Source organism: Rhineura floridana, chromosome 3 (genome assembly GCF_030035675.1).
Source record: "Rhineura floridana isolate rRhiFlo1 chromosome 3, rRhiFlo1.hap2, whole genome shotgun sequence".
NCBI classification, from domain to species: Eukaryota; Metazoa; Chordata; class Lepidosauria; order Squamata; family Rhineuridae; genus Rhineura; species Rhineura floridana.
In genome coordinates, this window is record NC_084482.1 from 113,414,068 (window position 1) to 113,486,156 (window position 72,089).

At 42.4% G+C, this 72,089-nt stretch overlaps 1 protein-coding gene and 1 non-coding gene across 2 annotated transcripts; both read right to left on the reverse strand.

The window, feature by feature from the left end:
• Positions 1-397: 397 nt before the first annotated feature.
• Positions 398-40,064, reverse strand: GLRA1 (glycine receptor alpha 1). The gene is made up of 7 exons (XM_061621950.1): positions 40,017-40,064; positions 37,581-37,804; positions 31,294-31,376; positions 22,624-22,761; positions 16,982-17,196; positions 10,211-10,357; positions 398-859 (listed from the first exon to the last, which is right to left on the reverse strand). The coding sequence occupies exons 1-7, from the start codon at positions 40,044-40,046 to the stop codon at positions 569-571; spliced, it is 1,128 nt and encodes a 375-aa protein (XP_061477934.1). The 5' UTR covers positions 40,047-40,064; the 3' UTR covers positions 398-568.
• Positions 8,905-8,975, reverse strand: TRNAT-UGU (transfer RNA threonine (anticodon UGU)). Its single transcript has one exon. It is a non-coding gene; the product is annotated as a tRNA-Thr (tRNA).
• Positions 40,065-72,089: the final 32,025 nt, after the last annotated feature.

A 72,089-nucleotide genomic window follows, 5' to 3' on the forward strand; every position in this document is an offset into this window, starting at 1 on the left:
ATTGCATTCTAATATGCAAGTTGGCACCTCTCTATCCTTCCCAGTAAACCCTGATCCTTCCTTTCTTTTTTTTTTTTTTGCGTGCTTGCTTAGAAACTGGTATGGCCTTATAGAGCAAGAGTCTGGTTTAAGCATAATTGTAATCCTGTTTGCACATGGAATCATGAATCATTCCATCAGTTTTAGAATCTAAGCTGTTAATAGGCTAAAAAAGGATTTCGTTTTGCATTATAATTAAGCATGAATATATATTTAATATATTACACTGCTTGGACTGCCGCCATAGCAATCCTAAACTCCCCAGTGCTGTAAAACAACTTGCCCCTCCCATAATCTCCCAAAGACAAGTTTTGAAAGCTTTCTTCCCATAGCCCACCCACCCCTTAATATTCCTCAGTTCATTTTTTTAAGTCACCAACTTTTTTTTTAAAATAGATATTGCCACATTCTTAAATTCATGCATCACTGCATTGCTATTGCACATAGTGTGTATAGAGTAACCACCTCTCTTGCCTTCACAATAATCTATCATCCTCTTTGAATTCCGCATACAAACCCTCCTCCCCATCTATGGCTTGTGGACATCTTCCCTTCGGACAATCTTATAGATGATCCAATAGAAAATGTTGAAGATGAGGAAAGCCATGGGGAAGCCAATCCGCGAGATCTTATCGATCTTCTTGGCTCGCTGGATGAACAGCTTGCGCATCTCCTCGGGAGACTTTGAAGGGGGCGGCGCTGGGTTTATGGTGTTGTTGTTGTTGGCTCCTTTGACGGAGATGCCGTCCTTGGCTTGCAGGCAGGCAGGCCCCATCCCATAGGCTGAAAAGTTGAATCTGCCTTCCCCGGTATCATCCTCCTGAAATATATTAAACATAGGGCTCTACTTACACATAAGATATAGATAGTGCACCCTTGCTATAAGGCTCTCCTGCAATGGCTCCCATGGGGACATGACTCTCGCATGATGCCTTGCTCAGGAAGGGCAACCCTCTCTTGGGGAGACCAGCCTTATAGATGGGTGCAGTGCCACACACAGATGCAAAGCAGGGGATCCATTGGAAAGTGGATTGACCCGCCTTTCCTTCGGGAACCATTTTTTTCCGGGAACAAAATATCCCCTGTTTTGCTTCTGCCCCTCCTCCCCATCCGTACCTTCTTTATTCTTGGCTTGCCCAGAAGGAGCGGGCTCCATGTAACTCTTACAGCAAAAGTCAATTCATGAGTATTCCTATGGAGTTACATGGACTTTTAGCAGAAAGGCTTATCCTTTAAAAGATATCTGCATGCGGCAGCAATGTGATGTGGATCCTTCCTCCCTTCTCTTTGGATGCTCTTTCAGCTTTCCCTTTCCACTCGGTTTCCTCCCTCAAGTCTCTTACAGAGATCTGCAAGATACCGGAGGCACGTCTATGCCACAGGCTGAAACTGGATGAACAGTCACCACAGGAGATTCCAGAAATGGATTTCATAGGTGCATGGGAACACATGCGACGATTATGGCAGTCTCTAAGCAAGAATTCCCAGCATCCACACTAAACCAATGTCCCAATAACTAATAAAGCAAGGACAGTTCCTAGTATATGTTAGGGAAAACCACAGCCATTAAACTGGTCTGCAACAGCCTTGGTGTTTAGATGCGCCCTAAGAGCTGCATTAACACAAAACAGCAATGCCCAGAACTTTATAAAAATACATATGGAATTCTCTTGGTTGCAATGAATCATACATGCAATGAATAACAATACCAGTTACTGTGGAATACCAGTAACAGTCTGTTTTGACTAAATGCAGTCTTTATCCAGTGTGTACTATAAAATCCCAATTCCTTGGGGAAAAAATATTTTCATCTTGAACTCTAAAGCCAAGCTGTAATCCACCCACTTGTAGGCAGCTAACAGAATTTCTCTTGTTGTGAACAGATCTCCAAAGTATTAAAGTGGCATCTAACAAAGCAGTGTGGTGTAGTGGTTAGAGTGTTGGACAGGGACCTGGGAGACCAGGGTTCAAATCCCCACTCTGCCATGAAGCTCAGTGGGTGACCTTGGGTCAGTCACAGTCTCCCTAACCTACCTCACAGAGCTGGTGTGGCAATAAAATGGAGAGGGAGTAGAACCATGTATACCACCTTGAACTTCTGGGAGGAAAGGTGGAACATAAATGTAATAAAATAAACAAATAAATGGTTTTGTTGCTGCAACAAAACTTCCCCTTCCTCTCCTTTCCCTGCACTCCCCTGCAACCTCCCCAAATTTGCTGTGGAGGGTTGGGGAACCCTGAAAAGCCAGAAGCCCTTGCACTAATGAAACTACTTTATTTATATTTGTAGTTGTCCTCTGTACTTTTGTCAATCTTTTTCTTTATATGGTGGTTTCCTGTACTTCCAACCGGGGTGGGGGGGAATTGTGGGTGTGAACTGTTTAATTTATATTTGGCCTGTCCAATATTTTTGATGGGCCAGATATTGGGTATAGAGCGCTACTGAAATCTATTTTTCTATTTTTGTTGTTGTTATTGGATTGATACCATGTTTCCATTTATATTCTTAAAATACAAGAATTTTTTTTTAAAAAAAACCCCAATGAAACTACTTCGTTGGATATTGCCCACATATTATGAGAGCCAGTGTGGCGTAGTGGTTAGAGTTTTGGACTATGACCTGGAAGACCACGGTTCGAATCCCCACACAGCCATGAAGCTCACTGGGTGACCTTAGGCCAGTCACGGCCTCAGAGGAAGGCAATGGTAAAACCACCTCTGAATACCAATTACCATGAAAACCCTATTCACAGCATCACCATAAGTCAGGATCGACTTGAAAGCAATTCATTTTCATTATATTTTATTTATTTAATTTCTTACATTTATATCCTATTTTTCTGTCATCAAAGAACCCAAGGTGGCATACACGGGTTCCCAGGGGCTGACCAGACTCAGACCTGCTTAGCTTCAGCAAGAGGGTGGCCTCACGTGTCTTCAGCCGATATCCCATTACTACAGATCCCATTAATTACCCATCTCAAACACCAAGTACAACCTGTGACTCTTACCATATGAGTACCAACTGGATTTTTACCAAAACTTGGCATTCATTGTATATACAGTGCATTGCAATTATGAGAATTCAGTAGACATTTTTTATGAAGTCCTGGGTCTTGCTCTTGTCTGTGCAATTGTGTATGGGGACCCTCATTGTGTCTAGTGTTGTATCCTAAGAGCTGCATTGCCAGCAATGCAGGCGTGGTCATATTTGCACAGAAGCTAGAAGAGAAGAATGTCCATTTAAAAAATACCTTGGTACAAGGCATGTGTCAGTGAGTGGGGAATGCCTTCTCTGCCCTGACTGTGGAGCATCTTCCCAGTAAATGCATGACTGGCACCAACTTTATTATCTTAACACCGTACAAAGTCTGTTTGCCAGGGCAATTTAGTGATGTACTCTGTCCTGTTGTGTTTTACTGCCTCTTAAGAGGTGTACTGACTGCATTTTATGGTTTTTATTTCAGGATTGTATTTTTAGCTGCATGTCCATTTTTTGTACACTGCTTTGATATTTAATTGAAGGGCGGTTTAAAAAGATTAATAATAAGTAAAATACTCTGTTATATCATCTTCTATGATCTGGAGACCTCCTCCAGAATGCACACCTTAATGCGGAGAGGGGGTTTGAGAATGTGGAAGAAGCTGAGAGCAATGCCGTCAGGAGTCTAGACAAAAAGGCTAGACTCCTAGCAGGGTCACCCAAGGCGGAATGGTCAAAGCTGAGACACCAGACTACGATGCATCCAAACTCAGAGGAAGGCAATAGTAAACCACCTCTGAATACCTCTTACCATGAAAACCCTATGAACAGAGTATCCAAAATGCAACACGAGATAGTGCTGGAAGATGAGACCCCCCCAGTCAGATGGCACTCATCGAACTACTGAGAAAGAACAATGGACAAGCACGAGTAGCGCTTTGACTAATGACACAACCAGGTCAAAGCCGAAAGGAAGCCAGAAGGCTGATGCAACCAGATGCGAAAAGAGAGTCCAGAGTTGTACAATGTACATATTAGGAACATGGAATGTGAGAAGCATGAACCAGGGAAAGTTAGAAATTGTCAATCAAGAAATGGAATGCATCAACATTACAATACTTGGTGTGAGTGAATTAAAATGGATGGGAATGGGACAGTTTCAATCAGGCAAATAAAAAATATTTTTTGCAGGAAATGAGAAATTAAGAAACAGGGTTGCTTTAATAGTGAGAAATGATGTAGCAAAAGCAATTAGGAGCTATAATGCAAGGTCTGAGAGTGATATCAATGAGATTAAACAGAAAACCTATTAACATAATCATCATCCAAGTCTACGCTTCAACAGCAAACATAGAAGAAGAGGAATTGGAGAGATTTTACGCAGACATACAGGAGAAAATTGATCACACACCAAAACAAGATTTTTTTAATAATCATGGAAGACTGGAATGCAAACGTATAACAGAGAAGAACTAGAAATTGTGGGGAAATGGGGTTTAGGAGATAGAAGTGAAGCAGGAGAGAGACTTATTTAATTCTGTGAAGCCAACAATTTGTTTCTTGCAAACACATTTTTTTAGCAACTGAAAAGATGACTGTACACGTGGACATCACCAAATGGTCAATATAGGAATCAAGTTGATTATATAATTGGCAGCAGAAGATGGAGAAGTTCCATACTTTCTGCGAAGACAAGACTAGGAGCAGATTACAGTACAGATCATGAACTGATCATATTGAAAATCAGAGTAAAGCTAAAGAAGAACAACAAAGCAATCATATTGCCAAAATACAATTTAAATAACATCCCAGAAGAATATAAAGATAAATGAACAGATTTGAGGCTTTAAACTTAGTTGACAGAAAACCAGAAGAACTATGGATTGAAGTAAGAGACATGGTCAAGGAAGAATGCAAAAAGACAATACCTCTAGTTAAAAAGAAAGACCTCAATGGATGACGGAAAAAACTCTTAAAATGGTTAAAGAAAGAAGGAAAGCAAAAGCAAAAGAAGACAGAAACACTGTAAGAACCCTAAATACAATAATACAGCAAGTAGTACATGGGGACCAAGAGAACTATTACAATAGTTACTGTATAGAACATAAGAACATAAGAACATAAGAAGAGCCTGCTGGATCAGGCCAGTGGCCCATCTAGTCCAGCATCCTGTTCTCACAGTGGCCAACCAGGTGCCTGGGGGAAGCCCGCAAGCAGGACCCGAGTGCAAGAACACTCTCCCCTCCTGAGGCTTCCGGCAACTGGTTTTCAGAAGCATGCTGCCTCTGACTAGGGTGGCAGAAATAGAAGAGGACAACAAAAAAGGTAGAACAAGAGCCCTATTGCAAAAGATGAGAGAAATTAAAGGGAAATTCAAACATGCTTTGCGCATACCATGGACTGCAAAAAAAGACAAATAATTGGGTGTCAAAACATATTAAACCAGAACTGTCACTAGAAGCTAAAACGATGAAACTGGGGTTATACTTTGGACACATCATGAGAAGACATGATTCACTAGAAAGACAATAATGCTGGGCAAAACAGAAGGGAGTAGAAAAAGAGGAAGGCCAAACAAGAGATGGATTGATTCCATAAAGGAAGCCACAGACCTGAACTTACAAGATCTGAACAGGGTGGTTTATAAGAGATGCTGCTGGAGGTCGCTGATTCATAGGGTCGCCATATGTCGTAATCGACTTGAAGGCATATAACAACATCAAACCACTAGAAGCTAAAATGATGAAAATGATGCTATCATACTCTGGACACGTAATTAGAATACATGATTCATTAGAAAAGATAATAATGCTGGGAAAAACAGAAGGGAGTAGAAAAAGAGGAAGACCAAACAAGAGATGGATTGATTCCATAAAGGAAGCCACAGACCTGAATTTACAAGATCTGAACAGAGTGGTTCATGACAGATGTTACTGGAGGCCGCTGATTCATAGGGTTGCCATAAGTTGAAATCTACTTGAAGGCAGATAACAACAAGGATCTGGAGAGAGGCTACACCTGGTCTGACTGAATACAACTGTTTTGAAAGGGTTAGGTTTTTAAAAATAATTACATATCGTGAGGATATGGGTGGAGTCAGCTATGGTACATATAGATATATGTTATGATACACTGACAGTATCTTAAATTTTCCTCTTCCTGAACACTGTAGCAAAGCAACATATGGTGTTAGAAATTATTCACTGCAAAGAACGTTGGCTTTTGTAGCCTCTCCATCAGGGGTCTACAAAATATGGGGTATTATGCCTGTTTCACAGATGGAGTGACTGAGATGGGGTTATTTGCCAGGGCCAGGAAGAGAAGCCAAGTAACTGATGGCCTTTAATTCAGAATATGAAGTAACTGTTATGATGCTCTAAACACAAAGGCCACTTAGCAGTTCTACCAGTTTCTGACCTAGATATTAGCATGTAGAAGGTTCTGTTTTTCTAGCTTTCTTAAATACACATAGAATAGGACATCAAATTTAAGGCTACACACTCATTATAATGCATGAAATATAACCTTTCCAAGGTACCCGTTAGGAGTCTGTTGGAAAAGGTGTTCTCCAAATTATTGTGAAAATTGCCACTGGTTAAAAGTTCCAATGAGCTTTAATTTAGAGCAAGTTCTCCACATATGGCTCTTTTTTGGCTTTTCTTTGCAGAGTATCTTTTAAGAGTGGCCTTGCATGGTATGGATGAATTGTACTGTCACATGTTCACAGCTAGGAAATATGAATGAAGTTGTGAGCGCTTTGATAAATCTGAACAAACAATATTGAATGAAGTTTTGCTTAATCCACAGTTAGCTGCAACGCATAAGACTTACCTACAAAAGCTTTTAGTCTCAGCAGCAGGACAGATCTGTAAATCCATATCAATTCCTCTTTCATATTCTCTTGCTCCCTGGCGAAAGCACTGACTCTAGAATCGGCACCAAAACAGTGGATTCTCTTCTTTATCCACCTATTCCCCATTCACAATGCCTCCTTTTATGCCTTGTATCAGCACGTAAGCACTGGTTTAGAGCTTTATATTACACTTGTCAAAGGTTCTAAAGGTGGGGTTCAAAGCTTTGGCATATACAAGGGCTTGAAAATGTCCAGTAGAGTGTATGACCTTTTCTTTGAACAGAAAACTCCCTTCTCTCCTATATTGAGTAACAATACAAACTGCTTTGGAAACTCTTAGTTTCTAAAGCAGTCTGCCCTGTAGCACAGGGAGCTGCTGTTCAAGATACAAACGTTCGAAACTAGGCTGATGCAAAGAATTGTTTGCCAAGATGACTTTTTTTTTTGTAAAGAAAGCATTTTTGTCCTTTATAGCCTTCCCTACCATGTTGTTTAACCATGCTGATGCTTCTTTGTACTATCTTGAAGGAAAATATTCCCAGTGTCTAGGAACGCCTTCCTTTTTTCTCCCTCATCCTTCTTGGGGACAACTAGAAAAGGGGAGCTGATATTGTGCTGGTTTAATGGATAAAAGGAGTACAATAGGAAAGTTCGCAGCATAAGCCTGCCAAGAACATCTGTTCTAGGTAATAGGAAGTGTTCTGCACTGTGTGCAGCTGTAGAATGCTTCAAGTACTTTAACAGATCTGAATGCTATTCTCCTTGGGGAATTTCCATGCATGCATAATATTTGTCCTCAGAACCAAGATAAAAGGAAGTCAGGAGTTCATAGAGCTATTATTTCTACAATTTTGGCACTAAACTATAAAAAGATATTCCAATTTATTTAATAGGCAGATTTAGATTCTGGTGACACAGGGAAATGTGGGTTATCAAGTTATTAAGTGGATTTTGCTATTTTAATTGACGTGATAGATGAAGCATTGAAAATTACCACCCACTTAAAAGTGAAGGGGTGAGTTAAGAAGTGGGATGGGAGATGATCTTTTAACCTCAGGACGACTCGGGGGCTTTTCAAATATGCTTTTCAAAAATGTACCGTCTGCCCATCTTTCCATTTTTAAAAAAAACCCAAACAGACCCATGCTCTTGCCAGCAGGTGGCAGCAACGCAAAGCAAGTAATCTCTCTATATCTGAGGAGTCAAAATCTGCATCTTAGCTGTAGCACAAAGACAGACTTCTGAACCGCATGGGGATAGAAGCTCAGCTCTAAGGAACTAGAAAATTCTATTTGGAGATGGTGGGGATATTCACATATGTAGAAGTACAACTGCAGCCCATGTCATACTAAGCCCCCGCGTACTCTGCCTGCCCACCACCCACAGAAAAAGCAGCCAGGGGATCTGGTTCAAATGCTGCCCCCACTCCACTCCACAACACTTCCTTCTCTTCTCCTTGCCTGGTGCTCCACTGCGAGCATTTACCCTGGAACAAGATAAGGACTTTCCCCAGTGAGCAGTGTTAGCTGGCTCTGGCAATCTCAGGGCCGACATCACTATCTCTTGAGAGATGTTACCTTACCAGAAATACTTTGGGAAATTACTATTTCATTACTGTTTCTCAGTGCCATTTTGATGTTAGCCTCTTTTTCCCTTCTTTTTTTGTAGGTGGTATTGCCCCTCTTTTTTCCCTCCTCAGAAGGGTAACAGACCACCGGAAAAAGAAGCAAAGGAGATCCTTCAATGTACTTTCGTGGCAAAAGGGAACGTCTCCACTCTCGACAGGGTATTTGTTCCCTCTTCTCCATTTGACTTTGGCTGTTTTGCAGCCTGCCATGCACAAAACAAAAACCTACCATGTGTGAGGTAGGCAATCAGCAAATGGCTGGAGTGCTAGCAGGAAGACTATAAGAAGCTAGGAAGGTGCATTACAGTGAATCAGACTGTTGGTCCATCTCACTCAGCATTGTCTACACTGACTGGCAGCGGTTCTCCAGGTTTTCAGGCAGGGGTCTCTCCCAGCCCTGCTTGGAGATGCCAGGAATTGAACCTGGGACCTTCTGCATACAAGGCAGATGCTCTAACACTGAGCTATGGCCCTACAGCCAGGGCTTCTGTTCCCCTGCAAAACATTTTCTAAACTACTGAAACCCACGGCTGAATAGCAATACAAAAAAGAAGCTCTGTGCCCAGCCCTAGCTTCTATGGAACAAAAGAAGGAGGTCCAAATCGAATCCTTTTTTATTTATCTCTCCTGAAATCCTCCCCAGTGAAGCCTGAACAAGCCTGAACAGGGTTTCATGTTTCAAGCTACTTGGAACCCTCAATAATAGTATTCTCAGGGTTGGGGCCTTTGTTGCAGGTCCCACTTGCTATTTTTGTCTCTTTTATATTGCACCATCAAAACATGGCAGGTTCAGAATTCAGGTGGCACAGAGAGGCCAGGCCTACCAAATTCATCTTGCTCAGCTTGAGGTCAGTGCATCAATCCAGGTTAGCATAGTTAGAAAAAGCAAACAGGGTGTTTTGACCTGTGAGAAAATAAGTTCATCTTATCTTTATATAGGAAACTGGTTTCTTCAGCAATGCAATTCTAAGATCGTTTTGTGCCTCTCAGCCCAACTAAAAAAGCAGCATGGACCCATGAGTGATATCACAGCATGTGAAGCAATGTGACAGCATGACTGGGAGAGTCTCATTTGCAGGCATAGACTCTTCAATTGGTTGAATTAACATATTTTGCTTAACTGGGACAGCAAGCTGAATGTCATAGGAGCAGCAATTATAGTGGCCTTCCGTTACTTTCCCATCACCCCCCCAAATGTGCTCTCCCCCCCCCTTCATATAGTAGCTTAAGGGCTGTTTCAGCCTTTACACAGTGGACACATTTATAATCTAAATAACTGTGATCATCAACCAGCAGCATGACATTTGAAGGGAAGATATGTGCTTGTAAGCCAGGGTCCTCCAGATGGGGTGGACTACAACTGCCACCATCATTGGCCATGCTGGCTGGGGCTGATGGGAGCTGGTGAACATCTGGAGGACACCAGGGTCTCCATCCTAGCTGTAAACAGATGAATGTATTCACTAACAATGAACTAGAGAGCACTGATTTGCTGTAGCTCCTGGACCCTCCCCAACCACACCAACGATATGCATATCTCCCTTTCAAACATTACTGTGCTTATCTCATTGACACACAGGCTCAGATCATGCCTGCCAAATGAAATAGTCTCCAGTATCAATTCTTGACCGAGCTTGGCTTTGTACTGGAGCCTGTCCATTTCAGCTGTGCTCTTCAACAGGGTTGTGTTGACTTGCGTGTCACTTACCTTATGGTGCCGCCTTTTCCTTCTGAACCTGAGTAGCTCTTTGTGCTGCCGGGACACAAAGTTGACGGCAGCATACTCCAGAAGAGCCGAGAACACAAAGAGTAAGCACACAGCCATCCAGATGTCAATGGCCTTAACATAGGACACCTGGGGAAGAAAAGATGACGAGATTTGTAACTGGGCCAGGTGCTCTCCAGCCTGGTATAGTCGCAAGACTAATGAAGCCTATTCCAAGTTATCCAGTTGGGGTGGTTCAGGTGCATTACTTTCTGCTTAACTGAGAAAGTCAAAAGGTGTATGCTGTCTTTGTAGCATACACCTTTTGACTTTCTCAATGTCCATTGACACAACCCTCTGTTCCCGATTCCCTACTACAACCAAGAGCCAAACTACACATTACGTTAACTGCACAGCTGTGCCTCCAGTGCAGTAGGGATATTTTAAACGTACATTGCCAGGGATTGGGGTGGGTGGGAAGGGAGGAAATCTGACTGGAACCCTAGCTTAAGGAATTGGGGGGGGGCTTTAACCCTTTATACTCTGCTGTCATCCAGATCTCTGCCTCTCCCACTCCGCATACCAGCAATTTGCATTGGGGGAAAAACCTCTCATTCACTTCAATGGGAGCTTTTTCCTTCTATGCAAATTGCAGGCATGTCCCCCCATCTGGATCAGGTCCATTGTTGTTGTTGTTATATGCCTTCAAGTTGATTACGACTTATGGCAACCCTATAAATCAGTGACATCCAAGAACATGAACCATCCTGTTCAGATCTTGTAAATTCAGGTCTGTAGCTTCCTTTATGGAATCAATCCATTTCTTGTTTGGCCTGCCTCTTTTTCTACTCCCTTCTGTTTTTCCCAGCATTATTGTCTTTTCTAGTGAAGCATGTCTTCTCATGATGTGTCCAAAGTATGATAACCTCAGTTTCATCATTTTAGCTTCTAGTGACAGTTCTGGTTTAATATGTTCTGACACCCAATTATTTATCTTTTTTGCAGTCCATGGTATGCGCAAAGCTCTCCTCCAACACCCCACTTCAAATGTGTTGATTTTTCTCTTATCTGCATTTTTCACTGTCCAACTTTCACATTCATACATAGAGATCGGAAATATCATGGTCTGAATGATCCTGACTTTGGTGTTCATTGATACATGTTTGCATTTGAGGACCTTTTCTAGTTCTCTCATAGCTGCCCTCCCCAGTCCTAGCCTTCCTCTGATTTCTTGACTATTGTCTCCATTTTGGTTAATGACTGGGCCAAGGTATTGATAATCCTTGAAAAGTTAAATGCCCTCATTGTCAACTTTAAAGTTACATAAATTTTCTGTTGTCATTACTTTAGTCTTCTTAATGTTCAGCTGTAGACCTGTTTTTGTGCTTTCCTCTTTAACTTTCATCAGCATTCGCTTCAAATCATTACTGGTTTCTGCTAGTAGTATGGTATCATCTGCATATCTTAAATTATTGATATTTCTCCCTCCAATTTTCACACCTCCTTCATCTTGATCCAATCCCGCTTTCCGTATGATATGTTCTGCATACAGATTAAACAAATAGGGTGATAAAATACACCCCTGTCTCACACCCTTTCTGATGGGGAACCAATCGGTTTCTCCATATTCTGTCCTTACAGTAGCCGCTTGTCCGGAGTATAGGTTGCGCATAAGGGCAATCAGATGCTGTGGCACCCCCATTTCTTTTAAAGCATTCCATAGTTTTTCATGATTTCCACAGTCAAAGGTTTTGCTGTAATCTATAAAGCACAGGGTGATTTTCTTCTGAAATTCCTTGCTCCGTTCCATTATCCAACGTATGTCTGCAATATGATCTCTGGTGCCTCTTCCCTTTCTAAATCCAGCTTGGACGTCTGGCATTTTTCGCTCCATATATAGTAAGAGCCTTAGTTGTAGAATCTTGAGCATTACTTTACTTGCATGGGATATTAAGGCAATAGTTTGATAATTACTGCATTCCCTGGGATCCCCTTTCTTTGGAATTGGGATGTATATGGAATGCTTCCAGTCTGTGGGCCATTGTTTAGTTTTCCATATTTCTTGACAAATTTTTGTCAACATTTGGACAGATTTAGTCTCAGTGGCTTGTAGCAACTCTATTGGTATGCTATCTGTTCCTGGTGATTTGTTTCTTCCAAGTATTTTAAGAACAGCTTTTACCTCACATTCTAAAATTTCTGGTTCTTCATCATACAGTTCCTCCATGAATGAATCTGTCATCCTGGCTTCTCTTTTATAGAGTTCTTCAGTGTATTGCTTTCATCTTCCTTTTATTTCATCTCAGTCAGTAAGTGTGTTCCCTTGCTGATTATTCAACATCCCTACTCTTGGTTTAAATTTCCCTTTCATTTCTCTAATCTTTTGGAATAGGGCTCTTGTTCTTCCCTTTTTGTTGTCCTCTTCTATTTCTATACAATAACTATTGTAATAGTTCTCTTTGTCCCTACGTACTAGTTGTTGTATTGCTGCATTTAGGGTTCTGACCGTGTTTCTATCTCCTTTTGCTTTTGCTTTCCTTCTCTCTTTAACCATTTTAAGAGTTCCTTCAGTCATCCACTGAGGTCTTTCTCTCTTTTTAATAAGAGGTATCGTCCTTTTGCATTCTTCCTGATACTGTCTCTGACTTCACTCCATAGTTCTTCTGGCTCTCTGTCAACTAAGTTTAAAGCCTCAAATCTGTTCCTTATTTGATCTTTATATTCTTCTGGGATGTTATTTAAATTGTATTTTGGCATTATAATTGCTTTGTTGTTGTTCTTTAGCTTTACTCTGATTTTCGATATGACCAGTTCATGATCTGTACCGCAGGCTGCTCCTGGTCTTGTTTTTGCAGAGAGTATGGAACTTCTCCATCTTCTGCGACCAATTATATAATCAATTTGATTCCTATATTGACCATCTGGTGATGTGCACGTGTACAGTCATCTTTTCGGTTGCTCAAAAAATGTGTTTGCAGGTCCATAGTGAGGTGCAAAGGATTAAAAACCTTCACACTAGGATCCTAATTTGGCATTGGCAAGTTGTATAAAACACCCCTCACTCATAGGCATAGATACTCAGTGTAACTGGAATGACCACATATGCTTCCCCTGCCTCCATTTCTCTGTCTCTCCTCTGCTGCCTCCCTTGGTTGGTCTATTTTCTAGATAAGGTAAAACCCACAAGGTCAAGATTCACCTTCTACATGTGGGAGACGGGTGGCTCCAATATATTTATTTATTTCCCAAAATGTATATATTGCTTACGCGATAGAAGACCTCTAAGTGGTTTACAAAGAAATATAAAAATATATAGTATAGATATAAAAACAATTTAAACACTACATTTAGTCAATACATAATATAAAGCCTGCTAATAAAAATAAATACAACACCTACAACAATGGAAATGCATTTCTGGAGACTATAGTTTGCCTTCCAGTATCGCATAAAGCAAGTCCACTCATTTTCAAAGATAACTTCATTAGGTACCCCATTTCACCCATAATGCCCACCTTAGTTTGCTTAACACAGCTGTGTCCTCTAGTCTACCACACCATTCTCTTATTTTAAGCATATGAGAACTCCTCTAGTATTTACAGTCCATTTCTCTCACTGTTTCAATCATTCAGAACAAGATTCTTCCTTTCTCTTCAGATTATATCCCTTTTAATATAGACAAGAGGAATGTTTTAGGGTCCCAACTTGATCTTTCTTCCAAAATGACATCAATAGCTTTCAATATTTGCTTCCAGAGACTTCTAGCTTGCACATAGGGCCCACCACAATGGGCAAAGTCCCCTCTTTCTCTTCTACTTTTCTAGTACAGAGCAGAAGAGTTTTCAATCATTTGTAATATTATTACAGGGTTTAGAGACAACTGAGATAGGAAGGGACACAGGCAGCTGCCTTAAACTGAGACAGAAGATTGGTCCCTCTAGCTCAGTATTGTCCACATTGACTGGCAGCAGCTCTCCAGGTTTTCAGACTGGGGACATGCCTAGTGCTACCCTGGAGATGTGGTGGATTGAACCTGAGACCTTCTGCATGCAAAGCAGATGCTCTACCACTGAGCTGTCACAATTGTTCGATAATATGAAACCCACTGTATATTATGTTTCCCCCATGAATAATGCCATCCTTCCTTAGAAATTTCCATTTGTAATTTTGTTGCTTATTTTTCCACATATGCTGGGCATTTTTTTCTTTTAATATGCAACAACATGTGGTATATTTGATGAAGTGCTTTCTTCACATTTTTAACATAGAAAACTGCCTTATACTGAGCCTGACCATTGGTCCATCTAGCCCAGTATTGTTTACACTGACTGGCAGCTGCTCTCAAGGATTTCTTAAAGTTGAACTATGGTTGTTACTTGTGTTTAATGGATAGCTACTGTTAATAAGGGTTAGATCAGATCTGTTTTAATTTATTATTATTATTATTACTGTTATTATTCCTTATTAATTAACACTAACAATTTTATAATAGTGTTAATTAATAAGGAATAACAGTAATAATAATAATAATTAATAAATTAAAGCAGATCTGATCTAATAATTTATTGAGAGCTAGTGTGGCGTAGCAGACTATGACCTTGGAGACCAGGGTTCAAATCCCCACACAGTCATGAAGTTCACTGGGTGACCTTGGGCCAGTCACTGCCTCTCAGCCTCAGAGGAAGGCAATGGTAAACCCCTTCTGAATACCGCTTACCATGAAAACCCTACTCATAGAGTCACCATAAGTCGGAATCGACTTGAAGGCAGTTCATCATCATCAACAATTTATTTTTGACAATTCATACTCTGCAATTCATAAGAACAACTTGAGAAAAAGAGGGGAGAAAACAGGACCATAAAATGTGATAACCAATATATAATATGTTAATCACTAAACTTCTAAACAATCCTGATCATTAATATAATTCCCCCCCCTAGAGATATAGTAAATCTGTCGGTACAGTCAGATTAAAGTGGGTATTCTAGTAATTTATATTTTAAAAATCCAACTTCCAAAAACATTATAATCCTGTTTGCTTGTTCCCTACTCTAAATCTAATTAAATGTGTAAGGTAGCCACGTAACTATTCCATAGTCTTTTTAGCCTGACTTCTATTATTTTTGTTGTTGTTGTTGTTTGCTTGACACCCAAAGATTCCCAAGCAACTTACACAATGTTAAAACAAAAACAAATAAAATACACTATAAAACATAATAAATAACAATAGCAATAACACCTCCATGCAGCCACAGGATGGTTTGGCAGTGTATTAAAACAAAACATCATCTCAATCTATCAAATGCCTGGGAGAAAAGATACAAAAGAGGCATTCAAGAGGCAGCTGGACAGCCATCTGTCAGGAATGCTTTGATTTGGATTGCTGCATTGAGCAGGGGGTTGGACTTGATGGCCTTATAGGCCCCTTCCAACTCTACTGTTCTATGATTCTATGATCTTTACCTAGTGCTGAAAATATGACAACGAAGGCGTCAGGCAGACCTCACTGGGGAATATATTCCATAGATGGGGAGCCACAACTGAAAAGGCCCTCTCTCTTGTCACCACCCTCTGAGCCTCCCTCAGAGAGGGGACCTGGAGAAGGGCCTCAGAGGAAGATCTAAGGGTCTGGGTAGGTTCATATCTGAGGATCTTCTCTGTCCCCCCCCTTATTTGTTGTCTCAATTCGTGCTGCAGTCATCCCTTGTGTTAAGGTACTTAAGTTAATTCACAAAGCCCTAAACAACTTGGACCCAAAGTATCTGAAGGACTGCCTGACTCCCTATGTTCTACCTCGATCACTGAGAGCTTCTGATGGGGCACTCTTAGTGGTTCCTCACACCCCAGAGGTTTGGTTGGCCTCCACCAGGGACTGAGGCCTTAGTGTGGCAGGCCCTGCTCTGTGGAACACCTTACCAATAGAGGTTTGGCAGGAGGAATCCCTTCTTTCTTTCAGGTGTCTCCTGAAAACTAAACTTTTTAAACAGGCCTTTTAATATGAATTTCCTTTTCCAACCAATGCAGTACCTATGGATGCTTTTATTATTGTTTTTAATAATGTTTTTATTGGTTTTTAATTCTACCATGCTTTTGTATGTTATAATGCCACCTTCATATACTTTTATGAAAAGTGTGGCTTATAAATATTTAAATAAATAAATAATCTGTTCTTGGTGGTCTCTAAGGACCACATCTTTAATATATTATCAGAAGAAACCTTACTGGAGAGACTTAGGTAGTATACAGATAACTATCTTTTTAAATAACCTGTGACACATTGCTGCTTATGAAGTTTTCCATAGTTCCATCACATATGGAAATCATCTGCTCCTGGAGATAGACAATACCAGCATGTATCCACTATTTCTCTACTGATTTGGTTTAATTTATCTGGAGTTAACTTCTAGGGAAGTAATCACACATTTGGAAGCTTACTAAAGAGAGAGAGAACTCTAGTGGTTATATATATTGGGGGGAGGGGAAAACTGAGGAATGTTCCCCGCAGATGTTCTGAAAGGTGTTAGCTGGAAATAGGAAGCTGTCATACCAGATCAGAGTATTTGTCCATTCAGCCCAGTATGTCCTACTCTGACTGGCAGCAGTTCTCCAGCTCTAGTGCTCTCTCTTTCTCTCTCTCTTGCCCACTACCTGCTATCTAATCCTTTTTAACTATAGATACTGGGAACTGAACCTGATAGCATGTGCTCCTCTAGTGAGCTATGGCTGCTCCTATAGGGATTTCTCTATCGGCTGCTTAATAGAGGGCATGTTACCTTGGGCAAAGAAGCTCGAGAACCAGAGCTCTGTGTGGTCATAGTGAGCACAGTTGTGATGCCCAGACCAACTCGGGCAGGTGCAGCATCCATGTTGATCCAGAAGGAGATCCAGGAGAGAATTACAATCAGCAGACTCGGGATATACATCTGGATCAGGTAGTAGCCCATCTGTCGCTCCAGATGGAAACGGGCTTCTATGCAGGTGAACTTGCCTAGGAATTAACAGGAGGTTCAATGAAAAGGTTACCCTAATGGGGACACGGTTAGATTCCTGATAGGAAGCACTTTTGAACAAGAGGTCACTTGCTTTATTACCATTTCCTGCCCAGGCCTAGGCACAAATGCTTCAGAGGTGACATTTTCCCCTACACAGGTATAAGAGGGAAAGGTGTACATCACCATCATGTGAAGATTGTAACATCCTGGTTACTGCATGTATTCATGTTGGAAAATTGCATTTGGCAGTGAGTTCTCAACACAAAATAGGTATTGCCTCTCACTTTCTTCCTGGTTCTTTTGGGAAAGAAAGGTAAGAATATGTCGATGTGGCCTTACCATAGAGCAACAAGTATTCAGCAACTTTCTTTATGCAAGCCTATCAGGAGTAGCAAACTGCAGCTCACCTGTGTGGATAGATGTGTATGCTTCAGCCTACGTATGTCTGAATTGAAGGAATTATGGAAACCACATGCTTGGTCTCCCAAATTAGAGACCTCCCATATATACAAGGATAAGTTTTTCTTTACTAAATCTTTTAGAGAGTTTCTTGTAGGCTCTAAGAACTGTCAAGGATGGTTAGATCTCACTTTGAAAAAAGTATAGCAAACATAAAGGCTTGTATTCAGTGTTAGTTCTGTTCAGAGTAACCTCTCTGAAATTAATGGACATGACTAACTTAGATCTATTAATTTCAGTGGGTTTACTCTGAGTACAACTTAATTGGAGACAACCCAGTGGATAATAGTATGGATGATAGTATGGATAATACAAAGGTTCTCTGTCATTTGACCACTCTATCCTTTTATATATATCTTGAATCCTATATTCTTTCAGAAAAGGTGGGATATATGAAATTGAGGAAGCATCCAAACTAGGAAATGTGGTAGTAATGGGTGACTTCAACTACCCGGACATAGACTGGCTGCATATGTGTTCCAGTCATGACAAAGAAGCAAAGTTTCTAGATATTCTAAATGACTATTCCCTAGATCAGTTGGTCATGGAACCGACCAGAGGGACGGCAACCCTGGACTTAATCCTCAGTGGGGACTGGGACCTGGTGCGAGATGTAAGTGTTGTTGAACCAATTGGGAGCAGTGACCACAGTGCTATTAAATTAAACATACATGTAACTGGCCAATTGCCAAGAAAATCCAACACGGTCACATTTGACTTCAAAAGAGGAAACTTCACAAAAATGAGGGGATTGGTAAAAAGAAAGCTAAAAACAAAGTCCAGAGGGTCACATCACTCGAAAATGCTTGGAAGTTGTTTAAAAACACTATATTAGAAGCTCAACTAGAGTGCATACCGCAGATCAGAAAAGGTACCGCCAGGGCCAAGAAGATGCCAGCATGGTTAACAAGCAAAGTCAAGGAAGCTCTTAGAGGCAAAAAGTCTTCCTTCAGAAAATGGAAGTCTTGTCCGAATGAAGAAAATAAAAAAGAACACAAACTCTGGCAAAAGAAATGCAAGAAGACAATAAGGGATGCTAAAAAAGAATTTGAGGAGCACATTGCTAAGAACATAAAAACCAACAACAAAAAATTCTATAAATACATTCAAAGCAGGAGACCATCTAGGGAGACAATTGGACCCTTGGATGATAAGGGAGTCAAAGGTGTACTAAAGAACGATAAGGAGATTGCAGAGAAGCTAAATGAATTCTTTGCATCTGTCTTCACAGTGGAAGATATAGGGCAGATCCCTGAACCTGAACTAACATTTGCAGGAAGGGATTCTGAGGAACTAAGACAAATAGTGGTAACGAGAGAGGAAGTTCTAAGCTTAATGGACAATATAAAAACTGACAAATCACCGGGCCCGGATGGCATCCACCCGAGAGTTCTCAAAGAACTCAAAGGTGAAATTGCTGATCTGCTAACTAAAATATGTAACTTGTCCCTCGGGTCCTCCTCCGTGCCTGAGGACTGGAAAGTGGCAAATGTAACACCAATCTTCAAAAAGGGATCCAGAGGGGATCCCGGAAATTACAGGCCAGTTAGCTTAACTTCTGTCCCTGGAAAACTGGTAGAAAGTATTATTAAAGCTAGATTAACCAAGCACATAGAAGAACAAGCCTTGCTGAAGCAGAGCCAGCATGGCTTCTGCAAGGGAAAGTCCTGTCTCAGTAACCTATTAGAATTCTTTGAGAGTGTCAACAAGCATATAGATAGAGGTGATCCAGTGGACATAGTGTACTTAGACTTTCAAAAAGCGTTTGACAAGGTACCTCACCAAAGGCTTCTGAGGAAGCTTAACAGTCATGGAATAAGAGGAGAGGTCCTCTTGTGGATAAGGAATTGGTTAAGAAGCAGAAAGCAGAGAGTAGGAATAAACGGACAGTTCTCCCAATGAAGGGCTGTAGAAAGTGGAGTCCCTCAAGGATCGGTATTGGGACCTGTACTTTTCAACTTGTTCATTAATGACCTAGAATTAGGAGTGAGCAGTGAAGTGGCCAAGTTTGCTGACGACACTAAATTGTTCAGGGTTGTTAAAACAAAAAGGGATTGTGAAGAGCTCCAAAAAGACCTCTCCAAACTGAGTGAATGGGCGGAAAAATGGCAAATGCAATTCAATATAAACAAGTGTAAAATTATGCATATTGGAGCAAAAAATCTTAATTTCACATATACGCTCATGGGGTCTGAACTGGCGGTGACCGACCAGGAGAGAGACCTCGGGGTTGTAGTGGACAGCACGATGAAAATGTCGACCCAGTGTGCGGCAGCTGTGAAAAAGGCAAATTCCATGCTAGCAATAATTAGGAAAGGTATTGAAAATAAAACGGCCGATATCATAATGCCATTGTATAAATCTATGGTGCGACCGCATTTGGAATACTGTGTACAGTTCTGGTTGCCTCATCTCAAAAAGGATATTATAGAGTTGGAAAAGGTTCAGAAGAGGGCAACCAGAATGATCAAGGGGATGGAGCGACTCCCTTACGAGGAAAGGTTGCAGCATTTTGGGGCTTTTTAGTTTAGAGAAAAGGCGGGTCAGAGGAGACATGATAGAAGTTTATAAAATTATGCATGGCATTGAGAAAGTGGATGGAGAAAGGTTCTTCTCCCTCTCTCATAATACTAGAACTCGTGGACATTCAAAGAAGCTGAATGTTGGAAGATTCAGGACAGACAAAAGGAAGTACTTCTTTACTCAGCGCATAGTTAAACTATGGAATTTGCTCCCACAAGATGCAGTAATGGCCACCAGCTTGGATGGCTTTAAAAGAAGATTAGACAAATTCATGGAGGACAGGGCTATCAATGGCTACTAGCCGTGATGGCTGTGCTGTGCCACCCTAGTCAGAGGCAGCATGCTTCTGAAAACCAGTTGCCGGAAGCCTCAGGAGGGGAGAGTGTTCTTGCACTCGGGTCCTGCTTGCGGGCTTCCCCCAGGCACCTGGTTGGCCACTGTGAGAACAGGATGCTGGACTAGATGGGCCACTGGCCTGATCCAGCAGGCTCTTCTTATGTTCTTATGTTCTTATTGTCTTGAATAAAATAAATATAATATGTTTAGATACATGATTACTGAGCTCTAGCTTCAAAAGCAAAGGGATGACTTTGGAAAAAGGACTAGTCCTGAACCATACTTACATTAACTCAGTGTAAAGGTCCTGGGCGATAGCCAATATTAGTCATATTCACAGTAAACCCATTGAAATCAATAGAAAAGTCCATTACTTTCAGTGGGTCTGCTTTGAGTATGACTTAGCTAGATATCACCAACTTTCATCCAGAAGTTGTAAACTTTTGTTTAGTGTCACAGGACATATATTTTCTTCCTGAAAAATGAAGGTTTTGGTGACTTTTTTCTTGAGGGGGTATTCAATGCTAGCCCTACTCAGAGTAGACCCACTGAAGTTAATAGAAATGACTAACTTAGGTTCATTAATTTCAGTGGGTCTACTCTAAGTAGGACTTCATTGAATCCAATTTAGTTCCTCTAATTTTTGCTGTTTCTCCCATTTCTACTTTAATTTAGAAAGAATTTGATAAAAAATAATTTCTTAGAAACCACAGAATGGTTTTCAAATGTTTGAAAAACATGTTTGAATATTTACAAATGTAGCCAATATTTACATCTGTCATTTCGTCTCTCTCTCTCTCTCTCTCTCTCACCGTTAACCAATAAACTACATGGAAGTAGGAATTTGTGCTAGGAATCTGCAGCTCTGTGAGGGGGAAGCCACAGTTCCCAGGATTCTTTGAGAGAGGTCATGTGCTTTAAATGTGTGTTGGATGTGCTTTAAATGTATGGTGTGGATCTGTCCTAAAACTGCAATCCTAATCCCGCTTACCTGAGAGTCCAATTGAATAAGACTCTGTTGAGAAAACAGAGTTAGTTCAGATAAAAAGGAGACTTAAGCTATTACCCTAATTGCATATTTTGTTAAGTAGTCCCATGCCCATGACAGGGGAATTGAGCTCCAAAGCTGTGTATATATGAATGAGACCACTCATTAAGGTGGAATTATATGTAACAATAATCATAAAATCATTATAGCTCCATATCTCTTTTCTCTTGCGTTCCAGAACCATTATTATAATACAGAGCATGGTATGATGTCACCTTTATTACCTTGCTCTTGCATGACATCATAGACTGCAGTGAGGGTGGGAAAGCTAATAATGTGTAAGAATAGAATGATCTATCAATTTCAGTTCTCAGTTTCTCATTTTTCCAATCTTAAATTCAGTTCTCTGCATTTCTCCGCAATTAAATTAAAAAAAATCCTCAGGAGAATTCTCCAGAATTTTAGTGCAAATATCTCCTAATAAACACATTTTTGATTGTTATTTTGACTAATGTACACATTTTTCCAAGCAATTTCTCCTAATATGATACATTTTTGTACATTACTTTCACTAATATATTTATTTTCAGGCACACTTTCCCCAATATATACATTTTGTATACATTGGTTGGTGAACTGCATTGCAAAATTTGAATAATTGCTAATTTTGAAGGATGGCTGTGTTTCAGTTCTCATATTGTTTTGGAAAATGTGACTTTGATAGGGTCAGCTTTAAATGGAAACTGAACTGAATTTGTCCCCCATCCCTAATAGTGTGATGATGATGTTTAAAATAATTTATATACTGCCTATCATTTTGGCAAAAAATACCAAGGAGGTGATGATATCTTGGCATTTTCTAGGTAGAAAGGAGAAGGTACCATGACTCTTGTAATATCTAGTTCTACCTTTAGAGCATTCATAAAACAAGAAGCACTTTTAAATAACATTTTGGCCTGATCTAGCAATATTGCTAACAGGCTCTCAATTAGATGGCTTGTTGAAGAAGTGGAGTGATTTGAGTTTATCGCTAAAGCAAGATGCTAAATAAAATGCATGGAGCCAGTATCTTGATCTGTTGATCATTTCTAGGGACAAATACTTAGCCATCACTGACCTGTATTATAATGCTTAGTACAGTAGCGCAAGTCCTTTTCTTCCTTTAGGATGAACTGAGGCAGGGTTAGATCATCAGCAACCTGCACAGCTCCTTTCTCTTGCCACTCAAATATCAGATCATTCATTGTGTAGCCAACTGCAGAGAACAGAGGAAGAGACAAAACACTTGAGGGCTGACTATTGCTGTATATGCACTGAATTCAAATGCCTGGAGGGTTCAGACGTATGCCAAGAAACAGACCAAAGCTGCAAGATAGTTTTGGGCAGATGTATTTCATAACCCTGAAGAAGGTCGATATGGAAGGGATGTTGGGGTGTGCACATTGGTGAGCATGGATTAATTTAGTGAACCCAGGGCAATATAGCAACTGGAGGTAAAATTCAGGTGACCAATTGACATGGCTAATATTAGCATGTAACAGTGCAAAACTTTTGTCTATTAACAGCAAGATGCTAGGTGCTATACATGCATAGAACTGATGTTCTTCCTGGCCAGATAGTTTACAAGCTAAGTGAGGCTGAGACTAGATGTTATCAGAAATGGCCACTGCACATCTATAGTAGTCCTTGCCTCCCCTAATTTTAACCTCTAGTAGAGCATGCCTTGTGATATGTCGTCATGACATTCTGCATTTCCTGGGCTCCACCATCTGCAACTAGTGACGTGCAGCAGGGATGGAGAAATGCACAACATCATGACAGCACAATGTTAAGTTCTATTAGAAATCGGGGAGACATCAGGGAATGAAAGTAATGTAAGCAATTGGGGGGGCAGCAATCCATTCACCGCAACAGCCTTCACCAGTCTGATGCCATGTAGATGTTGTTGGACTACAACTCCCATCAACCCTTGCTGGCTATCCGGAGGTCATCAGGTTGGGGAAGGCTGGGCCATTACATCTAGATTGGCTACTTCAATGGACTAGACAGGAGTGAAGGACAAAGGTCAGGTGCTAATAAATTATACAGCCATGAGAGTGGCTGTATGCTATAGCCAGTGTGGATTTTCCACATTCCGCAATGTTAAATTGAAAATACCTCCCATGCCATTCTAATGCTTCCCATAAGCTCATTTCAAAACAAATCCTTATCAAACTTACAGTCCTGAACTCAGAAACGCTTGCTTAACAACCCTCTAAATTTTCATGGTGATACACAAAACAGGCAGAGAGAACAGAGAGTGCAAAGTCTAAAAATAGAGGGAAAAAATGCAGACCGCCCTTTGGAGTACCTGTAATCCTGTTACTGACCTTGCCCCATATTCTGACCTTCTTCTTCTGCAGTTTGAAGGTTAAAAAATGCCTGGCTGATTTTTAATTAATTTAAGAAAATTTGCATTGAACTGAATGAAAATTTCGGGCATGCTCAGTAAGAACCAGCTGTCAGTGTTCTAACAGCCAGACTCACAGCTGCTGGGCTTGCCCAGTCAGGGGACCACACCCACACCAGACCTTTATTTCACTTGAGACAGTCATGGCTTCCCCCAAAGAATCCTGGGAAATGTAGTTTGTGAAGGGAGCTGAGAGGAAACTCCTATTCCCCTGATGCAGCTCCAGTGGCCAGAGTGGTTCAACAGTCAGCCACTCTGATTGAAGCTCTGTGAGGGGAACAGGGCATCTCCTAAGCAACTCTCAGCACCCTTCACTAACTACACTTTCCAGGATTCTTTGGGAGAAGCCATGACTGTGTAAAGTGAAATAAAGGCCTGGTGTGGATGTGGCCAGGGACAGCTTTGGTTTAAATTTGGGTGGGAAGCTACATGTGCCTACTGTAGAATAAAAAGGTGGGGAAAACCCTGAAAAAGAATGATACTGTTCACAATGTTTTCCTATTGGAAAAGAAAGGGGCTTCCCCTCTGCCCAGTGCCCACTCATCCAATCTCCTCCCCTTCCCGGGTCAGTGTTGGACTATGACCTGGGAGACCAGGGTTTGAATCCCCACACAGCCATGAAGCTCACTGCCAGTCATTGCCTCTCAGCCTCAGAGGAAGGCAATGGTAAAACCACCTATGAATACCGGTTACCATGAAAATCCTATTCATAGGGTCGCCATAAGTTGGGATCGACTTGAAGGCAGTCCATTTCCATTTTCAAACATGATTGCACAGAAATAAATCCCAATGAACTCAAAAAGTATGCAAATGATCAAACCCATCTTCCCTTCTCCTCCCTCCTATTTCCTCCCTCTTGCCCCTTCCCTCCCCCTTCTTTTGCCCCTCCCTCCCCATCCCCATTCCCTTCCAATCCCCTCCTTCCCCTTCCCCCTCCTCCCCTCCCCTTCCTCCTCCCCATGGTCAGTTTTACCTACCTTAAGCATAATTGAATAGGAGTAAATCCCATTGTATTCAATAAGCATGCAAATGATCAAACCTGCTCTCTCCTCCCCCTTCCTTTCCACCCCTACAATCTGCTCCTTTCCCTTCCCCTTATTTATTTATTATTTGATTTATATCCCGCCCTTCCTCCCAGAAGGAGCCCAGGGTGGCAAACAGAAACGCTAAAAAGTTTAAAACATCATAAAAATACCTTAAAATACATTAAAACAAAACAATGTTAAAAACATTTTTTAAAGCTTTAAAAACATTTTTTTTTAAAAAAAGCTTAAAAACATATTACTAAAGAAAACATATTAAAAGCAATTCTAACACAGACGCAGACTGGGATAGGTCTCAACTTAAAAGCTTGTTGAAAGAGGAAAGTCTTCAAAAGGCACTGAAAAGATAGCAGAGATGGCGCCTGCCTAATATTTAAGGGAGTGAGTTACACAGGGTAGGTGCTGTCACACTAAAGGTCCACTTCCTATATTGTGCAGAACGAACCTCCTGATAAGATGGTATCTGCAGGAGGCCCTCACCTGCAGAACACAGTGATTGACTGGGTATATAAGGGGTAAGACGGTCTTTCAGGTATCCTGGTCCCAAGCTGTATAGGGCTTTGTACACCAAAACTAGAACCTTGAATTTGGCCCGGTAGCAAATGGGCAGCCAGTGCAATTCTTTCAACACTGGGGTGACATGTTGGCGATACCCTGCCCCAGTGAGCAGTCTCGCCACCGCATTTTGCACTAGCTGCAGCTTCCGGACCAACCTCAAGGGCAGCCCAACATAGAGTGTGTGGACAACAGTAGTCAGGCTATCCCGGTCCAGAAACGGCCCCAGCTGTCTTGTCAGCTGAAGCTGTTAAAAGGCAGCCCTAGCCACGGAGGTCACCTGGGCCTCTAGCGATAAAGATGGATCCAGGAGCACCCCCAGACTATGGACCTGCTCTTTCAGAGGGAGAACAACCCCATCCAAAGCAGGCAACTGACCAATTATCTGAACTCGGGAGCCACCAACCCACAGTGCCTCCGTCTTGCTAGGATTCAGACTCAGTTTATTGGCCCTCATCCAGCCCACCACAGAGTCCAGGCAGCGGTCCAGGGCTTGCACGGCCTCTCCCGATTCAGAAGTTATGGAGAAATAGAGCTGGGTATTGTCAGCATACTGCTGACACTTCGCCCCAAAGCTCCCGGTGACTGCTCCCAAGGGCTTCATATAGATGTTGAACAACATGGGGGACAAGATGGTACCCTGCGTCACCCCACAGCACAACTGCCAGGGGGCCAAAAGACAGTCACCCAATGCTATTCTCTGAGAGCTACCTTGGAGATAGAATCGGAACCACTCTAAAACAGTGCCTCCAACACCCATCTCACCAATTCAGCCCAGAAGGATGCCATGGTCAATGGTATCAAAAGCCGCTGAAAGATCAAGTAAGAATAACAGGGTTGCACTCCCCCTGTCCTTTTCCCAATAAAGGTCATCCATCAGAGCAACCAAGGCCGATTCAGTCCCATAACCAGGTCTAAACCCAGAATGGGATGAATCAGGATAATTTGTTTCACCCAAGAGTACTTGCAATTGCTGCGCCACAACCCTCTCAATCACCTTCTGTAAAAAGGTGGTATTTGCAACTGGTTGTTGTCACAAACCAATGGGTCCATGGTGGGCTTTTTCAGGAGTGGTCGGATCACCGCCTCTTTCAAGGCGCTTGGAACCAATCCCTCCTGCAATGATGCGTTGACCACACCCTGGATCCAGTAGGTCAACCCCCCTCGGCAAGCTTTAATAAGCCAAGAAGGGCAAGGGTCGAGAGGACTTGTTGCTGGCTGCATCAACACAAGCACTTTGTCTATGTCATCAGGCTGCATCAACTGAAACCGTTCCCAAGAAGTTGCAGCAGACGTTGCACTGGACACCTCATTGGGGACTACAGTAGATGTGGATGGGGCATGAAGACTGCTATGGAGACAAGCAACTTTACCCTCAAAGTGCCTTGCAAACAATTCACAGTGGGCCTCCGAAGGCTCTAAAACTCCATTTTCTGCAGTTGACGTCAACAGACACCTAACAATATGGAAAAGCTCCACTGGACGGCTACTTGAGGATGTGATGGAGGCAGAGAAGTGGGCCTTCTTTGCAGCCCTCACCACCACATAGTAGGCATGGTTATGATGTTTTACTTGTGCCTGATCAGTCTCACAGCACGTCTTTCGCCATTTGTGCTCTAGCTGTTGTCCAGCCTGTTTCATTGCTCTTAGCTCACTGATGTATCAAGGTGCAAACCGGGCTCCACAATGCCGGACAGGGCACTCGGGGGCAACCGTGTCAAGAGCCCAACACGCCTCACTGTTCCACAGTGTGACAAGGGCTTCAACAGGGTCACCTGCTCTATCTGCTGAGAACTCCACCAGGGCATTCAGGAATCCTGTGGATTCCATTAGGCTCCGGGGGAGGACCATCTTAATCTGTCCACCACCCCTGCAGGGAAGAATCTGAGCCGTAAGTCTAAACTTCACCAGGAAGTGGTCTGACCATGACAATGGGGTGGCATCCACCCCCCCATCTCCAGACCACCCATTCCTCCATCTGGAGCAAAAATCACATCAAGGGTGTGCCCTGCCCTATGTGTCGGGCCAGTGACGACTTGAGACAACCCCATGGTTGTCATGGAGGCCATGAAATCCCGAGCCAGAACACTAGAGGCAGCTTCAGCATGGACATTGAAATCACCCAGCACTATCATTCTGGGCTCCTCCAACACCACAGCCAAGACGGCCTCCACCAGCTCGGTCAGAGAAGCTGCCGGGCAGCAGGGTGGACGGTACACCAGCAGGAACCCTAGTTTACTGTCTCCTTGGCCCGACACCAGGTGCAGGCCCTCACAGCCAGCTCCAAGACAGAGTAGTGACACTGGACTTTATTTGCTTAGTTAAAAATGTATTTTGCTTACTGTGGCCTTGTTTACTGAAAGTAAAATGGGTACTGTGCCTGTTTTGAGATAAAAATGATGCTGGCCACATAGACCATGTTTTGATAAGAATGTGGAAAACAACTGTGCTGAAGTGAAAAAAACAAGTGAAAAACAACACCATAAAAGGGCAATGGAATGTTATAGGGAAGCAACATTAAGAAAGATAGAAACTGCACGTACTAATTTCTTGTAAAGCACATGATTTCTTGTAAGGGGCATGTATTAGAATGATGCTTGATGATGCTGATGTAATTAACATATCAAAGTTAATAAGAAGGCTGGCTGTGCTCAGCTTAAGTCAGAACTAGCTTGGCTGTTTCTCCACGTGCACGTATTAGTAATAAATATACTCTTCCTCCATCTTGTTTTGTCGTTTCTGAACTCTATTGGGGTGAGTATTGGGAGCGAACTCAAGCCACCAGGACCCCTAAAAGGGACTGGGGCGTTTTGTTTGTAACAGAGTGGTTTCCTGGTGACAGAGATGGAAGTTCTGTAGACCACAGCAACTCCTCCCCCCTGTTCCTGCAGCCTGTGCTGGTGTTGCACTGAGTATCCAGGTGGGCAAAGCTGTGTCAGATCAACTCCTCCCAGCTCACCCACCCAGGTCACGGTATTGCACACCAAATTGGCACCTTCATCCACAATCAAATCATGGATGAGAGTGGTCTTATTGTGTACCGATCTGGCATTAAACAACACACACAGGCCAGTGGGAACAGCAGATGAGCAATAAGGAGCCCCTCCATGAGAGGAGTGGCAGCAAGGAACAAGGTGCAGATAGCCTTGTCATCTTCTTGGGTAATTCACCACCTCCCCATGGTTATATTTCCTTCTACCCGTAATCACTGAAATTGGGGTGGCATCACCCATGTTCCTCCGCACTAAGACTCCTCCTAAACACCTAATATAGGCCCAACACAAGCCCACCAACAAAACCTGCCTGAGCCAATTATCCCAGTAGGCCTCTGCGAGAATTGGGAACAGTCATACCCATTCAAACTTTTTTACACAGGGCCCATCTACTCCCCCTCCTGTCTCACACCCAGGGAGGGCCAGCCTTCTGCCAGTTACAGACTCTCACTCTGAAGGCATCTGGCGACTTTCTCCTATCATTCAGTTCACTGCACAGGCTTTCACCCTTTGCAGGAACTACATATGCACCACACACCCTCCCCACCACCAATCTCCTCTGGATTGGTTTAACAGAAAATTAAAGCAAAAAAAAAAGGTAATAGAAGGGGGGTAGCGCCCTCGCCCTTGGGACTCCCTAAGGCAATCCCCTTTGGTGTCGCCCCTTTGGTGGCGACCCAGGCGGCAGCAGACCCACCGCCCAAGGGCAGCTGGGCTTTTATGCCTCCTGACCCAGCCAGCAGCTGATGCAAGAGGCTGCAAGATTAACTGCAGCCTCTCTCTGGTCCCAGTCCTTGCAGCACTTACCAGGGACTTCAGCTGTCTTGAGAGACAACACCTCAAAGGAGCAAGCAGCAAGGATCCAGATGCTCAGATACTCACTCCCAGGGCAGGTCTTCTTCAGTCCCCCTCCCCCCTCCACCTTCCCCCATGGTCAGTTTTACCTATCTAACCATGATTGTATAGGAGTAAATCCCATTGAACTCAATAAGCATGCAAATGATCAAACCTGCCCTCCCCTCTTCCTCCCATCTACACCTACCTTTCCCCTCCTCCCTTCTCCTCTCCCTTCCTCCTCCCTTTCTCTCTTCCTTCTTCCTCCTCCCCTGCCCACTCCAGCCCTCCCTCCCTCCCCCCTGTCAGTTTTACCTATCCTAAGCATGATTGCACGGGAATACATTCCACTGAACTCAATAAACATGCAAATGATCAAACATGTCCTTCTCCTCCCCTCTCCCTCCTGCCTGCTCCCATCCCCCTCCTGCCCTCTGCCCTTCCTCCCTTCCCTCTCTTCCTCCTCCTCCTCTTCCCCTCCCCATCCCCTGTGGTCAGTTTCACCTATCCTAAGCATGATTGTGGGGGAGTAAATCCCACTGAACTCAATAAGCATGCAAATGATCAATCTATTCTCAGCAAACTTGCACAGGATCCCATTTCTTACCTGCCGGATTAAAAAGTAGAGAAATTCACTAATAGGCAAAAAACCTTGCAGTCTAAGAACATAGCTATAGCCTACAGATATTTCTATCAAACTTTAAAAAGCAGGGAAATTGGGCAGCTATAATGAATGCATCAGGGAGCAGGAGACCTGACCTCCTCTCTGAGATATTGTATTGCCCTACAAATTTGTCAGAATGCAAACACAATTTGGGTTGGTCTTTCACAGTCCAATCCACTTCCTGTGCAGCTTCGAAGAATTGGGTAACTTGCATGTGGTTCATATGGTGAATGGTGGCAACACCTGCAATCAGCCCAAATAATAGAAACAAGACATGTGCTGTGCTGATCTTGTTTTAGCAGAGAGGAAACAACATTATTAAAACAGTTGATATAGTTCAGATGGTCACTTTAAATATGTCTGATTTACTTTGCAATTTTAGTGAAGTTTCCTATAGGAAACCATTTTCTTTTGTTTCTGTTTCTGTGAATACGTGAAGTACAGCAACACTTTGCAGAATTTACACTAAAAACACTCCAAAAATAATTGTGGAATAATGGCACACTGACTATTCTGCAGAATAGTCTCCAGAGGACATCAGGAGTGTCTCAGTTTGCACAAGATAAAACAGTGGGAGGTGAAACATATTCTAGCAAAATTCTAGGTGTGCTCTGTGTTTTTAATTGACTGTGCCCACCTTGCCTTAAATGAAGTGGTTTAAACATAACAGGCTGAAAACATGCATCCTCTTTTTTCCAGCAGCTAGTCATTGCTGAAGTAGCAACATATTGTAATCAGTCTGACTTTACATCAAACTGCAATTTCAGATTCAACTGTTAATGCACCCAAAATAGAAATAGACCATAACCTCCAGTTTGAAACACAAAAGGCTGTCTTCACCATCATATGACATTGACCAATAAAAAGGCTTTGAAATTAATAAAAATAAATTTGACACAGATTTCTAGGATGAATAATGAGGGAAATAAAATTGTCTAGATTAGATTCTCTGTAGAAACATTAGTAACATAGGAAAGAAGCAAAGTAAGAACACCAACAAAAATACAAAAATATCAATCTCCATCTGGTGTTGCCACCACTCACCATATGCTCAGAGGCACATGTTACCAAATTCTTCCAAGCTACACAGCAAGTGGATTGGACTGTGAAAGACCAACCCAAATGGTGTTTGCATTTTGACCAATTTGTAGGGCAGTCCAATATCTCAGAGAGGAGGTCAGGTCTCCTGCTTCCCAAGTCTGTGTGCGGAATGGCAGCTATTTTTAGAGGGGAAACCTTCAGGACTCACAGCTCTCTAACTGCATGATACACGTCTGGACGTCCATGGGGAAGTTCTTCAGATCCATGGGACAAGCCAGCGTCAAGGTGATCCTGTGAAGGGAACAGAAACAGTGAAGTGATTCTCAACACCTCTAGCAGATGTGGCAAGCAAGTTGTATTCAAGCCATTGGAGATGACAATTGCCTTGCTGAGGTGTATATAGGGTCACTGTCAGGCCTACAGATGTGGGAAATACCGGGAGCACACATACCCTCCTGGAAATATGGCTATGTTCCAAACTATGCTTTCATTTCTGCTACTGCTGTTTAATATTTGTGCTCCCCAACATAAATTTCTTCACATATACAGAGCTAGAGCATCCAGAGGAGACAAGGTTACAGCCTTTCCCCTGCCATGGGGGGAGGGAAGCATTAAAACATTTAACTCCCTCCACCAGCAGTCTGATGTGCTACAGTCACCAAGAAGTACATCATGTGATGATCATGTATGCTGGGCACTCAGGTAATGACTGGCAAATAACCAGAGAAAATAGCCACCGTGTTCCTTAAAGAAGAGAGAAAGAGTGAAGGCTATCAGTGCCAGAATGGACTTGTTTTTTTCACAACAGGAGCATTTCCAGGCTATTACAACATAGAGACACCCAAAGCCAGCCTGATACATTTTGCTGCCTGAGGCACAGGACAAGATGGTGTCCTCCTCCCTGTCCCCAATTCCATCTGCAGAAGCTGACCATACTGGCAATGAAATCTTACATCAAAAGTGGCAACAGGATAGCATCTTCCAGTGCACCTCAGGGCAGCAGGCTAGATTAGGGAGTGACAGAAAGATAGCTCTGATCTTCAGTAGAGGGGAATGGCCAGGGAGGGGGAAGTTTCAGCAGGAATGGCAAATGTGCTTCTGTGTCCCGTCCCCCCCAAATACCTGCTGCCTAAGGTGATTGCCTCACTCTGCTGAATGGGAGGACCAGCTCTAGAGAGACCCAATCCATATGTGCCTTAAGCTGCATGAGGCCCTAAGTGCAGGGCTGGCACCAGAGGGCAGCCAGGTCAGGCCCTGGCTGAGTGCCCCTGGTTTCCAAGGGGCCCCTGAAGGGCCTCTCCTTAGGGTGGGTGGGTAGCATTCCTTTCTGCAATCTGTAGCAGCCTCGGCTCTCGACCATGCCGCAGATCGCGAGAGGGAGCTCCCAGGCACCCCCCTACTGGCATGCAGGCCTGCGACGCTCCCTTGCATGCCCCACCTACCTCTCCCTTGATGTAAATGCTGGATGCCACTGTGAGTGCAAGGCTGCCATCAACCAAGATGGCAGTCGAGGTTTCCCTAAGGGGCTGATGCCTCTGCCGCCATCTTGGTTGATGGCAGGGATGCATGTGCATAGCACATGGACATGCCATCAAGCAAGATGGCGGCAGAGGCATCAGCCCCTTAGGGAAGCCTTGGCCGCCATCTTTGTTGATTGCAGGCATGCGTGCACAGTGCAGGCAGCATTCACCAAGGGAAAGGTAGGTAGGTTTTGTGTGTGTGCATGTGCTGGGGCCCAGGGTAGGCTGGTGCCCAAGGGCCCTGGCATGCCTGGTGCCAGCCTTGCCTAAATGTACAGTGTTGAACAGCATGGCAAACACAGTTCTGTGGAAGATGCTGCCCCATTACTGGAGTCCCTTTGCATACCACAATGGCCCTTGTTTTTTAAAAAAAGAGGGGAATATGCCTGGATTAACAGAAACTCTAGCAAGAACTACTAACTTCTTCCCTGCTAAGACTGCTATCCTCACCCACTTACCTGGGAGTAAACCTAACCGAATTCAATAAGACTGACTTCTGGGTAGACATGATTGGGATTGCACTGTACATCATTCCACTTTTCCCTACACCGACTTCCATGAGCATTGCTTCTCTGTATGCTTTTCAAACAAGGTACATATAAGAACACATGTCTCTCACCTCTCTGAGCAGAACAATAAATGGTGGGTCACCTTTGGTGGCAGTTGTTTTATTATCTACCCAGTAGTGTAGTGGCAAATTCAGAAGTGCAGGGTCCCTTCATAAGAGTCACAGCCACCACCCCCTTTTTTTTTTGCTGCTGGGATGAGAATGAGATCCTTGTTTATGCCTTCTCCTGCAACATCAGACATCCCTAGAAGCCAATAAGCATAAAAGGGGAGAAAGTTAGCTACTGAAAAGAGTCTTCTCAGTGGCTGACTCACTTCTTTTCACTCTGATTGGCTCCAATCATCAGGAAAGGACAGGAAGCATGTTAGAAAACCCTTCTCAGTGGCTAACACACACCTCTTTCATATTGATTGGTTCATAGGATGCTGGGGACATAGGGTCCTTGTTCCTAAAAAAGTAAGGGGTCTAAGCCCCCCCCCCAGACCCTGTATGACTACACCCCTCTTATCTACCTATTGTTCACTGGAATGCGTTCCAAACAGCTATGTGTATTAAAGCTTTAGGTTCCCAAAAACTAGGTCTATGTGCTTGGACTACAACTTTGCTGTCTGCTGTTTGAACTGAAACCACCTCCTGGTTTTTTTTATCTGCATTATAACACTGGCTGTTTATTCTGTTCCTTGGCATACCAGCACGACACCCGCGACATGAGCCAGGTGTCCCAGTGGAATGTGCCCCTTTGCATTTTGGGATTGTATTGCCAGGCTTCAGCGAGTCAGAGTTTGCAAACATAGCACGAGTTCACAGGAAGGTAGCCTTTAGAATCTATTGTCAGCACTTTCCTCTCTAGCATTAGGCTGCACTTAACAAGAAAATTGAATGTTCTTAATTGCATTCTTTTTAGGAGAGGGGAAAGAGAGGTTTGGAGGTGGCTCAAATGGATTGTTTCTAAACTGAAATGAGTGCGGTTATTTCAGTTCACATAGCATTAATTTGAAAGCAAATGACCCAGAAACAGCTGTGTTGAGAAATGGTGTGGGGAAAGCCAGATCTGTTTGGTTCTACTGTGTGATTTGCCCTCTCTCAAAATAATTTTTGTTCTCCTCCAACCAAATAAGACTGAGCTGGAACAAACTGTAAATCCCAGTGTGTGGAAAATCCCCTTATATATTCTTAAATTGTACCAGAGATTCAAGTGCTGTTGTATAGGTCAGTGGTGGACTAAATTCAGTCTGCCACTGAAGTATTGTAAATTTACAAAGCAAGATCACCTACTCAGGATTTTATAGCAGTGAACACATAATTAATCTGGGTAAAATGATCCTGAATATGGCTGAAATCTAGACACCAAGAGAAGGGAACCTGCTGCAGACTGGGTTATGGCTTTCTGGGTCGCTCCTGACTATCAGCTGTTCAGCAGGGAGCAGGTGAGAGGACAAAAGGCAAAGTGTGCAATTGCAATTCCTTTGTCTGCAGGAAGATCTGCTGCAAGAAGATCAGAGCAGAGGGGGAAACGTCTCAGCAGAGAGGTAGATGTGTTCCTTGCAAATATGCAAAAAGTCATCTACATATTTTGCAATTGCATGCATGCAGTTTTTGTTGGATGCAAATGCATTTTGAAATTAGCTGTAAGGCAGGGCTTGTAGTTTAGCTTATGCATTGACCATATTTGATTCCTTCCACTGGGAAGTTCATTTTGCCTTTTGCATAGTCAGTACAGATAACAGGTATTGGAGAGCTTCTTCTCCCATTTCCCTCAAACTTTGAAAAAAAATCCCTCTATGGAAAAAAATGGGAAGGGAAACTTGAATGGAGTTACTAAGAATTAAACATGCCTGTTTACATGAAAAATTGTTTTGTGTGAGCATATATGGGTGTAGGTGTAGTACTGACCTCTTTTGGGTCTGGTCCCACCCACTACCATAATGCATCCCCTGACATTTTTCTACCAGAATAGTGTGGATCTCAGCCTGAAAAAGGTTCACCATCCCTTCTACACAAATGAAATTTATTTCAGAGGGATGTGCACAGGATTTTGCTGAATGTTTCTTTTCTAAAGAACTAAGAAGCACTTTGCTCAGTCAGACTACCGTCTGATACGTTAAAGAAATCTGAGGCAGTTGAAAAGTTCAGTGCAACCCTTGCACACTGGCACTTCTCCCTGCCTTTATGATACAGGAACAAGTCTTGGTCTCTGTTGGGCCACACTTTGATGCCAGTATCCATAGATGTTTTGATGCTAGTGTCCATAGATGGAAGATGGCAAAATCTACCATATGATTTGAACCTGATATTCATAGCATTGTCAAAATAATAAGCAATTTTCACCTTCACAAGCAAAAATATACCTCATGCCGACAAATTCTAACAATTCTGATGGTTGCAGCACTGTCCAATAGATCATATGCAAGAATGCCTAATGGCCCACCAGAAGTTGTTGGACTACAACTCCCATCACCCCAAGCCCATTGGCCATGCTGGCTGGCTCTGTTTCAAGATGAAGTCCAGCAACATCTGAAGAGCCTCAGGCTAGCTACCCCTGCGTTAATGCATGTTAAACACTCTGTTGCATTGATGTTAGTGGGATGGGTGCCTTTAACATTATTATATCCCTAGTGCAGAACTTCTTTCTACCACTATGGCCATATGTTTCTGAGCAATCAGAAGAGCTGAAATCAGGGTCAAGTTAATCAATGTAGTTGTAGTATGGCACCTGCTACAACCATTTTCATGTGATTAAAACCCCATAAATTCTTTAATCACTGCATTACATTCATGTTGGGGCTGATCTAGTGCCAATGGCGGGATATCTTGTTCTTTGGATATGTGGTGAGGAGGGGGCATTAGATCAGCTTCAGGGGAAATAGATGCATCCCCATTCACTGCTACTTTAAAAAGTCAGAGAGGTTGGGCACTCCAAGGAAGCACATGGCTTCCAAGAACTAAATTTAGAAAGCAAAGACCCATACCTGGTGGTTCACTGCTGAAGAACAGAGTAGCCTTGACAATGTTCACTGGATGTTTAAGAACATAAAAAAGAGCATTATGGGATAAGATCAAAGTCTTGTTTGTCTAGTCCAGCTTCTTGTTTCCTACAGTGGCCAACCAGATTTTTTTTTTAGCTGTCTCATGAATGGTACAGAAGGGGCAATATAACATAATGGCAGCTCTGGGGAATGGTGTTGCTCATAACTGGTGATGTCACATACATTATTTAAGTATATATGACACATATGGAACTATATTCCATGTAGCACCACTCAGAGTAGGGTGTGGGTGTGCGTGTGGGACACCATTTCCCTGTGACAAAATACAGGGGTTACATCCAACATAGCACTACTTGAATGTCATCAATGCAAGGATTTCCCCATGTGCAATAGAACATTCCCCCTTCTCTTCTCCCTGTGCACCTCCTAAATCTGTTCTGGGGCTCCCCCCAGTACAGGGGGTTGGAAGTGTTGGGAGACAACACAACTTTGTTGGGGTTTGCATGGGGTTAAAGAAGATAGAGAGGGGAACCTGCAAGCTTCCTAGATCGTCCTTCTGACCTAACTTCTGTGCTGACCTAACATCAGGTATAAACTGATACTCTTAGAGTTGCTGACCTTATTTCCTGCTTCCTTCTCCTTCTTGGTCTGACCTTGGGAGAGGAGAAATCTTCTCTTTGCCTCCGACTCCAGCAACAAGAGAACAAAGAGTAAGCATGATCCTTGCATGTCTTACTTAGTTAGAGCTAGGACCTCTTTACTGTCAAGCACGTATTTCCTGTGTTTTCCTATTTTTTCTTATTGTCCTAAGTCTAGAGTCTCAGTGCAATTATACCAGGAAAAAGGTGGGCTACATCAGGTCTGATTCACACAAACACAGTTCAGTGCTGTTCTATCAGTACGGGTGTGAGCAGGTGAGGAGACAGGGGGAAAGTCCTATTGTGTAAGCGGCAATCCTTGCACTGACAGGATGCATTAGTTGAATACCGCTCATTGCAATTTGAGTGATATGCAAATACAACATGCTGAAGCAGGAGGGATTCTTTGAGGAGAGAAGTTTGAATCTGGTCATCAGCTGAGGCAGAATGTTGGGGTGGATGGAATATGGAGTAAATAGGATCGTCCTCACATTAAGGAGGGACAGAAGAATGCATTCTTCTTTACCTCTTTATAAATAGATACATTAATTCTAATTATATCTTAATAGTCATGTATTGTAAGAGCAACCAAGTATCTTTACATCATTTTATCTGTTTGCAATATACTTTTAAATGGAACATTCCTCCAGAATGCAGTGTTCTTTCTTGCTTTCCAGAAATGAAAATGCTCTCTAGTTTATGATTCCTATAGGACCATCTCATCATGTGAGAGACCTACATCCTGGAGACATGCGGAGGATTTCCATCCTTCCATCCCTCACCTGATGCTGTACAGGACGTTGCCATTTCTGGAGATGCGCAGGAGTTTGTTATCTGTGGTGATCTCATGGAAATGAGCCCCTTTCTCATTAGCAAAGAACAAATCTGGCTTCCAGATGGAGTCCAACATGGATGGATCCAAATCCAAAGAATCATCTGGATACTCGTTGTATGCCAGCCGAGGGTCATTCCACTGCTGCCGCAAGAAAATATTCACTCTGTAATCCTGCATTGAAGAAAGAAGAGCAAATTTATGGGATGCCTAAAGGAAGGTGTCAGAAATGGCCAGAAGCTGCAGTGCTACATGCAGCAGGAAGGGCACACACACAAAAAATCCAGCTGAAGCCGAACGAGCAAAACCAAATGCTAGGTCTTCATTACCACTAGGATCATGCCCTTATTCTGTGAGTTTTCCTCCTGGTGCTATTTCTTAAGGAAGTGTCTTTATTTTTAGCTCTGCAGCCAAAAGGGTTATCACGGGCAAACAGCTACGGCCCACACCTGCTCCATGCAGTGATTTTCAGACCATCCTATGACAGACGAGGAGTGTGGTGCATCTGACTGAAGAGGAGAATTTTCCCAGGCTCATGGAACAGGCATAGCACTCTCCTCTTCTAGACTGGGCTGGGATCACAACAATGAGATACCTCTTATGTATGTGGGGATGTCGGAGGATGCAATATAGTACTTGGGAGGAGTATTCCACACATTTCTCAGTATTAATAATAATTTCCAGAGCCTTTTAAAAGTGTGTAAAGTATCACTGAATGAAATCAATTCCATTTTACACACGTGTCTCTCATGACCAGGAGAAAGATCTGAGGAGGGAGAAGACTGGGGGAGGGAATCACTTGCAGAACAAATCGTTGAAGACACTGCTCAGCTAGTGACCCATGTGAGAAGAGACCAGCACTGCTGTCACCTCCACAGCCCAAGGAAGTTGCCCGGTGTTCCTCTTCCTCTGAAGACTCCACCTACATACCCTTGGCAGCTCCACATGAAGAATCAAGCATTGGGCCTTTAAGCACTGGTAGCTTTCCAAGAGGGTGTGAAGCTAGAAACCTTGACCCATGTACAGCTCCTTTAAAACTCTAGTGGACTCCAGACCTTCCCAGTAGGAGCATCCTAGCCAGCTTGCTCCTGGGTACCTGTATCCATCTTGAATTTTTCCCAGCTCCTCTTGGAGCTGTCCATGGTCCTGTCTCTTTGGGTCCTGCCCAAATTCTTGCCTTACTTTCCTGGTTCTCCCTGTGGGAGCCCATCTAAAACAGGATAAGGGGTAATCAAAGTTGAGAGGGTGTGACTTCATCCATATCTTCCATTCATCTGGTTTGGCCCTGTGTGAAAAATTGCTTTAGGCATGCCTCCTGATTGGAAGAAAGCAAGAGCCACAGCAGCAACTCAAAAGAAGATGCCTTATGCCATGTTGGACTCTTTATCCATCTACCCAATACCGTCTACTCTGATGGGCAGTGGATCTACAGGGTTATAGGGGAAGTCTTTCCCATCAAATATCCATCTGTTTTAAAATGGGAGATGCCAGGGATTGAACCTGACACATACTGTATGCAAAACATGTGCTCTGTCACTCGGCTACAATCCTTTCTCTGGGACTCATTCCACTTGCTGGGGAGAAATGGTGAGAAGGTTTCTCACAGCCATCGGGTTAGCTACTGTGCAAAACTGGATGCTGGACTGATGAACCTTTTTATCTAATCTGATGGAACTCCCTTTCCCTAGTAGCACAGACACCTGCATCTCTGATGAGCTTCCCCTGTCACCTCAAGACATTCTTATTTATCCAGATGGATCTGGTTAGGTATTCAGATCTATGAATTTTAATCCTATCCTACTTTGTGGATTTTAAAAATTATTATTTAAGTTGTTCTTCTTGTGTGTATGTGTTTGCACAATACTAAAAAAGAAAATCAGAAATATTAAAAAAGAAACCAGAAACATCTGGAAAATGCTTCCAAAAACACTACGAGGATTTCAAAAGGTATCTGTTATGGTAGCTGACTAAATTTAAATGTTTCAAATACACATACTTTCTACCTAAAGCTGTGCTTCCAATATGAGGGATGATATCTAGTCTATTACAAGCCCACTCCAGGAATGAAGTGGGTGTGCCTGGCTCATGTGGGGAGGTTGGGAGTGGGCCAGCATGCATGCTTCCCCTCCCTCCCCTCATGTTGGGCCCCCACACATTGTTTTTGAATGCTGGAAGATTGCAGACAAATCTGTCCACAAAGTGCACTGAAAAATGGAAACCAAACCTCAGTGAGCATAAGAGAGTAGTTAAACGAGGAACAAGAAGTTCTTGGAGAGCTAGTGCAATGTCATGGGTAGTTCGTAAAGTTCTTCCATCCAGCTGCAAAACCAGACAGTGCTACAGACTTTATGGGCCAGCCCTGTCATTTAATTGAAACTTGTCTCACCATTGCTACTGAGAATGATGTTTGCTTCATACTCTCATGTCTTACAGCTCCCCTATGTTATCGCCAGGCTAGGCCAGGCCAAGCAAAGTCAGACCCTTGCCCTGGACAATGGGTGGTAGTTTTGGTTTCCTTTGTCTGACCAATGGCTTCCATCTGCCCTCTTCTTCCTGGACTTCGCCTGAGAAAAGAAGCAGGCAGCTTTTGATAAAGAAAAGAGGCGATAAAAGCTCAGTCCTTTCCTTCATTTGCATTTTCAATGTGCTTGAGGAATGGTAGGTCATAAACCATTTCACTGCCCTTGACCAAATTAATTGTAAGGATTAGGATTTATGTTCTTTATTTAGTGCCTTTCTTACTTGGGATGACCTGAAGCAGTGCGTCTGAAGCTGATAATAAAGTGTAGGTGTGTGCAGAAGCCATTATATCTGTGCTCACTGGTAACTAATACATAACAGCAGACAGGAACAGCTGATCTTTTTTCTTAATGCAAGTCAATGGTGCTTAGAATTACTGGCTATTTTTGGAAATTTGCCCTCAGCTAGAGGTGTATTGAAACATGTGATGAAAGTGGCCTTGAATCTGCACAACAGAGGGTTCCCCAAGACTGATATTTTTGGAACAACCTTGCCCAATATTTATTTATTTATTAAACATTTTTTAGATTGTCTTTCATTATAAAGTAACAAGACAGATGACAGAACAGAATCAACACAATGAAACAGGAAGATGCTAAAAGCACAAATACCACAGATATCCAACTGAGATTTCCAACAGAGCCGGTACTAATAAATCAAGAATGTTCTCAGAAGTAGGTATGTTTTAACCAACTGTTGGAACACCATTAACTTAGGTACACCATTAACTGTATATCTAGGAGAATGTCATTCCTCAGAATGGAGGCCACTGCAGAGAAGTCCCTTCTTTGAGCCCCCACTACACAAATCACTGTCAGGACTAGAAGGGTTTTCTCTGACAATCTCAATGAATGGGCTGCGTTGTACATTTAGCTGTTATCAGAGACTTGGTCCCCATGATACATGCCTTGGCAACTTCCAGACTGGATTCCTGTAACACACTTTACATGGATCTGCCTTTGAAGAGTGTTCAGCAACAGCTACTGGTCCAGAATATGGCAGCCAGGTTCCCAATTAGACAGGCCAAGCATGTGCTCTGCACCTGAGCTATGGTCCCTCAACAGCCTTACTTTGCTACTCATAGCTGAAGATCTTTTTTTAAAAAACTTAAGATGCCCTAATTTTAACAATCAAGTGTCCCAGCTCCATAGCCCTGTACCAGGCACAAGCATATGATCCAAAACTATATTATCTTTTTAACAGAGCCTGGAGTGTTCCAGTTGCTTGGAATCATAAGTGGGGAGAGTGCTGTTGCACCCAGATCCTGCTTTCAGGCTTCACCTAGACATCTGGTTGGCCACTGTGAGAGCAGGATGCTGGAACAGATGGGCCTTTAACCTGATCTAGCAGAGCTCTTTTTATGTTCTTAGATACTTCTTAAAGGGATATATGCTGAAATGCAATATGCAAATATCTCAAAATTATTTTAGCACACTGTTAATATAGAAATTCATGACGTGTTTGCCTAATAAAGTCCATAGGCCACCATAGGCTTTTTCGCAGTGCAAATGGCACCATATAACTTTTTCCTGCTGGCTATCCACCTCCATCTGAACTTGAAAGTATGCCTCTCAGAGCATGAATAAAATTTTATTCCTTGCTCTTTGTGAGGAAGGCTGGGCTCCAAGAAATCACCTTCACATGTTCTGGTTAATTACCCATTTCTTCCTCCCCAAGGTAAAATATCTTTAGAAAACTGTTGAACAGCTGAAGACAGCTAATAATGAGATTGGCCTTCTGTACAGCCAACCAGTCATGCAAGTCTGATGTCAGGAAAGAAAGATATAGGCAAAAAAGGATGGAACTACAGAAAAAAGGCTTGAGTCTCAGCAGACAGCAGCTACCTGAGCAAATCAAATGCATGGATTCCCTCTGCTTTGTGTTGGTGAAAATCAATGGCGGCTGCAGTCAGTGAAAATCAATGTAATTGGCCTAACAGGCAGAAAGCAGAAGCTTCTTTTGCTTATTCAGCTGCAAACCAGCCGAATGCTGGCAGGTCAACCATGATCCTGTTCCTATTTCATGTTAAGACATGAAATAAATCCATGTAGAAGAGAAATTCCAGCCGTAACTGCTCAAAGTTTATTGCCTTGCATGAAGAAGTAGTGCAAGCATGTTTTGGGAAAGCAAGGATTTTATGAATAAATGGAGGTTTGAACGGATTTTATGAATAAATGGAGGTTTGAACGGATTTCTTAAATTGGGGGGATTAAAGGAAGATCCACTCGGGGTTCTTACAGCTCTGTGGCTGAGCATCTGCTTTGCATGCAGAAGGTCCTAGTTTCTCCAGGTAGGGCTGAGAAAAGCTCCTGCCTGAGATCCTTGAGAGCTGCTGCCAGTCAGTGTGGACAATACTGAGCAAGATGGACCAATGGTCTGACTCAGTAGAAGGTGGCTTCCTATGTACCTCCAAAAGGAAGGCTGATTTTAGTGGGATGATTCCAAAATGGGCATTTTGACACATACACTGAAACTGAGTTGTGCTTCAATTGTTTGATAATGAGTGTGAAAAACAACATTACTTAGGTTGGACTTCTGATTTCTTGTCAGCACTATGTCCTAACTATGTTAACACTTACACATGGTTCAAAAGATACAAACCAAAATATCAGCCGCCCCTCACAACTTCTGTTAGTACTGGCTGCTCTAACCCCTGCCCTTTCCGGATTTTAGCCAATAAGTGAAGTCAGGGCTATGATTGACAAGATTTGTTGACCCCCCCAGGCAATAGCTAAACTCACAGTTTCCTTTTCCTGTTTGTCTCACATCAGGAATTCAGTAAATTATACAGCCATGAGAGTGGCTGTATACTATAGCCAGCATGGATTTTTCTCATTCTGCAATGTTACATTGAAAATAACCCCAATGTAGGGTTACCAACCATACTCTTTTAAGAGTACACGTACTCTTTTTGAGATGGTACAACAGCACACTCTTACTTTTCACTTATCAAAGCCAAATGCACTCTTTTTGAAATGACAAAATGATAATAACCCTACCCTAGTGCGATTCTGATGCTTCCCATAAGCTCATTTCAAAACAAAACCTTACAAAACTTAGAGTCCTGAACTCAGAAACGCTTGCTTAACAACCCTCCAAGTTTTCATGGTGCGGCACAAAACATTGAGAGAGAATCAAGAGTTCCAAGTATAAAAAGAGAGAAAAAATCCAGACCCCTCTTGGATTTTTTTGTCAGAGTTCTCATAATCTGTTGAAATTCATTAAAAACCAGCCATGTTCACAGAGTACCTGTAATCCTATTCCTGACCTTGCCCCATACTCTGACCTTCGTCTTCTGCAATTTAACAGTTAAAATGCCTAGCTGATATTTAATTAAAGAAATTTAACCTCAAAACGAATGATAAGCCAGGACATGCTCAGTCAGAGCCAACTGTCAGTGTTCTAAAAGCCAGATTCACAGCTGCTTGGCTTGGCTATTCAGGGGGCCACACCCACGCCAGACCTTTATTTCAGTTTAGACAAAAGTCTAAAGCATCCTGGGAAGTGTAGATTCCCCCTCACAGTTATAGTTCCCACCACCCTTAACAAATGACAATTCTCAGGATTCTGTGGTGGGATTCATGTGTTTCAAATGTATGTTGAAAGTGCTTTAAATCTGTGCAAGTATGCTGTGCATTCATTAGTGAAATGAAAAGAACAATTTTAAAAGATACTTTTTAAAACAGGGCTGTAGCTCAGTGGTAGGGCACAGGCTTTGCATGCGAAGGTCTAAAACCCAATCTCTGGAAGAGACTGTTGCCTGCAATCCTGGTGAGCCAATGCTAGTCCATGTCATCAGTACTGAGCTAGGTGATACCATATGGCCCAACTAAGTATAAAAGAAGAAAGAGACCCAAGGGACACAGTTACTCCAAAATTTATTTATGTATTTTATTTACAACATTATATACTGCTTTATTTTAAAAAACCTCAGAGTGGTTTATAGAAGGAATTAAAACAATAAAATTATTGGCAAAAATAGTTAGACAAATATCTAAACACATTCAAAATAATAAAACCAACAATGAGTTAAAAACAGATAAAAACACAATAGTTTCTACATGTCTGGGTCGGCTGGCCCAAACAAAAATGTTTTTAGCAGGTGCCAACATGAGTACAACGAAGGTCTGCCTAATATAAATAGGCAGGGAGTTCCAAAGTGTAGGTACTGCCACACTAAAGAATCGACTTCTTACAAGATCAGAACAAGTGCTATGTGGAACCCGTAACACGCAAAGCACACCTTCAATGTGGCCTAGTAGCGAATCAACAACCACTGCAGATTTCAAAGCAGAGGTATTATGTGCTGATAGGGTCTCACTCATGTCAGCAATCGTGCCACAGCATTCTGCACTAACTGCAGTATCTGGGTCAGGTTGTGCTGCATGGGGATTTCTGTGGCCTTGGCTGACTGGGTGCCAGGATTTTTTTAGTTTTAGTTAGGAACCCTGACTGGTTGTGGGATGCTGAGTTTTCTGTTTTACTCTTAGAAATCTTTTTGTGGTTGATAGGGTATTACATTTAGGAAATCATCACAGTCTTTTGTTTTTGTTTTTCTATTTGCATTTCATTTACTTTTAACCTCACTCCCTTACATCCATAGAAGCAGCATCAGTGGTTGTATGTGCTCAGTTCAACCCCCTTAAACCCACTAATGATGCACCTTGTTATCCCAATCTACTGCCTGTGAAGGTAGACCAAACCATGTGTGTTTCTCTTTGTCAATTATTACTCCCTGGAATTGGGTTGGCTGTCAAAGTGAGTTTATAGCAGCCCACAGAGTAGGCAGGGAAGAGTAGAGGATATTCTTAACTCTTACTCTTTTCTCAAACCTCTCTCTGCAGTGAAGGGTCAAGTCTGTAAACAACTTGTGATCTCTATTGTGTACAGTTTTATTATGTATGTGTTCGATTTTATTGTAAGCCATCCTGAATGCCCTAGTATAGGGTATAAGGGTGGGATAGAAATATTTTAAATAAATAATAAATAAAGAAGTTTGGAGCAGCCACGTTAAAAGGCAGGCAGGCCATTCCAGGCAGGGGGTTGTCAGCCCTGCTTTGATATGGATATTTTTTCACAGGATCCCTAGTCAAGCCTTACTAACAGCACAATCCTAACAATATCTACTCAGAAGTAAGTCCTGTTGAGTTCTATGGGGCTTAGTCCCATTAGTAAGTATGTTTAGAGTTGCAGTCCTCAGGGGCATCTGTCTTTACTCCTGAGTGCTCCCATCTAACATCTCGACAACACTAGGTTTTCTTCCTACAGTGGCCTTCTGGTGACTGGCCTGGCCTGGGGGCACTTAAACCCTTCTTGCCAGAAGCAAGTAGACAAGATTAAATGTTCCTTACCCAGGCTCTCTAAGCAGAATGATCCTGTCACATCAGCAGGACCTGGAAACACTCTCATTTAGCTAAGAGTCTAATCTTAATTTCCAATCAGAGAAATTTTTTTGTTTGAGTGGTATGCTCCAAGCAAGTGTGGTTGATGCTTAATATATCATGCTTAATCTCATGACATCTCTAGGCCCTGCCCCCATGACATTACCAGGCCCACCTCTATGACATCACTAGGGCCTGCCCCTGAAATCTCAGGGTTTGGTATGCTTCTGACCTGGCAACCCTACTTGCAAGTGCGCTAGTGTAATTTTGTCTTTGCAAACTGAAGTTACCTTCCTGGATTAGCCTGAATCTGTGTCTCTCCTGAGATGTGCAAAATTATCATTGAACCCTGAGGGCAGAGACATTACTTTGGCCAGGGCCGGCTCCAGGTTTCTGGGAGATGTTGGGCACAGTGGACCCTTGTCCCCAGGGCACCCAGGTGTTTCCGCGTGGCAGCTACCACTGCTGTAACACTTTATGTACCCCTTTCACCACCATAGTTCTCCATTCATTTTGTAGCTTTTCCCATTCATTTTGTACCTCTTTCACCCTTCTCACCCCATATCCCCATTTTCCTCCTTACCCCATAACCTCTCCCTTTCTCTTCACAACTTCACACCACAAACACCTGTTCTTTCTCTCTCATACACACTCATCAGTCACTCCTCTCCCATACCCCTCCTTTTTCCTCCATCCCAGCCCTTCCTGTCCCATACCCACATTTTTCTTACTCACTCACTCACTCACTCACCAGTTTCTCCCTCCCCATGCCCATCCCTTTCTTCTCATGTCCGATGCCCCCATTTTCGTTTTTCTTTCTCTGCCTCTCTCTATCTCACCAACCCCTCATCCCTCCTACCCCTCCATTTGCCTGCACCCCAATCCCTCCTCTCCCATGCCATTGTTCTTTCTCTGTCACCAGCCCCTCCAGCACGAAACCCACACTTTTATTCTCTCTCCAACCCCTCTTACTACCCCCTAACCCTCCTGCTCTTTGTTCCCCCCAACACTTCTTTTTTGCCTCATCTCCATGCCCTTCCTCCCTTCTGTTCCACCCTCTGTCACAGATCCCTCTAGGGCTTCCCTTCACTGCACACCCCTCCCTGGTGGGGGCTGCTGCCGCTGCAGCTCTTGCTGCCCTCAGGGCTGAAGGAGTTGCCAGCATGTGGCAAGTCTCTGAGGTGGGGAAAGAGAGGTGAGAAGGAGGGAGGCTTTCATTGCACACTGAAGGAGGAGGCGCTGCTGCTGCCTGGCAGAACTGGAGTGAGTGAGTGAGGTGAGGTGAAGGGGGTGGGCACTCACTCATGTCATATGAAGCAGCAGTGGCAGCAACAGCCGAGCCTCTTCCTTCTCCTCAGGTGTTCAAGTGAAAGCCTCCCTGCTTCCCACCCATCCTTTCCCACCTTGCCCGCCGGCCCAAATTCTTGCTCTTATCACTAATGGGAGTTAATTATCTTGCATATGCCCATAGTAAATTTTCAGATACTTTCAGACCCTCAGCAATTTTCAAGTGGTCTATGTAGAAGAAAGGTTTGGGAACCCCTGGAATAAGACACCTGCTTATGTCCCTATGCTGCTCTCACCCCTCATTTAGGTGCCTGGGATGCATGCATGTGGACATACCTCCTTACAGTTATGGAAAGTGATTCTTAGTAATAAGTCTCCAGACACAAAGTTACACAGGTATTTATCAGTTGTTCAGTAGAAAATTCAGAAGTGCAGAGTCCCTTCATGATAGTTGCAGCCACATATACCCTTTTTTACTTCTGGATTAAGAATGAGATCTTTGTTAATGCATTCTCTCACAACAACAAACATCTCTAGGAGCCAATCAGCATGTAAGTGGAGAGCGTTAGCAACTGAGAAGAGTCTTCTCAGTGGCTGACTCACCTCCTTTCTCTCTGATTGGCTCCAATCAGCAGGAAAGGCAAGGAAGCCTATTAGAAGACTCTTCTCAGTGACTAACACACTCCCTTTTCATGCTGACTGTAGGATGCTTGGAGACATGGGGACCCTGCTCCCAAAAAAGCAGAGGGACTAAGATCCCCTGGGTGACTACCCTCCTGGTGCTTATGGACATGACCGTAATACATTTTGTGACGTGCAAGTTCGATATTATTTATTAAGTGTGTTTAGGATTACACTGATGGCACTCCCAAATATGTACTTTCACACAGACTTTGGTTTTCCATAACACAATGTTTGTCCAAGCCTCCACACTTGGGGGGGCACTACTTGCACACCCCTTCCATAAGCACATCAAAGTTGGATACACACCTGAACCAAGACCCAGACAAAAGGGCACTCAAAACAAAAAGGTAATTACAGTGGCTGAGTAGATCTTGTACAGTGGTTATACTGACTGGACAGCCACTGTCCTTCATATTTTACAAAATACTTTTTCCTATACAAAGATTAAATTTCTGTGTATGAAAAAGTAATATATGAAGTGGTCTCAATAGTGAGAAAAGTAAACAAGTGAATGGTGATCCAAATGTTTTTCATTCTCACGTTATGAAGCTAGCTGCCAGATGATGTATCACCTTCCCTACGCATGCAGCGTAGACTGAAAAAACAGCACCCAAGCCACCATTCAATACGTGCACGTGTTCTTTCCAACATGAATCTACAGGTCTCAAAAAGTAATGTGTGACAAAGTCCTCAAACACCTTATAACATGCCTCAAACATGGTCTCTTGTTCTACCAGCATGCCTTCACACCATCACTTTGCCAAAACATAAGGATAGGTAAATTGCTTTTAGGGAGGTTCACAATTATGATTTCCTATTTATTTAATCTAAAAATATTTAAAATACATAAAAACAGCCAGGGGCAGATATTGGAGAAATATAAAATAAATACAAATAAAAAAGGCGGGGGAGGTGAAGAGACCTTAAATGTGCTACTCACCATCTCTCAGCCTATCCTCCCCTCAGGATGAAAACAACGGAGAACCATGACCACCTCCAGGAAGAAGGGCACACTTAAAATGTAGAGGAAAAAATCATCTACAACCATAGTGTGAAATCAAATACTTATTGGGACACAGTATGAAGAAATATTTATATAAACATGACTCTCAAATATGTTTATGAATTACACAATCTGTAAATATACTTATAGTGCAATCCGATGTTTGTTTACTCAGAAGCAAGTCCCAATGTATTCAATGGGGCTTACTCAAACTGGGAAGTGTGCAGAGAACTACAGCCTCAAGTGATAAGGAACTTGTTCTTTCAACTTGTTCTTTTAAGTTGAGACCTTATCCCAGTCTGAGTCTGTGTTGGAATTGCTTTTTAATATGTTTTTAAGCTTTTTCTTTTTTTAAAAAATATGTTCTTTAAAGCTTTTAAAAATATTTTCAAAGATGTTTTAATATATTTTAAAGTCTGTTTTTATGATGTTTTAAAGTGCTTTTAGTGCTTTTGTTTGCCACCCTGGGCTCCTACTGGGAGGAAGGGCGGGATATAAATCAAATAATAAATAAATAAACTTCATTCACCCAACCCAAAATTCAGAATCATGCCTCTTTAGGCTGTTTTCCAACTGTTTATTCTTGCTTTATGGTTATTGGATTTTAAATGGCTTTATTTCTTCTTGTGAGCTGCCTTGGTTTCCAACCCTACCTCACAGGGTTGTTGGAAAGACTACACACACACACACACACACACACAGCAGATGTATAAATACATACAGCCCATATAATAGTTTATTGTCAAACCAGTTGGTCATTGCAGAAAAATCAGTATTAGTTTTTAAAAAATCAGTATTAGTTTCCTACAGAATAAAAACTGTAATACCTAAGTAAGCCCTGCCTACTTGCTTTAAAATAGGACTGGAGAGGGGGGGCAGAAAGAGAACACAAACACAATTTTTTACATTCACTCCAAAGTCCCATTGATTTTCAGCACATTCATAACCATGTCTACTCAAAAGTAAATCCTATTGGATTCAATGGGATTTACTCTGGAGATATGGGATTAGCAGTGCTTTTACCCCCACAAAAGCAAGTATTGGGAAGGTTTTCAAAACACTGCCCAGGATCTGACTCCTACACACAAGAGGGGGAAAAACTGAAATGTATATGCTTACCCAATTTATGAGATTTTCAGATAAACGGGGGGGGACCACCATTTACTGGCCTTGCAATGAGGTTTACTAGACACTGCCACAGGTCAAACAAACACTTCACTGACTGGCTGCAATCCTGAATGGGAGGAGTTAAAGCTACGAAGTGCTATACAGTAGTTTAAAAAAAGATTTAACGGGGGGGCTGACGTTTTTATGTATATCTCGAGAATCGGACCACCTAGAAACTTAATTTTTTTAAAAATTAAAGCTGAGAATCACCCCCCTCTGATGGTGTCACCTGGTGTGGTCCGCACCCCCCGCACCCCCCTAGTGACGCCACTGCAGGGGTGGCCAAGATGCCCTGGGGCCTACAGAGCCCCCTCCAACCACTAGCATTAGGCTGGAAAGAAGTGTTCTGCTGTAACCCATAGAACAGGTTGTGGTGTGTGCTTTGTTAGAGTGTGCGGAGTTAGTGCCCATGACAGTTCCTTTGGTTTGCAAATGTGCCCATGTGCAGAAAAGGTTGGCAACACCCTTGTTAGACTTACAAGGGAAACACATGGTTGGGACTTCTGTGTTTCCATGTAACTTCTAGTAATGTCCTTATCATATATGACTCGACTGCTCTGTTCTGAATGTTCTGTTATGCTTCTTTCCCTTCTTCATGGAGGCTTGTGGCTAGCAAGAGAACAGTTGCCTATTATGACCCATTTACCCAAAACAGCCCATTGTTTGATTGAAAATTTCACGTCCAGATGACCCCTAACAATTATTTTTGGTTATTTCTAGCTTCTGGTTTCTGGTGCCCTTTATAATAATCTCCGTAGCTGCTGTGGGTTGTACTGCAGTTGCCTCTAAGGTTACTTGGTTTAACCTTTCGAAGTGGGATGAATAGCATATGAAATTTCTTTAAATAGATAAAATTATATATAGATCATATAGATACAAAAGGGCACAACAGAATGAGGTTTCCAAATGTCAGCTCTTGATCTTTAATTTTAGCTCATGTTTGTAACTTTTGCTTCCAACTTTCAGGTGCTTAGAAGGGTGACCAGTCTGATATCCATTCATTATGTTGAATCAGATTATTTTATTTGGCTCCATTCTATTACTTAATATTTATATCCCATCGTTCCATCAGGCTCGTTGAAGATGGCATATAACAGGGGTCCTCAATTGGGGGGGGATGGGGGATATGTTTGGAAACTTAAGAAACTGTTGTGAGCTACGCAAAATACCAATTTCACAGAAAAAAAATGACGATGCTCAGGACATACATAAGCAGAACACCTATACTACTATCTCTGCCCAAGAGAGACAGTAGGTATTACCCTATTCCATTTTTAAAAATAAAAAGAAGAAATAGGGTGTCTTGGTGGGCACAGGAGCCATGTCGGAAACCCCAGGTTGACAATAACAAACTTTAAAAGCAATAAATAAAAACAACAGCAGAGAAACAGTACATTGTCGAAGAATATTTATTTATTTAATTAACTAAGTTTATATACTGCTTGATTGTAAAGGACCTCTAAGGGGTTTGCACAAAACATTAAAATTATCAATAAAACAGTTAAAAACAATTAATTAAAACACTTCTAAAACAATTAAAACAGCAACAGACTGACGATTAAAATACATCAGTATCTACAGTATGAGTCTGGGTAGGCTTGCCTAAACAGAAATGGTTTAAGCAGGCACCAAAAAGAACACAGTTAAGTTGCTGCTATGCTAAAAGAATTATTTTTCACAAGTGTCGAATGAGTTTTATATGGCATCTGTAACAATGCCTGCTCTGTAGATCGAAGTGCTCGAGTGGGGTAAGGTGGTCCTGCAAGTAAACTGGTCCCAAGCTGTTAAGGGCTTTATGTACTAACAGTAACACCTGAAACTTGGCCCAGTAACAAATTGGCAACCAGTGCAGGCCCCTGAGCAGCAGTGTTATATGCTTACAGGTCTCACTCCTGCCAGCAATCTGGCTGCAGCATACTCCACTATAGAATGCATTGCAGTAATCTGTCTTGAAGTCACCAATGCTTGAACTACTGCTGTGAAGCTGTCCCGGTCCAGGAACTGTCATAGGAGGCACTGAGACTACCTGGGCCTCCAATGACAGAGCTGGATCTAGAAGCACCCCCAGACTTCATGCCTGCTTCTTCTGGGGGAAGGGGGGGTTGTAACCCCATCCAGGGCAGGCAACTGACCAGTTTCTCAGACATGGGAATCACTCACCCACAGCTTTTTTCTTTTTTTACCGATCCCACCACTGAGTCCACTCACGGGTCCAGGGCCTGCACAGCCTCTCCTGATTTGGATGTTATGGAGAAATAGAGCTGAGTGTCATCAGTGTACTGATGACACTTTGCTCCAAAACTCCTAATGACCATTCCCAGAGGCTTCATATACATATTAAATAGCATAGGAGATAAGATGGTACCCTGCAGCACCCCACTATACAACTGTCAGGGGGTTGAAAGACAACTACCCAATAGTACTCTTTCAACTTAGTCCTGTAGGTAGCACTGGAACCACTGTACCAATTCCAATTTCATGGAGCTGGTCCAGGGGGATACCATGGTCAATGGTATTAAAAGCCACGGAGAGATCAAGAAACAGGAGCAAGGTCACACTCCCCCTGTCCTGCTCTCCGTAAAAGTCATCCATCAGGGCAACCAAAGCTGACTCAATCCCATGGCCAGGCCTGAATCCAGACTGGAATGAATCTAAATAATCGGTGTCATTCAAGAGTGCTTGCAGCTGGCCCACCACTACTCTCTCTACCACCTTCCCCAAAAAGGGGGTATTTGTGACTGGCTGATAGTTATTCCAGTCCAACCACCTCATGCAATAAAGCATTGACCACCACACTTAGGGCCCAACCAGTCAACCCCCTCTCCTAGGTTTATTAATAAACCAGGAGGGACAGGGATTAAGAGAGCATGTGGTTGGATGTGTAGCTGCTAGCGCTTTGTCCACAACAGCTGACTGCATAAGCTGAAACTGATCCCACAAAACATCACAAACTCCAGCATTGGGTACATCAACTGCAACTGCAACAATAAGAGACTCAAGGACCAATCTCAACAGCTGAAAGTTTACAACAGCATAATGTTGGCCTCTTTTCAAGAAGCAAGCAAGGCAGCATAGGAAACTGCTTTAGTTTGAGTTAGACCATTGCTTCATATAGCTCAATATTGTCTACACCAGGAAGGGGGAACCTGTGGCCCTCCAGATGTTGTTGGATTCCAACTCTATAATTCCTAACTATTGGCTATGCTGGCTGGAGCTGATGGAAGTTCAACAACATCTGGAGGGTCAGAGGATCCCCATTCCTGTCTACAACGACTGGCAGTGTCTCTCACAGTTTCAGGCAGGAGTCTTTCCCAGTCCTACCTGAAGATGTTGGGGATTAAACCTGGGATCTTCTGCATATGAAGCAGATGCTCTACCACCAAGCCATGACCCTTTCTCAGAAAAGCAGACACACAGGCTTCTTCTTTGGGGAGGGCTTTCCAAGACCTAAGCACTGCATCAGAAAAAGCTGTGTCTTAGGTTTCCACCTGCCATACTTCAGACAATGTAATTGGGCTTCAGCTGATGAATGAAGCACCTGAACAGGTTCATATGGGAAGAGGCAGCCCATAAGGTATTCTGGTCCCAGACCTATTAGAACTTAAAGGTTAAGGCCAGCAATTTGGATTGGCCTGGAAGCAAATTGGTGGCAACTAGTATAGCTGGCACAACGCTGGAGTAAAGAATGCTTTACACCACACAATAATCTGGATCTGCTAAAGGTTCTGGACAAAGAGAGCCATGTACAGCATGTTACAATAATCCTGTTTGGATGTGATGAGGGCATGAACAGCCATAGTGTGGTCTTGTTTCCCCAAGGAGGGAGTTAACTGGCACGTCAGACAAGGCTGCTAAAACCCACTAATGGCCACTACTGCCACTATTCTGGGGTAACACTGGATCCAGGAGCATTCCCAAGCTGTGAACCTGTGACTCCATCCAAAACAGGTTGAACCCCTATATCTGGATCAGTGGGACTTCAAACCATAGTTTGTCTGTTTAAGCTTCAGTTTGTTTATCTAATCCAACTTTGACCTCAGACACCAGTTCAGGACCACTTCCGCCTCCCTGAAAGCAGGTGAAAATGAAAGATGTTGCTGAGTGTCATCAGTCTGTTGATGACACCTCCAAGCCTCTGGAGAAATTTCATGTGCATGTTAAACAGCATGGGAAACAAGATGTAACCTTGTAGTGCCCCACATGCCAAAGACAGAGCTTGGAAAAGTTACTTTTTGGAACTACAACTCCCATCAGCCCAATCCAGTGGCCGTGATGGCTGGGGCTGATGGGAGTTGTAGTTTAAAAAAAGTAACTTTTCCAAGCTCTGGCCAAAGGCATGGGGTGAAACAGTCTTACAGCTCCATGTTCTTAATCCTTTCCTCTAGGAATGGCTGGTGTCACCAAAACATAATACATCTTAGCCCCAGTTCCATGTGATGGCTCAGAATCATGCCAGAGTTAATGGTACTGAAAGGCACTGAGACTTCCGGAGTGATGGCACTTCCCCTGTCAATCTTCCAAGGTAGGTCTTCTGCCTTTGTTTTAGTCTCATGTCCAGACTGAAAGCCAGATTGATGATCCATACAATCAGTTTCCTTCAGGAATACCTGGAGCTGAGATGCCATTACACACTTCATTAGTTTGCACAGGAATGGTGAATTGGACACTGGAAATAGTTATTTAGGTTGGGAGGACCAGTGGAGGCTTTTTGAAGAGAGGTCTCACAACAGCTTCCTTAACAGGCATAGTGACCGTAACCTCCCTCAACCTTCAACCACCTAAGATACTGGTTCCTGCTCTTTAAGCAGTCGGGAAGGTCAAGAGTCAAGAGTACAAGTGGTCAGTTCCACCTCTCCAAAACTTGTTCCACCTTTCCAAAAATCCAGTTCCCATCCTCTGGCCCAAACTGAGAAGTATCTTTAACAACAAGACAAGAGGAAACTACAGGCACATTCAGAATCACTATTCTAATTGTGGAGGCCAAGTCAGAATGGCTATGAGTGCAAAATAATCCTATTTATATTTATTTTCTATATAATGATATTAAAAATGATAAATGATTTAAGGCTTTTTGTTCTGGCTTTTTAATGAATCCAACCTGCTTACCAAATTAAAAAGAGGAAAATTTAGCAAAAACATATATGAACCCCAATATTGCATGAGTGGACTTCCATTCTTACAATGGGATTTCACCCTCCTCTCCTCCTCCCTACAGCCTTCCAGATGCCCCCCAAATCTGCTCCATTGGGTACTCCTACTCTCTGAAGTGTTTTTTAGGGTTTGCAGGCAACAAGTGGGGAGGAGAAAAAACTGCAGTACTGTTGCATGAGCAGATGTCCATGGACAGCATCAAATACAACTCACTGGAAAAACTGTCCAGTGGTTCCCAACTATTTTCCCAATGGGACACTTGAAAATTGCTGAGGGTCTTGGTGAACCACTTAATGATATTTCTGCCTCATGTAGCAATTGTAATCTGTTGTGCTGGGTGCTGAAGGATTTTTAATTATATTTTTACATGCTGCAGACCATCTGAATGAAGGTCATGGACCACAGGTGGTCCACAGGCTACAGTTTGGGAAACCTAGGTATAATGCATTATGACGTGTACACAATTATACTGCTTTATAATCCAAATCATTGTCACTTTAAAATTAATCATAACATTTTTTGAAGAAGGAATGTCTTACAGGATTTTCTAAAACTAAGCAGAGGTTGGACTGGGAGGAACTGTCACAACAAAGGTCACTCCAATGTAAAGTCTCTGCTGCATACTCTAGTTGGAAGTCTCTAACTGGTGACTCTTAAGGAAGGTAATGAGCCCAAGGATATATAGGAAGATATTCATGGCTACCTGTATAGCTTACGACCATCACCACTGGATTCAAAAGTAAATAAGCAGATGGGTATTTAAAACAAAATTGGTCTCATATGTCTCAGCTTCCAACAATTCACAAAGAATAATGCTCGTATGTACTTATAACATGCCTATTTTATTTTCACATGAAATATCACAGCCTTTTTCCTTTATGACACATAGCCTGAAGCTGTTTTCACACCTGTGGTATATTAAGCGGACCATAACAGTTTGTTTAAAGAGCACACACATCTAAAATGTTTAATAAGCTACTTAATTTCATCATGGATATAGTTATGATGACAGAACAGCTGTAACTCAAATGCTCAGCAACATTTATCATCCAGTCATGGCAGGGCAGGGGTGGTATGGAAAGGAAGAAGTATTTTGTCATTTAATGGCCATGTGCTTGCATTTACATGCATACGTACTAGAGTCCAAATGCAAATGCACCTCCTTCAGAGATTGAACAAGAGGCCTTGGAGAACGCTGAACTCCAGAGCATGTTTGTGCAAATAGGGACAAAACATGGAAAGCATTTTAACAGAAAAATAAAAACTGCCCCTGCTCAATAATAGACTATTGGAGCATATCACATGTTCTTACTTCCCTAGTCCCATAAAGAGATACACTGTACACCCACTGCAGCTTCCAAACACTTTGCAAGCACAGCCTCATGCAGAATCTGTGAGGTTACAAAAGCACAGATGTTGACTGTCAAATCCTCATTGCCCAGAAAGTGTCTTGGCTGATGTAACACTCCTGGCCATTCCTGGAATGTGCATGTGGAAGAGCAAGGTAGGATCTCCTGGTTCTGAATTTGGTTGACTAAGGACTTACAAATGACACCAGTGCCATGCCTGTTTCTCTCTCCTAGGAAATGGTGATTCACAACTACCCCCGCTTCTTTTTGGATGGATTCAGCCACAGTTTGCTCCTCTTTACTTGCTCTGAAACACTGGTTGCCTGGTTTAGATTGTAAAAGATTTAGAAGTGTTGCTATAACAATATTTCCAGGGATTGGTGACAGCCAACCACCACTGCAGAGAGATCAAGGGGGATCTCTCACCTTTACTGGTAACTATTGAGAGCCAGTGTGGAAGAAGCAGGTGGTGCCTCAGTCAGCACTGTGCAAGTGCAGAGCTGCTGAGAGGCAAGCTAGTTCACTGATGCCAGCAGCCTGCACCACTGGCAACAGGCTAGTCAGCAACAGCACACATGCATGGAACTGACTGAAGCTCTCTCTCTGTCTTCACTGACACTTTCTGATGGATGAAACTCAAGTAAGGGCAGGGGGTTCTTTTCCCCTTTGATTGCCCTGAAGCAGTAGCCATCAGTTGCCACAAGCAAGCCACTTCACCAGCTGCCACTGCTACTTACTAATGATAGATCCGAATGTGTATAGCCAGGCTCCCCAGAAAGACAACAAGAGGGCAGTCCTGCCTTGACTTACACATTAAGATGTTTCTTCACAACTGCTGCGTTGCTCTGGTGCAATGCAGTGCATCCACATTATAATAAAAAGAAGTTGCGTGATGGCAAGCATGTACCAGCATCTTTAAAAGCTGCTTTGGTCAGAGCTATCATATCCACGAATTTTGTTAAGCAAACTGAGAACAGTTTGTTACCATTGACTGTAACAGCGGGTGATGACTGCCATTTTGATTGTTATTGGAAATTGATCGGAGACTAATTTACAGATTGACCTAAAGAGCTTTGGATTCATACAACTGCGTGTAACATAAAATTTATGTCACAAAAACTGACCAAGGGCAATTGCATTGGGATAGTTCAGTACTATGACTTTAAGTTGGGTTTGCTTTCCATATGAAAAATGAGTTATTCTCCTCTGTTTAATTTATTTTCTATAGTATCCTGCTTCTTTCTTCCTTGCTGCCTCTCCTACTTGGAGAATTCCACTGAGTGGATTTAGCTGGGAACCTTCTCTTAGGAATTCCCATATGTGACATCTTTCTCATTATTCTCTCTATTTTTTTTAAATAAATACTGACCTGCTTCCTAGAGTTCCTGGTCATCTAATCTCCTGATAATGCTTTCCCTTTATTGATGGCTCTTGTACTCCTTCCAGCTCCTATTATTCTCCTTTGGATTGTGCCCCAAACGGTGTTTGTGAACTCATTAGACCTTTGCATGTTGGCATAATGATAGCTACTGATTTGTGTGCTGCAAAGACTGCCTCAAGTGTCTTTAAATGTCAACATTAATATGTTATGTGTGAACTAAAATCCCCCAATACTGGCACCTTAATGATCTTTCTAGATAAAAGCTGAAATTGTAATAACTATGCAAATTTCAGCCCAAGGGAAGCAATACTCTCATAGCGATCCCAAAACTAAAGGGTAGTAGCCATGAGACTCTTATTTATTTTATTTTATTTATTTTAGACCGCCCTATAGCAACAAGCTCTCAGGGCGGTGTATATATATATATATATATTTGGAAAACTCCAAAATGACATGAAAATGCATTTCAGTTTGGAAGTAACCAGCTTAGGTTTTTGGCATGTTGAAAAGCTGATTTGCAGCAAACATTTTTCTGTTGATCACCATGTGCAATTGACAACCTCCACTCCCTAATGAAAAATGATGCATTTCAATTAAACACCAATATTAAAATTGGAAAATATAGTTCAGGAATTAGAGCTGGCTCAACTTCAAATGCCTTGATAGTGATGCTTTATCTGTGCCTTCTTCTCTGACAGAATGAGAAATGAGAAGAGTCACAAAGTACTTTGCAATTTTGAAATCAGGAATGGTGTGGTACATGTAGGGATGGGCGACTCTTGTCAGTTTTGGTTTCTCATTTTTCCAGTCTTAAATTTCAGTTCACATTTCCACATCAGTTTGTGATTTTTTTTAAAAAAAAAATCGTAGTGAAAATTTGTTAGCATTTTAGTGACAATTTATCCTAATGTACAAATGTATGTATGGAATTTTGCTCAATGTACACATATCTGCAAAGCAATTTCCACTAATATAATGCATTTTGTATGTTATATTCATGAATATATGCATTTTGATACATACTGTACCTCAGCATGTGCATTTTCGTATACATTATTTGGCTGGAGAACTGCATTGCAACTTTTGGAGAAGTGTGAATTTCGAAGGACACCTGCGTTTCAGTTTCACGTATTGTTTGGTAAAATACAAATCAGAATCTCACTCCCATCCCTAGGTACATGCCCCTGAAATGTGGACATTACTCCCAACTCCCACCATTCGTGGTGATCACATGAGCAATTGTGTCCTTCTGCCAAGCTGATGAGATAGCATAGGATGCAAATCACATTTATGCATTTCATCACTCTCAAGTCCAACCCTCCCTCCCCTGGAGAGCACAGGGTGACTTACAATAAAATAAAACAAAAAATACAATCTAATAACAATTTCACAACAGCAACAAAACAGCTTTTCACAGCCCTTAACGCAACTGGGCAACAGTTAAAAACCGCAGCGGAGTTGTACAGAACCAGCATTTACATTCCAAGCGCCTGGATGAATAAAAAAAGTGATTTTTTTAAAAAAAATTGCTCCTGAATATATCATATGTGTTGGTTATAATTTATCCCATCTTGAAAACACCAGTCCTGTAGCATTCTTTGGAATTTGAGCTTTCAAGTGTTGTTTGGTTAGTGAAGCATTACAGGGACATTACCATGAGCTAGTAGTTTTCAAATGTTGAGCAGGGAAGTAGCACTGTTCCCAAAGTAGCACAGGAATCAGTTTCATCTGTGTTTGCCTAGTGGAGAGCTTCTCCTTCCAATAGAAAACCCTGACTTGCCCTATCATCAGCAGCAATACAGTAAGCTTGCAATTCATTGCCTGGAAGGAAGGAAACGGGAATCTGGGAACAGATAATCACTCATCTTTTCCAATGTGTGAAACCCAAATAGCATATGTTGCTTAGAACACTGTCTCATTATCTGCATATGGTATACACAGGTTATATATTTTAATTTACTCACCATAGTAGTTTCTGCAATAGATCCAAAGCTGTTGATAAAAATATTGCAGCTGACATTCACTGCCGGGCCTGCAAAACAAAGATTAGTGATTAAGTTCTTTGTGTGTAATTTACCTAGCAAAACTAGATACTGCAATGAGCAGGGTCTTGCACCACATGACCTCCGAAGTCTGTTCCAATGATGATTCTACGATTCTAGATAACATATGTTGGACTAAGTGCGCCTTACTGAACATGTCACTGTAGTTAAATGCTATTTGTTAGAGATGCTGGGTGCCTCCACACTGTCATGGGAGGCATTCAAGCATTTAGCAGAACATTAGGTTTGTGCAATTAGAGTTTTGTTACCCCAGCACAATAAATCCACTTTAGAAAAGAATCAGACTTTTTGCAGTTTGGAAAACGATGGGGAAATTTATTGAAAAGATTGGGATGAACAAATGACTAATGGAAAGATGTGAACACCCTGCAAGCAGATCAGAATGAATGCAAGATGAATACTCATTGTTGTAGAACTATTCTGCAAACAAATCAAAATGAATGCTCAGTAAAGACCGAATATAATTTAACCTCTGTGTAAGCTTTTTGCAAGCAAATCAGGATGAATTCTCAATAAATAAATCATCTGGAGGAGACCTAGATTAGATGATGTTATGTTTCTCAATCTATTTTTGTCATTTTATACTGTGTCAGTCTTGCTGTTTTGCATTTTGTCCTCAAGATTACAAAAAGAGGACCTAAGGATCATAATGGCCATTCTCCTTCCTCTGTGCAACTTGTTCACATAGTCTTCCAGACATTTATGCTGCATATGTAGAGAGGAAGCAGCATTGTATTGTTCCTAAACTTTCTTTGTTCATAAAAACATAAGAAGAATCCTGTTGTATCCGACCAAAGCTTCCTTTTGTCCTGCATCGTGTTCTCCCAGCGGCCAACCAGATGCCTATGGGAAGCCCGCAAGCAGGACCTGAGTGCAATAGCATTTTCCCTGCTTGTGATTCCTAGCAACTGGTATTCACTGGCTGTATACCTAAACATGTACTAATTGTCCACATCTAGGGTTTGCATCCCTGCATTCATCCCACACAGTAGGAAGATGGCACAAAAAAGGCTTTTATGTGTGCCTCTGAATGGGAAGAAAGGAAAGGATGATTGAGCATAAGCACACATCTGTTCTTGACTCTGATGCTGCCACCATTCCTTTGTTGTCAACCATGGCGTGGGTAGCTCCATGGGCATTAAGACTTAGATTTAACCAGCCCAACTGTCCAGTGCATAGAATGGCATTCCTGCTTTGAGGGGGCGTGTTTGCCGCCACCCATAATTAATAGAAGGCTCGGGAAGGTTCACAAAGAAAGCAAAGGGGGTCAGGTGGTAATTTTAGGGCCAATTATGAGGCAGGGATCAGCGGGTAAGACCGCTCCTCCCTGGAAGCCTTGCCTTTTTTGCCTTGCGGCACCCCCCCTCCATCCCTTGTCAGTATGGGCTTTGCTAGTCGCCAATGGGGCTGAGTAGGAATTTTTTTGGAGGGATCCTGATTTCAGAATCCCTTTCGTTTTGCCTACTCCATACTGCTTGGTTTGATTTGATTGGCTTTCTGGGAGCCGTTCGGGTTGTTCTGCTTTGGCTGGCATGGAATTCGGGCAGGTGAGGTATTTGGGAAAAAATTAAGGAGGCTGAGGCATTTTGGTAAAGGGCACTCCCTAGGGAACCATCAGTGCTTAATGCCTGGTGCGGATCTGGGGAGTGTTCTAGTGGAACCGGCTTGCGCATCATGGTGAACGTCTGTACGGTGGGGCCAGGATGCAGAAGTTGGAACCACATACCTGACTCCAATACCAAGGAGGGATGACTTTTCCCACATCCTTGGTCGGGAGTTACAGTCCAAGGTGACTGACCTATTTTAACCTTGAGGGAGTATTCCCTACTAGTTAGCCTGTACCTCACCTGCCCGAAGGAGTTAAATTGAATGAATTTGATTGAATTGGATTTTGGCTTAATATTTGTTATATTTTAATAAAAATAACATTATACCATATCAGTGTCCCGAGTCTTCTTTGGTGTGGTGGCAAAGGGTGTTGCATTATCTTCCTTTCTCACCATCCACACATGTTGTCTTTTCCAGACTAAAACCTTTTTAGACAGTAGGAAGAGATGTGGAGTAAACTGGCTATGATTCCCTGGAGTTGCATCACCTGAAGACCTTTAGCTCATTGCATCTAGATTTTAAAAGTCTGAGAAATCTCTTTGGACAAAAAGGACAGCAAGCTTAGCATGCCCTTTCCATTAAGTGAGTGACAAAGGGCACACAGGCCGGGGAAGCAACAGGGGAGGATTGCAAGAGGAGTGTGGATTAGAGACAGAGACCTAAATATCTACAGGGATACACTAAAACGATCTGAAATGTGGTACTCAGCTCTTTGCTCTATGTCACCTTTGTTTTTAATACCTGTTATTACTTACAGTTCTACCTCGGAGAGATTACAGGATTAAACAGGCCACCCGCTCTATTCCAAATACAAATAAATCTTTTGTGAATAGCAGCAGCAGCAGCAGACTACAAAATTCACTAAGGATAATGTTTCAATCTATATTCAAAGCTAGGATCTGCCTGACTGAACATGAAGGGGAAAAAGGGCAAGAAGTGCTCCATCCAGCTTCAAAGGTCTTGCCAGGAAACAGCTGTAACTTGGCAGTCTAGACACACTGAATTCCTCTAGGATTCCTTTATGGAATCAAAGGTCTGGCTCACACGCGCATGTCAGTCAGTTGATTTTTCTGTATTTGATTGCTGTGCCCTTGAACCTTCATGCACCTGATTACTGCAGGAGTGTGCTGGGCTATTGACAGGCTCATTAAGGTCTGTGTCCAGCACCTGCAGTTTTAGGTCCAGTTCTAGGTGAACATTAATTGGTGAGCAAGTTTCACTACGCTAAACGGGCCTAACTTTCAAATCAACATTATCATTGGCCTTCTGCAGGACCCAAATGACATGTGACATTAATCATGTACTTGGCTCTTGAGCGCAAGCTTTTTCTTTCACAAATTGCCAAGGCAGGGTCTTTGAGCCCTGGTGCATGTATATGGGGAGCAGTGAGGCTTTAACTTCTTCCCCCCAACTCTGTGCTGATCCAAACTGGGTCTACCATGCCTACAATTTGTATTGGAGTGAATGAAAGTTTTTATTCCAATGCAAACTGTTGGTGCAGAGAACCCAGTGTGGATTGGCACACAGCAGATGGAGAAGGATTAAAACCTCCCTGTCTCCCATGCCAAGGGACCCTGCCCTGGCAATTTGTGAAAGAAAAAGCTTGCACTCAAAGGCGGACTACATCATTAACATCACAACAGCACTATAGAATTCAGTTCCCTTGAGATATGAGCAAGATGCCTGGACACATATGGTATATTTGCAGTATCTGATTATTTACAAATATACAAACAGAAGAAACATACAAGCAGTATGTTGGGAGGACATTAGATAAATACAACTGCTTCTTTGGATTCTCCAATAGCGACAGTGGCATCCTACACTCTGTCAAGACCAGTTCTCTATTCCTCTCTGTCTCTCCAATTTAAACTTGTTGCTTAATTTTTCTGCCATGCACGGAGACTGGTCTCAGACACCACACTGCAGGTTGATTGCCCATTAAGGAAGCATCCCCAGTCACTAGCTTCCCATTGAGGAAACATGAACCATTCAGACCTGACCATTGCTGCAAGCAATCACCTTTGTAAGATCTGAGTGAACCTGAAACTTGATGCGTTTAAAAGGGGGAAAATGGATCTAACTGAATTTGTTTTGAACAAAGGGCAATTTTGATCAAAACCAAACTCTGATCAGGATATTCCATATTCTCTGTCCCTCAGTAGTGTAGTAGCAAATTTCAAAGTGCAGGGTCCCTTCATGATAGTCACAGCCACATATACCCTTTGATAGGAAAAAGAGTGGCGAGGACGGGGGAGTGGAGGAGGTGGAAAGGGGATCTCTAGATTTGATAGACTGGTCTGCTTTTAATCACAGCGAATTGTTTTCTGAGGCCACTCCAATCAGTGCTTTGGGGAGGGGTGCTGAGTTGTTGTTCATGGGGGTCATCATTCTCTGGGCTTTGGCTGTGATAGAAGGGCATATGTAAGTGGCAGAGTTAGACTATTGAGGTGGCCTACTTCTTTCTCAACTGATCTTTTCCCTAACAAACAATTAAAAACCATAGCCCTCTTTCTTTTTTCTTCACAGATGGTGCTTCCAGGAAGGGGAGGCACTGTGACTTTTCCAGCTTTTTTTTAATAACTAAAACCACCTATCACAATAGCCCCTGGACCTGTTTGTCTGAACTCCGGCAGGGTTCTCACCCAGATGCACCTCCTTCATGATCCCCAGGTGTCAAAATGATTCTATGCACAAAAACCAAGGGAAGGAATACAGTTTTCCCACCCCAAGAGCCACTGTACCTTTCTGAAAATTTGCAGGCTTCCCTCAGAAAGTGCAACCACACCTGCAGTTTGCATCCAATTCTGGGAGAAAATAGGTAGAGACTTTTTATTTATTTTTTAAAAATAAAATTTTAAAGGTTTCCTGTAGGACCCCCCCCCCATGGATCTGCCTGAAGTTTGGCAGGCTTTATTCACTCTGGTGAGGCTCCTTTGCCTACAGATTTTATCCACTTATGTCAACAGGAAAAAAAAGTTACAGCTGCTTTTACATTCCCTATTATAATCAATGGGGGTGAAACAGAGTTTCGGATTTAACAGATTAGATTTGGACCCAAATACTAAATTGAATTGGAATGAGACAGAGCAGATCTGAAACCACTCAAGCTGCTTCCAAATGCTAGAGATGCAGATACAGGGTGAATCTTGTGACTGCTTCACACTCCTACCTCTCCAAAGTACTGCCCTTCTGCTCCCTTCCAACAGAGTTTAAGAAAACAGGTAAGAAAGGGATACACCAGTGATAATAGTTTTTTCTTTGAATTTAGAAACTCCCTGTAAATTTATTATAGAAGTATAATAAAATCAAAAAGCAGAAAGACAGAAACAGTTTGGTATTTTTTAAGAGAAGTGTTCCCTTTCTTTTAATTTTTTTTTTTGAGGCAAATTTTGGGGCAGCATTTAAATTGCCCCGATAGGAAGCTGCCTGATACTGAATCAGGCCATTGGCCCATCTAGCTCATTACTGTCTACACTGATGGACGGTGGGTCTCCAGAGTTTCAGACAAGGGACTTTCCCAGCTGTACCTGAAGATGCTGGGGACTGAACCTTGGACTTTCTGCATGCAAAACAGATGCTCGACTACTGACCTATGCCTCTTCCCCTTCTTCTTTTCACCATTCTTGTCTCAGTATAAGACAATGCACAATTTTAAATGAAAGCACTGAATACACTAACATATGCTAATGAACTGTTGTCACTTTCCTCCTTCGGGGAGAGCTGGCAATATTACAGGATTCATTTTTGCTGCAGGCCAGAAGGCCTCAAGGTTTAGTGTATGATGCCTTTCTTTGAAAGTGTCCAACGTTTGCCAGATGTGAATGGAGAATGAATGTCTCTCACAGCTTTTGTCTTGGTAGTTCATATGCAGCAAATAAACTTCACCATGCTCCAATGCTCTCAGCTCGAGTAGCTATATTGAAAGCTATGGCCCTTGGCCACCTGGAGGCTGCATCAATTATGATAAAGGATGTTTTTCTTGTCGTTTTCCACAAAGCTGACATAAATCCTATGCTGTGGTTTCTGGGTTTGCAGGCTGAGCTTCCTGGTTCATCACTGGATTCATCTACACTGTAGTGTTAAAGAAGAGGCACCCAGCACAATTACCTTTAGCAGAAACTAAAGAATAACCCCTGACCTGGAACTCAGCTGAAAGAGTTGCCATGAGGATAAAATGGGATAATCCTATCTTTGTAGCCTCCTAGGTAGTCTGGGTCACAAATGTGGCAAATAAACAATCAACATTCTTCATATTTACAATCTATATTTGCGGTATGAGCTCAGGAAGTTAATAAATGGACATTGGGTGCTTTCAGACAATTGCTATTTTGGGGTGAGATTCCATCACATACTGACAAATTCAGGTTGTGCCATTTTAGATTATTTTACTACTACTACTACTACTACTACTACTACTACTACTACCCCTCCACCAACAGGTCCCAGGGCGGGTTACAGCAATTTAAAATTCAATATCAAAAAATACGGTTGTTAAAACAAATTACAGCCACTGAAATAGGGTGGGTCCTAAGAGGTCTGGCACAACAAACCCACTTCCACAAAATATTATAATTTTTGCAAAAGGAAAAGTGACTGGAAAGTGTGGATTAAGACTTGATTTGATGCAATGTCATCCAAACTCCCAGGAAACAAATCATACTGACTGCTCAGCATTGTCTCATCTCCCTGCAAACAAATCTGGATGAATGAAGGGCCCATTGTGTGCTTTCCCCCCCAAAGGCTCTCCCTCCTCCCCCTTGCTTTTAATTTTAACTATCGGGAATAAAGAAAGAAACTGACCCTGAGCAACCAGAGAATTATTTTCATTTAAATCTAAACCATTAAAATGTCTCTGTGACTTATTGTTGGTTCATTGAAATGATGTACTCAGAGAGCGACAAACCCAAGTTCTGCAAAGCTGCCACTATGACTTCCATACAAATTGGGTACTGATTTATGTGTGACAGACTAAGCCAGCAAACTGCCAGCATTTGTGGGGGGGGGGAGGTGTAGTTCATTGAAATAAATCTGAAATTAAATTATCTTGCATAAAATTACAATACAACTGCTTTCAGCAGACGGGTAATATATATATTTCATTAAATATTAAAGTTTAATTTCTTTTGTGTATATACGTGTGTGCTGGGGTGGAAAGACCTTCCTGTGGAGTGCTTCTTTTAACTCTGGTTGATTTTCTCCCAGTATGTGAAGTCTTCTCTTTAGCCAGGGACCCAGACATATTTGTATCACAATAGTGGTGGGGGGATCTTTATCAATTTATTTATTTATTTATTTATTTTATTTCATTTTTAAACCGCCCATAGCGAATAGCTCTCTGGGCGGTGTACAAAAGATTAAAAGTACAGAAATACAAAATATCACAATAAATAAACTGAAACAAAGAGATTTAAAATTGTAACATTAAACGCTTTAAAATGCCTGGGAGCATAGCCAGGTCTTAACCTGGTGCCGAAAAGATAGAAGCGTCGGCGCCAGGCGTATTTCTTCAGGGAGGCTATTCCACAATTCGGGGGCCACTACAGAAAAGGCCCTAGATCGAGTAACTGTCCTCCGGGCTTCCCGATGGGTTGGTACCCGGAGGAGGGCCTTAGACGCTGAGCGAAGTGACTGGGTCGGTTCATAGCGGGAGAGGCGTTCCACAAGATACTGCGGTCCCACGCCGTGTAAGGCTTTATAGGTCAAAACCAGCACCTTGAATCTGGCTCGGAAGCAAATAGGTAGCCAGTGCAAACGGGCCAGAACAGGTGTTATATGCGCTGACCGGCTGGTCCTCGTCAGCAGTCTGGCTGCTGCGTTTTGCACTAGCTGAAGCTTCCGAACTGTCTTCAAGGGCAGCCCTACGTAGAGCGCATTACAGTAATCCAACCTAGAAGTTACCAGAGCATGAACAACTGAGGCGAGGTCATCCCTGTCCAGATAGGGGCGTAGCTGGGCTATCAACCGAAGGTGGTAGAATGCATTCCTTGCCACCGTGGCCACTTGCGCCTCCAGAGACAAGGAAGGATTGAAAAGAACCCCAAGACTACGAACCTGTTCCTTCAAGGGGAGTGTAACCCCATCTAGAACAGGGTAAGCATCCACCATCTGGGCAGGGAAGGCATTCACCAACAGTGTCTCAGTCTTGTCTGAAGACCTCACTGTCTTCTGGACAATCTTTCAGAGGCCACTGGCTGGTAGTACACAGGTATTATCAGAATTCAATGACACATTCCAGCCAGGCAAAGTGGAGGGGGCAAAGCAAGGCCAGTAGGGGTCTGTGGCTTGGGAGGGGTATTTGGCTTGGGGAAAGTCCTGAGGACCAAAGAGAGAGACTTGGAGGATCACATTCAAATGGCCAATTTCAACTTGGAAGAGATGAGTTTAAACCCCCAAGCAGGCCTTGGGCCAGACTCTCTCCCTCAACCTTAATCTCCCATCTGTAAAATACCCCATCTGTCTCACTGGAAGAAAAAAAAAAACAAGATGAGCAAACATTTGACACATCAAAACCATTCCCTCTTATAGTGAGATCACCAGCAGGACTGGAGCCAAAATGGAGCCACTGAGAAAAAAACAGGGAGGGACAAGGATGCTCAGAGGAAACTGAAGGTTTCCAGAAGTACTTTTTAAAAACATCAACCCAGGGCAGGGGTTGCCAACCTTTTTGGTGGAAAGGGCACTGTTTTAATAGTGCTTTCTTTGCTGAGAGAAGACAGAAACCTGCTTGCTATAACTAAAGCTTTATTCAGAGAATGCTTACAAGATCTACCGTGCTTGCTCAGGCTCCTCCCACATGACCTTTACTCTAGAGCTCAGCCTACAGATCTCCATGGCAGTCTCCCTGCAGTTCCCCCTGCTGGATGGAACTGTGCTACCTATTATAACATCCCCAATGTCATATTTGGTATAAGAACATACAAACAATGTAAATATAACTTCTTGAACTAAACAATTAACTTGAAAGTAGCACTGGTTCTGAATGACTGATAATTAATGCAGTCATCTAATACAAAATATGTGTATCGTTTAGGTGGTTTGATATGATTGCGGGTACGTGTGCTCTTGACAAGGTCACAGTGTGCTGTCGGTGATACAGTTACATGTGTCTCTTTAGTTTGTGGTTCAGGGCCTGGAATATGGTGTGCATCTTCATGAGCACATGGAATGATGGAATTATCCTGTATATCATCATCCCCCATATCTGAGGTGTCTTTAAGTTCCTGAGGACTCATTAGGTGAATGAACTTACAATGCCATCGATATGAGCGCCCATTGACTTCAACAATATAAGTCCAGGGCTTTATTTGTCCCATGCATGTTCCTTTCGTCCAAGGACTTGTCTTGTTTTGAGGAAATAATTGGACACATACAGAATCTTCTGTGTGCAGAGGTGGTAGCTCTTTTGAATCCCTGTCAAAATAGCTTTTAGTTTCATTGTGTTTGTGTTGCAGCTGATCTGTGACTTTTGTTGCAGTTTTGGATTTCAATAATGCAAGAGCTGTAGGTAGAAAGGATCATGTGCATCTGGACATAAGATTTGCACTGGGCTGCTATTCATGCCAGCAGTTGGAGTATTTCTCCACTCCAGGATAGCTGGCCATATGTTTCTTTATTTCTTGCTGTTTTCTTTAATAGAGTTTTTGCCATTTTGACGGCTGATTCAGCTTTGCCATTAGACTGACTTTTGTAGGGAGATGACATTATGTGGTGAAATTCCGTCTTTTGAAAATGTGGCAAATTCTTTGGAAGTGAACTGTGGTCCACCATCTGATATCACACAGTCAGGTATGCCAGGTCTGCTGAAATGGTTCATGATTCTTTCTATTACAGTTGCTGATGTTGTATCTGGCAGTTTATCCATTTCCCAGAAGTCTGAATAGTAGTCTACCAGAATATGATAATTCTCATAATAATAAAACCAGGGAAACTGGGCAGCTCTAGTGAATGCACCTCCTTTCTGAGACATTGTACTGCCCTACAAATTTGTCAAAATGCAAACAGCTTGGGTTGGTCTTTCAAGGTTCAATCCACTTCCTGTGTAGCTTGGAATAATTTGGCAACATGTGCCTCTGAACATATGGTGAGTGGTAGCAACACCTGCAATCAGCCCAAATAACAGAAACAAGACACGTGCTGTGCTAATTTGTTTTAGCAGGGAGGAAGCAACAATATTAAGAAAGTTGATATAGTTCAGATAGTCACTTTAAATATGTTTCAGTTACTTTGCAATTTTAGTGACCTATGGTAAATCATTTTCTTTTGCTTCTGTTTCTGTGAATATGTGAAGTACAGCAATACTTTGCAACACTAAAAAAACTCCAAAAACAATTGTGGAATAATGGTACTGACTATTCTGCAGAATAGTTTCCAATGGACATGAGGAGTGTCTCCGTTTGCACAAGTTAAAACAGTGAGAGGTGAAATATATTCTAGCAAAATTCTAGGTGTGCACTATGTTTTTATTTGACCATGCCTACCTTTCCTTAAGTGGAGTGAGTTAAGCACAGCAGATTGAAAACATGCATCTTGGGCAGGCCAAGTTTGTTTTTTCCAATAGCTAGAGTCATTGCTTAAGTGGCAACATAGTGTAATCTGTCTGATTTTACATCAAACTGCCATTTCAGATTCAACTGTTAATGCACCCAAAATAGAAATAGAGCATAACCTCCACACACAAGACTGTCTTCACTATCATATGACATTGACCAGTAAAAAGGCTTTGAAATTAATAAAAATAAATTTGAAGAGATTTCTAGGATGAATAATGAGAAAAATATAATTTTCTAGGTTAGATGCTCTGTAGAAACAGTAGTAACACAGAAAAGAAGCAAAGTAAGAAGAACACCATTAAAAATATAATTCTTCATCTTTGGAGATGACAGGTGTTGCCGCCACTCACCATATGCTCAGAGGCACATGTTACCAAATTTTTCCAAGCTACACAACAAGTGGATTGAACTGTGAAAGACCAACCCAAACTGTTTGCATTTTGACAAATATCTCAGAGAAGAGGTTGGGTCTCCTGCTCCCCTGGTGCATTCACTAGAGCTGCCCAATTACCCTGCTTTTTAAAGTTTGATAGAAATATCTGTGGGCTATAGGTAAGTTCTTAAACCACAAGGTTTTTTTTTTTGCCTATTAGTGAATTTCTCTGCTTTTTAATCAAGGAGCTAAGAAATGGGATCCTGTGCAAGTTTGCTGAGAATGGATTGATCATTTGGATGCTTATTGAGTTCAGTGGGATTTATTCCTGTGCAATCATGGTTAGGATAGGTGAAACTGACCTGGGGGACAGGCAGGGTGGGGGAAGAAGAGGAAGGCAGAGGGGAAGGGAAGGAGAGGGGATTGGGTGGGTGGGCACTGGGCAGAGGGAAAGCCTCCTTCCTTTCCAAAAGGGAAACACTGTGAGCATTATCATTGTTTTAGGGTTTCCCCCACCTTTTTATTCTACAGCAGGCACATGTAGCTTCCCACCAAAATTTAAACCAAAGCTGTCCCTGGCCACAACCACACCAGACGTTTATTTCACTTTAGACAGTCATGGCTTCTCCCAAAGAACCCTGGAAAGTGTAGTTAGTGAAGGGTGCTGAGAGTTAGGAGAGGCTCTATTCCTCTCACAGAGCTACAATTCCCATAAGAGGGGTTTAACTGTTAAACCACTCTGGCCACTGGAGCTCTGTCAGGGGAATAGGAGTCTTCTAACAGCTCTCAGTACCCTTGACAAACTACACTTCCTAGGATTCTTTGGGGGAAGCCATGACTGTCTAAAGTGAAATAAAGGTCTGGTGTGGGTGTAGCTTCCTGATTAGCCAAGCCAAGCAGCTGTGAGTCTGGCTTTTAGAACACTGACTGTCGGTTGTTACTGACCATGCCTGAAGTTATAATAGACTTCAATGTTAAATTTCTTAAATTAATTAAAAATCAGCCAGGCATTTTTTTTAATTTTTAAACTGCAGAAAATGATGGTCAGAGTATGGGGCAAGATCAGTAATAGGATTACAGGTACTCTGTGACATGGCTGATTTTTAATTAATTTTAACAAATTATGAGACCACTGAGAAAAAAGTCCAAAAGGGGTCTTGATTTTTTTCTCTTGTTTTAGACTTTGAACTCTTTATTCTCTCTGAGTGTTTTGTGTATCGCCATGAAAACTTAGAGAGGGTTGTTAAGCAAAGGTTTCTGAGTTCAGGACTATTAAGTATTGTAAGGTTTTGTTTTGAATTGAGCTTATGGGAAGCATCAGAATGGCATGGGGGGTATTTTCAATTTAGCATTGCAGAATGTGAAAAATCCATGCTGGCTATAGCATACAGCCACTGTTGTGGCTGTATAAATATAGTTGTGGGCAACTGGAATTTCAACAGCTGTTGGGTAGGATACTCACAGCAACAATTGATATGCTCAGTGAGCTCTTAGAACATTAAACTGCTGGAAAGGAATAGAATACTAAGAACCCAGCGTTGTTAAGCCTTTGTGAAGTATCTCCCCAGCATCTTCTATTGGAGACAGAATACTGTGCTGGATAGACTTTTAAGTGGTTTTCTATGCTCTTTTATAAAGGAACATAATTCTGTGGAGGCTTTCATTAAATCTACAATTTGTGGGAATAAAATATGTATCCTTCTCAGGAAGCAAATTTTAGCATTTCCCCCCCCAGGAGTATCTGTTATGTGGCTCTTCATTCCACCCATATAACAGGCTTAGGATGCATCTACACATGCAGCAAAATGATCTGGAAATAAGGTGGTAGAATGGATTGTATCAGTACATACTGCATGCAGAGGAATCACATTTTTGAATGCTATCTATTTCACATGCACTCCCTTTAAGTAGAAACCTAGTATGCCAGGAAAACCTTTCTC

Coding starts and splice junctions, on each gene's coding strand:
- GLRA1 (XM_061621950.1), bottom strand. CDS start 40,046: ATGAAGCAAACATCATTCTCAGTAGCAATG. Junction 31,377..37,580: donor AACGTCCTGTACAGCATCAG/GTGAGGGATGGA, acceptor TTCCCTTCACAG/GATCACCTTGACGCTGGCTT. Junction 17,197..22,623: donor TACTAAGCATTATAATACAG/GTCAGTGATGGC, acceptor GTTAATTCCTAG/GCAAGTTCACCTGCATAGAA.